This window comes from Pelophylax lessonae, assembly GCF_965119305.1.
Source record: "Pelophylax lessonae genome assembly, chromosome: 7".
Lineage (NCBI taxonomy): Eukaryota > Metazoa > Chordata > Amphibia > Anura > Ranidae > Pelophylax > Pelophylax lessonae.
The window spans coordinates 205,428,461-205,500,549 of record NC_138774.1 but is presented as its reverse complement, the minus strand read 5'-3'; the positions used below and the strand labels follow the sequence as shown (position 1 = coordinate 205,500,549).

At 42.7% G+C, this 72,089-nt stretch overlaps 1 protein-coding gene across 1 annotated transcript; it reads left to right on the top strand.

Annotated features, from left to right (window-relative positions):
• Window positions 1-34,953: 34,953 nt before the first annotated feature.
• LOC309560577 (uncharacterized protein) lies at window positions 34,954-36,498 on the top strand (the record flags this gene model as incomplete). Its single annotated transcript, XM_082264201.1, has 1 exon — window positions 34,954-36,498. One exon carries the CDS (start codon window positions 34,954-34,956, stop codon window positions 36,496-36,498), a length of 1,545 nt encoding a protein of 514 aa, XP_082120327.1.
• Window positions 36,499-72,089: the final 35,591 nt, after the last annotated feature.

The window sequence follows — 72,089 nt, the reverse complement described above, 5'->3', positions numbered from 1 at the left end:
GAACCAATCTGCTCCTCCCGCCCTCTTCTGTGTGCACCGAGGGAAGGGTGATGCTCAGCAGTTGAATGTGATCATTCACACCAGCGGTGCACAGAGCAGAGGGGCGGGAGGAAAAGATTGTCTGTCTCCTATCTGTGCAAGGTAGGAGGGACTGTCAGTGCAGGCTCTGAGCCACTGACAGAATGGGAGGGCAGGGGTGGGCCCCTTCCTCCTGCAGTGATTGCCCCCTCCCCTCGCAGTAACAGAATCGGCTGGCAGGGCTGGGCCCCCTCCTCTCACAGTGACCGTCCCCTCCCTCCACAGTGGCAGAACAGCGGGCCCCCCTCATAGTGGCGGAAATCCAGGGCCTTTTTGCAACGCAAGTGCGACTGCTGTAACCCTGGTAGTTCCACCCCTGGCTCCTTGTGCTGCTTCTCTCTCTCCCTCACTGAGCTCTGCTGTACAGAGGCTGCAAGATGCTGATAAACATACTCTTAGTCTCTAAGTTATTTGGACCAAGCCTTGTTATTAAAAAAATTCCTGCTGCTGGCCAACTTTACCTGTTATCTGCAGTCTCTTAATTCTTGTAGTAAAACATTTTCCTATACATTTTTTTGCTGGTACATTTCGGACAATTCTCCTTTATAAAAAAAAAGGTCCTGTTACTGGTCCGTTTTACTTTGCTTTATCATCTATGGTCTCTAAATTCTTAAAGAGAGTTTAAAGCGGAGTTCCGGCCTCAGGGGTCAATTTGAGCTAAAAATACCCCTGGGACAGTCAGGGCTAGTACTTTCCACAATGGATAGCCTCTGAACTGTCCCAGGTCGCACTTACCTGTAAGAAGAAATACTTACCTAGAAAATTTCTTCTCCAGCGCTGCCATCTCAGTTGTGGGCAGCTGAAGCCGCAGCGTCCCTCTTCGTGACGTCGGAGTCCCACAATGCACTGCACCGGCCCCGCTCGTCACTTACGGTGCAGGTGCGGCATCCCTGCACAGCTTCTGGGCATTCCCAGAAACTGTTTAGCAGTGAATGCCACGCCTGCACCGGAAGTGACGAGCGGGGCCGGTGCAGGCGCATTCATTCCTGGGAGCGATGACGTTCAGCTCCCAGGAATCATCGCAAACCGGAAGTGAGAGCATGGGCCGCGGCCGCAGAGGGAGGAAGTGGAAGCGGATGGCCCAAAATCGATTTTGAGGCTGGAACTCCGCTTTAATAGGAACTGGCCAGCAGCAGGCCAGTTTTATAGCTGTGAGAACATGGAGAGCCTCAGCTAACTATTGGTCAATTTCTGGGAGAGAGAGAGAGAGAGAGAGAGAGAGAGACCTGCACCCAGGTTACGCCCCAGAAGGCAGCCAATCGGCAACCAGTTGGCAAATTCCAACAATAAATATAAAACCAAACCCTCTGGACTGTTTTTTGAGTAAGGGGCAACTGGGAGTAAGGATAGATGTTTGAAAAATCCCCGAATGACTGTCTGCAGGTAATCAGAGAGAGACCCAAGAAGTCATCACATAGCAAGCTTTATGGGGACAGTGCTACCTATATATATATATATATATATATATGTATATGATGAAAAAAAAAAAGAAAAGAAAAAAAAAAGGGGGGGGGCAGGGAACATGTAAAAGGAGAATTTGTCAAGAGTGTAGAGAATGCAAAAAATGCATTTTAATCAATGAATTCTCCTGGTGGAGGCAAGATTGATAATTGCAGTGGAAGAAGAGGGGGAGAGGAAAGAGAGAAAAATAAAAGAAAAAGGGGGGTAAAGAGGGAGAATAGATCAGCACAAATCAGATCACCACTAGATGTCACAGGTGAAGGGGCCCCCATTAATCCATTCTCTGGGTCTATTACTGCTTGATTAAAAAGCATATGCTGATAATAAATCTACCTGAAATTAATCAGATTGGGATGCTGCTGTCGCTGAGACTATCTGTGAAACTCCACCAACACCATGTAGAGTTTGAGGAATTCCCAAAGCATATTGTTTAAAGATTTGTGTAATTTAATGTTGCCTTCAAATCTGCATGATATACCCCCTCCTCACTGTACTGTGTTTTTTTTTTTTTCCATTTTTGCCTTTGCCACTGTCCCCTATGGCAGTTGTCACCTCCCTACGCTCTGTCTGACATTAGTTTGCCTTTTAGCCCAAAAAATGGCCAAAATGTAACAATCCTACCCCCCAGACTTCAGTGGGAATCACCTCTAAGTTTGGGTTAATTAAACATAATTCCTGGACCTCTTGGTGAATTGAACCTGAGTAGATTCTCCCTTCACTATTCTAGAAAATAATGCACTTTGCAAGAGACAGGTGCCCTTTAAATAAGACAGAGCCGGATCTTGTGACATCAGGACTTGTAATGAGCAGTAAGTTCTGGCTGCTACACACACAAGACACGGCACTGTGTTAGCCATCTGGCGGTGCTCCCAGATTCCCAGAATTCCCTCTTCATTGTTTGTAGTTGTATTTGCACGAGTACATAGATTTCTGTACCGTGGCCTGACTGCCGGCCAACAACTTTCCCTTTACAAAGTGAGTTCTTATAGGCATAGTCCTGCTGCTCTATCATTTCTTATATCACAGCTCTTACATCACATCTATATAAAGGTTGTACAATCAGATTGTAATGTGTGTGGTCATCCTAAAGCAGGCTACAGACTTTACATTTTAAATGTAAAATGTTGTTAGTTCAGGTGGGATGGCACCAATGTAAAAATGTCCAGCTACAGAAAAGGAAAACGGAAAGAAGAGATTGTAACATGCATGGTCAACTTTATAATCATTCATTCTAAACATACAGCTGCAAGAAATTTCCAATCTAAATTGGATAAGCTTGTTTCTGACATTCAAACTCTGGACTCCCAAAATGAAAAAGCGCCATCAGACAAGATAGCCACCCCTCTCCTACGATTACAGAATGAGCTCAGAGGGTTGCTCATTGAACGTCACTCTAGAAACTCCCTAAAAGCCCAATACTATGCCTACAACAACAAATCTGGTACATTTTTGGCCAATAGTATCAAACACCAGAATGCCAAATCTAGAATTCCATTTTTCACTCACACTTTTTAACACTAAAGATATAGCTGATGCCTTTGCAGAATACTACGGTTCCCTTTATTACCTAAAAACAGACGGTAGTACTCCACAACGTTTGATTTGATTCCATCCAGTCATTCTTAGCTAAATTACATCTCCCTAAACTCTGTGGGGAGCAGTTGGGGAAACTAAAACCCCCATTCTATGTAAGTGTAACATCTAAAACTATTGACTCCGTACCCAAAGGCAAATCCTCAGGCCTGGATGGGTTTACCAATGAATACTATAAGGTGTTTAATACCCACTTGTCCCCTTTCATGGTAAACTTATTACAATCAGCCGCCTCTGGAGAACACTAGCTAATCAAAAATTACAAACTACACAAACACATAACATACTCTTTCTGATAACAACAGGGGAAATACTACTGCCATACACGAAAGTTAGCCACTGAAACGCAATTGAAATTTTATGGGTTGATGATTTGTATGAAAATAACTCATTGAGATGATTGACCTTTTAAGGGGAGAGTATGACTTTTCCATAAGTGATCAGTTTACGCTATTATGTATTTCCAAGTTCTTAAGTAAACACCCTCCATCTTTGGCTTCCATCCCACTTTCAACAAGGCAATACCTTACCATTGATGATACCTCAGTTAGGGGCATTTCTCTATTTTACAATATCCTACAATACAAATTGATATTCACAAAAACCCCTCCCCTTTTAAAATGGTGAAGAAGACCTTGAGTGCTCCTTTTCCTCCACCCAATGGCTTTCAGGCTTGAGGTGCATTTATACATCTTCCCGCTGCACCAATCACTGGGATTTGTCCCAGAAGCAAATTACCAGATGGTACTCAACCCCTTACCAGTTGGCCAAGTTTTCCAATTCTAACTCTCCATTATGTTAGGGAAGGTGTGGTCAAGTTGGCAATTTAATCCATATGTTTTGGGCATGTAAACACTTCACAAGCTTTTGGAGGTCAACATTTAGACTTCTATCCCTGCTAACTGGCATCCTAATTTATCCTAAACCTGCCTTAGCTAACCTAAACCTTCAAATAGAGGATACCCCCGCTTCCTTCTGCACAGTGACGATCCATATCCTTATTGCTGCTAAAACTAGGCATTGGAAAGAAAATTTGGCCCCAAACATTTCAGAAGTCATAACTTTAGTCAAAAGTAACATCTCCTTTGAAAGATCCTTAGCTTACCAGGCGGGTCGAGGTGAGTCATTGGACAAATCACGTAAGCCATGGACTGACTGGTGTTAGCAAGGATCATGTTGGATAATGTGTTACTATATGGTTTGCTAAAGCCGTTTTCAATATCTTGAACCATTTCATAGTAGGCCTAATTAGAGCTGCAGCAATGGCTAGACTCTTGCAGTAAGTTTACTATATACTTGTGTATTTTTTCAACTTGTCTGTTTCCCTTTGCAAGTCTTCCCTCATGTACCTACTTTTGCAATAATAAGTCAAACAGATATAGCTACTTGGGTCTCTCATTGTACTCTTTTACTGTATCTGTATTTGTATGCCCTATGCAGTATGCATAAGAAGCATTGCCCATTGTCTTTTGATATATTTGTTTTATACTTCATGTTGACATATGTTTAATTTGTTTCTTTTTTTGTATCACAATATAATTAATAAATATTTATTGATACAAAAAAAAAAAAATATATATATATATATATATATATATATATATATATATATATATATATATATATATATATATATATATATATATATATATATATATATATAGTGACGCCTGCCTTTTCACACACATAAAAGTTAATGGCATCCCAGTCTTAGGCCATAGGGTTCAATATTGAGTTGTCCCACCCTTTGCAGCTATAACAGCTTCAACTCTTCTGGGAAGGCTGTCCACAAGATTTCGGAGTGTCTATGGGAATGTTTCACCATTCTTCCAGAAGCGCATTTGTAAGGCCAGGCACTAATGTTGGACGAGAAAGTCTGGCTTGCAGTCTCCGCACTACTTCATCCCAAAGGTGTTCTATCAGTTTTAGGTCAGGACTCTGTGCAAGCCAGTCAAGTTCCTCCACCCCAAACCCTTTCATCCATGTCTTTATGATCCTTGCCTTGTGCACTGGTCCAAATCTTTTGGTGGAGGGGATATTATGGTGTAGGGTTGCTTTTAGGGGTTGGGCTTGGCCCCTTACTTCTGGCGAAGGGAACTCTTAAGGCATCGGCATACCAAGACATTTTGGACAAGTTCATGATCCCAACTTTGTGAGAACAGTTTGGGGTTGGCCTCTTCCTGTTCCAACATGACTGCGCACCAGTGCACAAAGCAAGGTCTATAAAGACATGGGTGAGCGAATTTGGGGTGGAAGAACTTGACTGGCCTTTACAGAGTCCTGACCTCAACCTGATAGAACACCTTTGGGATAAATTAAAGTGGAGACTGCGAGCCAGACCTTCTCGTCCAACATCACAAATGTGCTTCTGGAAGGATGGTCAAACATTTCCATAGACAAACTCCTAAATCTTGTCGACAGCCTTCCCGGGAGAGTTGAAGCTGTAAAGGTTGGGCCAATTCAATATTGAACCCTATGGACAAAGCCTGGGATGCCATTAAAGTTCATGTTCTTGTATAGGCAGGCGTCCCAATACTTTTGACAATATAATGTACTTGCTTAGAGTTAGTGTAACACAAAAAAAAAAAAAAAAATCTGAGAATGGCAGCACGCACTGGAGACCTGATGACAGATTATATTTACATTGACCTATATACACTGTAGTTGACAAAATACCTGAAATATTGCATTTAAAAAATGTAACGATGGGGCAAGGTGCTCAGGCAGCTGTGGTGACGTACATAGGGGAAGCTATTGTCCTATCTTTAGTATGGGGAGAAGTATGTGGACCTTGTCTACCACCCTCACCTGAAGCAAATAGTACATGTTTCTGTGAAAGAGTTCCTGTTTCCATTTATATGATATACACTGCTCAAAAAAATTAAAACGCTTTATATTCAGAGTACAGCATCAAGTCACGTAAACTCCTGAGATATTGATCTGGTCAGTTAAGTTATGGAGGGGGTTTTGTAATCAGTTTCAACTGCTTAGGTGTTAATGAAATTAACAACAGTGCACTAGATGGGCAACAATGAGACAACCCCCAAAACAGGAATGGTTTTACAGGTGAAAGCCACTGAAAATTGTTTTCCCTACTCATTTTTTCTGACTGTTTTTCACTAGTTTTGCATTTGGCTAGGGTCAGTGTCACTACTGATAGCATGAGGCGATACCTGGACCCTATACAGGTTGCACAGGCAGTCCAACTCCTCCAGGATGGCACATCAATACATGCCATTGCCAGAAGATTTGCTGTGTCTCCCAGCACAGTCTCAAGAGCTTGGAGGAGATACCAGGAGACAGGCAGTTACTCTAGGAGAGCTGGACAGGGCCATAGAAGGTTCTTAACCCATCAGCAGGACCGGTATCTGCTCCTTTGCGCAAGGAGGAACAGGATGAGCACTGCCAGAGCCCTACAAAATGACCTCCAACAGGCCACTGGTGTGAATGTCTCTGACTAAACAATCAGAAACAGACTTCATGAGGGTGGCCTGAGGGCCCAACGTCATCTAGTGGGCCCTGTGCTCATTGCCGGCATCGTGGAGCTCAATTGGCATTTGTCATTGAACACCAGAATTGGCAGGTCCAACACTAGCGCCCTGTGCTTTTCACAGATGAGCGCAGGTTCACCCTGAGCGCATGTAACAGACATGAAAAGGTCTGGAGAAGCCATGGAGAATGTTATGCCGCCTGTAACATTGTTCAGTACAACCGGTTCGGTGGTGGGTCAGTGATGATCTGGGAGGCATATCAGTGGAGGGAGGCACAGACCTCTACAGGCTAGACAATGACACCCTGACCGCTTTTAGGGATCGGGATGAAATCCTTAGACCCATTGTCAGACCCTACACTGGTGCAGTGGGTCCTGTGTTCCTTCTGGTGCACAACAATGCCCAGCCTCATGTGGTGAGAGTATGCAGCCAGTTCCTGGAGGATAAAGGGATTGATGGCCCCCACGCTGTAGATTGTGTCCGCAGTCAGTGGAATTTGTTCCCAATGGGCTAGTGAGGCTTCATTCTTCATAATTGATCTGCATTGCTCGATGATGTAAATTATGATTGATATGCATTTTAATAATTTTGGGGTATTTTATTCCTTGTCAAAAAGTGTGGTGACATTTTCTGTGATTCATTAGGAGTACCCCTTGTTCATTTGCATGAATTCTTTTTAAAGGGGGCTTCTAGATTACAGTAGGCCCGCCGACCTGCAAACCTCCACAACCACTGTCTAGGGTTGTGGGAAAGAGGCCTTTTTCCCCATCAACATGGGGACAAGATGCTTTGCCGGGTACTGTATGTACCCCTTGGCATGGAATACTTTATGTTGAGGGCATGTGTCCTACACAGTTAGGGAAATAAATAAAGCGCCATGCTACCCCTCAAACCATATCAAAACAGTAAAAATGTGAAGTACCCTCAAAAAATAGTTTACATAATATATCTTTACTCTCCTTTCACTCAGCCCTCCAGCCTTCCAGGTGATTCCTCTTGGCTCCGTACAATCAAAACAAAAACAAACAACAAAGCAACAGCCGAGTATCATAGTGGAGTATCGTTTATTAAAATTCAATTAAAAACATCCTCCCAAGCAGGGCCGGGACAAGGGGTGGCTGGAAGGGGTGGCTACCCTGGGCGCAATGGTTTTTTGCAGGGATTTGGGCTCCCTGATCCTAACCATAGGGAAGGAGGGGGCGCAGTTTGGCATCTTTGCCCTGGGTGCTGGATGGCCTTACATTCACTACATAAACATTTGTGCAGGCATCAAATGGTAATGAAGACATCCAAGATGGTACCCGGCTCTTCTGACTTCCGGTGTGTGTTCCAAACACTGGTGGTGACATTGGCAGAAATTATGTTACAATGTATCGGTGCAAGGTGTGGACTGAGCAGATGAACTTTGCTTCTCTTCACTTGATTCTCCAGTTTGCACCTTTAGCTTCAGACCAAGGATTATGAGAAATGAGAGGAACCACAATGATTCATAGTGCAAATAAATCAGAAACCCTGAAAAGAGCTCTGAAGTGGTCCATGCAGAGTACCCGGTGTCATTCCTCTTCTTCGCAGCTCGTATAACACAGTCCGCCTGTAGCTCCTCTCATCTCCCATAATTTATTTCTCCATACATGACTGTTTTATTTATATTAGTGTAACAGTTTATGGTGCTTGCAGCTCCCTAGATAAGTTTACAGGCATTAAAGCTAGGATAGCCAAGGCACAAGATAGCTATAAAAGTGAATCGCACACTTGTGCTCTTTTTCTGGTGAGCCCCCATGCTATTTCACTGACAATCCCTTGCCTTGAAGATGGATATATATATATATTGTAAGCTGGGGAACAGGTAGCAGGTACAAAGCTTCCTGGGATAAGCAGTCTTTCAGGCACAGATACCAAATCCAGTGAGGCAGTGACAAACAGTGCGGTGTTTATTGATGCTATATACATGTGCTTTACAGTGCTTTAAAGCGGTTGTAAACCTAAAAAAAATAAAAATAAAAACTCCAAGACAAAGGCATAATGAGCTAATATGCATCGCATACTAGCTCATTATGAATTACTTACCTTAGAACGAAGCCCCGACACGGATCCCCGGACACCGCTGTGGGAGCTGACATGATCCCTCTGCGTATCTTCCGGGTTCGGCGGCTCCGGCGCTGTGATTGGCATGCGCGCGGGAGTGATTTTCCAGCAAGCTCCCGGCATGGAAAGCTGAAGGTCCGCCGGACTTTCAGAGCGCATGCGCCGCTTGCGTGAGCAGCTGCATGCAGTGCAAATATCTCCTAAACCATGCCGGTTTAGGAGATATTAATTGTACCTACAGATAAGATAAGCCTCATTATAGGCTTTCCTGTAGTTAAAAGTGGAAAAAAGCGGTATACTACCGCTTTAAGGAAAAACAAGCAGGAGTAATAATAACAAAACAAAAACCTAGCCGTGTCTTGGTGTAACGTTAGAAAATCATACCCCGTGAGAAATCCATACCCTCGTCACTTCCTGTCAGGAACAGCTGAGCAGCGTAGCAGTGCGCATGCTCACAGCCCCGGAGACGTCATTGAACAGCAGAGGGGCTGACAAGTGCGCATGATCGGAGGGTATGGATTTATCACAGTAGTGTGTGTAACGTTATACTTGCGGCGGTTACATTAAAACAGCTCCTCTGCAACATGAATCATCTCCGCTCCTATCCCTTTCACTTCCCTGATCTCGGCTAGTAGATGTAAAAGCGGCGGCGGTTGTATGAAATGTAAATGACGGAGATCTCGGCTTCGTGATCCGCTTTTATATTTAGTAGCCGAGATCAGGGAAGTGACAGGGATAGGAGCGGAGATGAATCATATTGCAGCCCAGCTGTTTTAATGTAACCGCCGCAAGCGTAACGTTACACACACTACCGTGATAAATCCATACCCTCCGTAGGTGCACCGGAAGTGACAAGGGTATGGTTTCTTCACGGGTATGGTTTTTTCACGGAACACCCGCACTAACTATATACAAAGCAGGCCCTCATTAACGGGCTGAGCAAGCCTACAGCTTGTCAGCCTTCACAGACACAATCTGATAGTTTTACTGACCTTCTGCTCTCCTAGACAAACATTGTCTGATTTCCCAGGCTGAGAGAGCACTGGCTGTCTGTCTCAGGTGAGTTTAAATTGGCCTGGGGGAGAGGACCAAGATCCGAACTGGATCATGGATCAGTAATCCCTAAAGATGTAGGAGAGGTGCCTGGGGCATGTATAAACCCCGAACAGGACTTTTCCCGGCTCTCTCTGAGACGCTCTGCTACAGTATATACTCTATATACATATATATATATTTATAAATATACACACATACAGTAAATTTATTTTCTTTCAACTTCTACTGACTTCAATCAGGTTCAGATTAGGGCCCTTTCACACTGGGTGCCTCCGTTGGACAGAATCCACTTGCTCCGCTGGGATCGATCCACTGAGCAGGCGGAGGACAGGTCCGTCCCCACTCACTGTGCTGAGACAGACCTGTCAGAGTCCCGCACACCTGCTGTATACAAAACAGCATCCCTGGTTTTGCTGCTTAGCGACCGCCCCACACAGATATACTGTGGCAGGGCGGTTGCTTTGTGCCAGATCACGTATCTAGTACGTGATCTGACACTTCCGGTTCCGGGGCGCGCGCCACCGTCTATCCGCTCACGCTGTGTTTGGACACAGTCGAAACCAATCAGTGGGTCTGGCGGATGCGATGTCCGCCAGGACCCGCCGATCTTTAAGGAGAAAGGCAGAACAGCCGTCTGCCTATGTAAATAAAGCAGACCACCTTTCTGTGAGAGGGGAATGTGCTGATCCTGTGTTCCTGCTGAGCAGGAGATTTTATTCCCCCAGTGAAAGCACCTCCCCCACAGTAATTACTCCCAGGGAACACAGTTAACCCTTTGATTGCCCCTGATGTTAACCCCTCCCCTGCCAGTATCATTAGTATTGTAACAGTGCATATTTTTTAATAACTGATCACTGTATTGGTGTCACTGGTCCCTAAAAAGTGTCAGTTAGATTGTAGTATCAATTGTAGCAATATCGTAGTCTCGCTTTAAGTCGCTGATCACCACCCTTACTAGTGAAAAAAAAAATATAAATAAATAAAAAAAAAAAAAAAAATATATATATATATATATATATATATATATATATATATATATATATATACAGTAAAACCTTGGATTGCGAGCATAATTCGTTCCGGGAGCATGCTTGTAATCCAAAGCACTCTTATATCAAAGCAAATTTTCCCATAAGAAATAATGGAAACTCAGATGATTCGTTCCATAACCATTTATTCATAAATCCTTCAGTTTATAGTCCATATAAAAAGATTATAGCATTGCGATAGGTTGTGTAACCATAAAATGTCCATCCACAAATAGCCGCTTCCACAAGGGGATTGGAAGCAAAATCCAGCAGGAGCTACAGGGTATCAAAGAGAAGAGAGGCGCCTCTAAGTGTAGCAATATGGTTCCATTTAATGAAGGTACAACATTTAGTAACTCACATGGTTGATGAATAAAACAGGCACATCTAAGTATGCAGGCATCCGGGGCAAAGATGTCCACATAGACCATCTTCTGCACCGCCGGCTGCTAGTCTGTAATCCTGATCGGGAAGTCCACCCTGCAGTAACGCGATCTGAAAGCGAGGGGCAGCATGGAAGGGATGACGTAGATGACGGTGCGGAGGATGGTCCTATCTGGACAGCTTTACCCCTGATGCCTGCATACTTAGATGTGCCTGTTCCAATCATCAACCATGTGAGTTGCTAAATGTTGTTCCTTCATTAAATGTAACCATATTGCTACACTTAGAGGCACCTCTCTTCTCTTTTATACTCAGCTGTTACTTGAGGCTACTTGTATATCAAGACATCGCTTGTATATCAAGTCAAAATTTATTTGAAAATTTTGCTTGTCTTGCAAAGCGCTCTTAAACCAAGTTACTCTCAAACCAAGGTTTAACTGTATATATATATATATATATATATATATATATATATATATATATATATATATATATATATATACACACACACACACACACACACACCATGGTTTGTAGCTGCTATAACTTTTGCGCAAACCAGTCAATATACACGAATTGGGATTTTTTGGGGGATTTTTTTTACCAAAAATATGTAGCAGAATACATAGTGGCCTAAATTGATGAAGAAATTTGATTTTTTTTTTTTTTTTTACATTTTTTTTATTGGCAATGTTTTTGCAGCAAAAAGTAAAAAATATTGTTTTATTTTCAAAATTTTCACTCTTTTTTTGTTTATAGTGCAAAAAATAAAAATTGCAGGGGTGATTAAATACCACCAAAAGAAAGCTCTATTCGTAGGGAAAAAAGGACATCGATTTTATTTGGGTACAGTGTCGCACGTCCACGCATTTCTCAGTTAAAAAAATTCAAAAAATGGCCTGGTCACAGGGCCGGCCCTACCATGGGCCCCACTGGGTCAATTGGACCCAGGCAGAACTTAGAGAGGGGCAGCAAATTGAATCCCAAGATTTTTTTTCCCAGCAGTTTTGTGTGTCATCAGTTTGTGGCACGTAACGGGCAGCATTTCCCCCATCTCATACTGCCGCCCGTAATGCAAACTGATGAGTATGAGGAGGCGGAGCGTCTCCTCCAGGAAACCGCTCTCACGTGATCGTGGTGTGCGCAATGACGACAGACATCAGCACACTCCATCTCACGCAAGGCAGGCTGGATCTTCTAGGGCAGTGGGCGTGGCAGACACAGGAGTGACAGGAGGACTGAGGACAGACAGTGGGTGTTTGGTGGACCGGTCCAGGGGTGAGTTATGGAAGAAGATAACAGTATATATAATATTTTCTAAATGTTATATTTATGTAAAATTTTGGATGTGGGGGCCTTTTGTTGGGGGTGAATTTTTTTGGGGGAAGGGGTGGGGGGGGCAGTATTTCATTCTTGGACCCAGGCAGCACAATGTGGGCCAGCCCTGCCTGGGGTACGTCGGCAGACTTTGCGGTGTTATACCAGGGTGATGCCTCTAGCTAGAGGCACCATCCCGTTACTGTGGTTTAGAGCCGGCGGTCGGCTTTCCGTCGGTAACGCCTTCCGCGGCTTTTCCTGGGAAGTGGCTTTGATCGGGTCTCCGATCATGTAACCCGGAGGCGGCGTCCATGACGTCACGTCCGGTTTACTCTGCTGCAAAAGGCGGCAGATTTAAAAAACAACTGTATTCAAAAATGCAGTTTTCAGCGTTTTGAATACATGAAAGTGTAGTGGAGGGGTCTTGGGTCTTTTAGATCCCCGATCCCTCCATAAAGAGTACCTGTCACTGCATATTGCTGTCACAAGGGATGTTTACATTGCTTGTGACAGCAATAAAAGTGATCAGATTTTTTTTTTTTTTTTTTAAACCTGTGATAACGTTAAAAAAAAAAATAAATAAATAGGAAAAAAATTTTTTAGCCGCCCCGTCACCGTTAGCTCGCGCACGAAAGAAAACGTATACGGAAATAGAGCCGTGAATGAATTCGCTGTTCAAACCACACATGTGAGATATCGCCGCGATCGCCAGAGCGTGAGCAATAGTTTAAAAAAAGAGCTACAATCTAACTCTAAACTGGTATCCGTTAATAAATTTTAAAGAGTCGCCTATTGAGATTTTTTATTGACCATAATTTGTCGCCATTCCACGGGTGTGTGCAATTTTAAACTGTAACATGTTGGGTATCCCTTCTGTGTGACATCATCTTTCACAATATACAAAAAAAATGGGCTAACTTTACTGTTTCGTTTTTTTAAATGCAATGAAATTTGATTTTCTGTAATTTTTCCAAAAAAATGGCGTTTTAAAGACCGCTGCGCAAATACTGCGTGACAAGAAATATTGCAATGACCGCCATTTTATTCTCCAGAGTCTTTGCTAAAAAAATATAACGTTTGGGGGTTACAAGTAGTTTTCTAGGAAAAAATACAGATTTTAACTTGTAAACAAAAAGTGTCAGAAATAGGCCTGGGGCTTAAGTGGTTAAACATAGCCTGTCTACATCCAGCAAATGGCATTGTGTTTTGCAGACAAGGCTTTGCATAGATTTGCATACTGCACAAGCCTCTTTTGCATTGTAGCTAAAAAGACGTGAATACGAGAAATGTATCAGATATTAGCCACATTTTATCAGAAGAGAGAGGTCATAGGAGGGGGGGGGGCACACAAAAAAAGTAATGTGTACAATTGCTACACAATTTTGGAGTTACTAAATGGTTGAGAAGGGACAGAAGAATAATGCTGGCCATACACTAGCAGAAAAATCGGCCGTGCGAGTTTTATAAAATCGAACGATTTATCGGAATGGCAAAAGATACTACCATCATGGAACAATCAAATTTCAAAAGATAAACGTTCCATGAACATAAATTGACCATTTTATCATTACTGTTTGTGAAACCAGAAGGGAAATGACGATACAAAAGTGACCTCTACATGTAACTTCTGGCAGGTAATATCTGAATATTTTTGGTTGTGAAAAGATTGAAAGAATAATAACTGCAAATAATTGTTTTGAATAAAAAAGACTTTATTTACAATCAAATAAATGTAGAACATTACAACCTACATAACGATCATTGTATTTTTCAGACCATAACATGTAGGGCTGCAACTAACGGTTATTTTCATAATCGATTAGTTGCCGATTATTAATTCGATTAATCGACTAATCGGATAAAAACCTCAAAAAAAAAAAAAAAAGTTAGTGTATAATTTAGTTAATATTCTTGAATATCTATATGCAGTGGTAAATATAACTATCCAGCTATATAGTTGGATATTTAATCTACTCTGAGACAGATATATGTATTAGAGGTTTAAATGTGGTACATATCGGACTCGGAGGTCAATATTTTTAAAAGACCTAAAACACAGTTTTGCAAATTTTCAGACTGGATTGGTATATAATATTCATGATAGACTCCCTTATTAATAGGCAGGTAGCTGGATACAAGCTCCCTGCAACTGCTGTCCCTTATGCTGGCCATACACAAACTAATTTTTTTTTTTTTTTAGAAAATTTTTAAAAACATTCATTTGATTTTTCTAACCATTAGTGGGGGTCTATTCGGTGTTCGTTGTCAACCACAGTGACAGGAAAATTTGAAGGAGCAGAATAGAAAACTTCTCGATCAAACAAATCTTCAAATAGTGTATGTGGTTTTTGCTCAGAAGTTATATTCATTTTAAAATTTGTTAAAAACAAGTGTAATTTTCAAACAACACTCGTCATTCAACGAATTTACAAATAATTTTTGAACAAATATAGATGCAAATATTTTTGTCCAAAAATCCAATACATGTATGGGCAGCAGAAGACCTTTAGTAGCAGCAGCATGCTTTTTTTTTTTTTTTTTTTTCACCTGTCATGATGGGGTTAAGAAAAAAAATAGCCCTTTATAGTAAAAAAAAAAAAAAAAAACAGCATATCGCTACTGTAATATAATTATAATTTCTACTGTGAAACAGTGAAAGTATTTATATCTTGTATCATGTGTATGTATATAAAAAAATATGCCCAGAAGTCGGATATGCAGGATATTTTAACTGGGAGTCAGACATGGAGCTATATGAAGGGTGGAGGGGGGAAAATTAACATTTTTATATTAAAGTAGTACTAAAAGCTGAGACTTTTTTTTTTTCATGGATATAATATTTTTAAATATAATGCACAATACTAGTAAACCTTTACTTTAAAATGTAATTGTAATGCCCTCTAGTCTATTGGCCTCCACCTTCTCTGGGTTCAGATGCTCATCTTCCCAGCACAGAGCCCTTACAGTGATTGTAATCGTTGGATTTTTTTTCTTTTTAACAACAATCTTGTCATACTTATCCTCTCTGTGTAATGATTTTTCACAAAGCAGCACTGATTCTCCTCTTCTGCCCCCGCCCCTCCCCCACGGCACTTCTGGCCCCTCCTGCCTTAAAAGTGCCCCTATAGGAAGCAGCAAAGTATAGTACTGTACAGAGTGTCCCTATAGCAAGGTTAAACAAAAAAAAAAAACTCTGCCTTTTAGAATCACTTGGTTCTCTTTCCCTGGACTACATTTCCCATGAGGCATTGCTCCTCACACATTCACAAGTTCTCTGCCATCTACATACATGTATGGACGGTGTACTGAGCTGTTTGTGTGTTGCACTGTATTTTCTGATATGTAAACAAATAATGCATTCTGTATGCAGGACAACTAATCGGCTGACCGATTAATCGATTACGAAAATAGTTGACAACTATTTTCATAATCGATTAGTTGACGATTAATCGATTAGTTGTTTCAGCCCTAATAACATGTTTTATAATGTTTATATTGTTTGTGACATGCTGTGCTTTAGAGTCGGTTCACACTGGGGCGACACGACTCTGTACTACTTCGGGGGCGACTTGTGCATTCCCATGCACCACGACTTCAGAGCGACTTGCATGGACTTCACATAATGGAAGTCTATGCAAGTAGCTCCCAGGTCGCCCCGAAATAGTACAGGACCCTTTTTCTAAGTCGGAGCGACTTGTGTCGCTCCTATTAGAACGGGTCCTGTAGCAGTCAATGGACTGCGAGGCAGTGTTAATTTCGTTGACTAAAACTTTTCGTCGACTAAATTAACACAATTTTAGTAGACTAAAATATGACTAAAACTAAAACAATTCAGATGACTAAAATACGACTAAAACTAAAATGGCATTTTAGTCAAAAGACTATAACTAAAACTAAATCGAAATTTGCGTCCAAAATTAACACTGGTGCATGCACAAAGCTTAATACCATAAATAATAACATATTAGATTTTTCACTCCAGGACCAGCAGTAGTATATAATGAGTTTGGAAATTGTAGAGAAATGCTTAAATAATGCATTACAAATTACAATTGAACTACACTCATTCGATTATAGATGACTAAAATGAGTTATAGTTGACTAAAATGTACTGGAGTTTTAGTCGACTAAAATGTACTGGAGTTTTAGTCGACTAAAATGTACTGGAGTTTTAGTCGACTAAACAAAACACTTGCAGTAGACTAAAATGGGACTAAAACTAAAATGCCATTTTAGTCCTAAGACTAAGACTAAAACTAAATTGAAATTTGCTGCCAAAATGAACACTACTGCGAGGGAGCACGACTTGTCAGGCTGACAAGTCGCCTGACAAGTCGCGCTAGTGTGGACCGGGTCTTATTTGCAATAAAGTTTGTTTATTATTGCACAATTTTGGTTGGTTATTGTATACTCTATATTTGCAAAAGCTAGCAGTGTGCCCTTGTTTGATGTGTTTAGCAATGAGAGTTTGTGGAAATGAAATGCACTTTACATTAACCACTTAAGCCCCGGAAGATTTTACCCCCATTCCGACCAGGGGGTATTTTGCGATTCGGCACTGCGTGACTTTAACGGACAATTGCGCGGTCGTGCGACGCTGTACCTAAACGAATTTGGCGTCCTTTTTTTCCCACAAACAGAGCTTTCTTTTGGTGGTATTTGATCACCTGTGCGATTTTTTGATCACGCGCTATAAACAAAAAAAAGAGCGTCAATTTTGCAAAAATAGCAATATTTTTCACATTTTTTTATATGAAATTCCCCAAAAAAAAAATTTAAAAATCAAAATTTTTTTACTTTTTCGGCCAATTTGTTTTATGCTACCTATGTTTGGTAAAAAAAATCGCAAAAAGCGTATTTTGATTGGTTTGCGCAAAAGTTATCGCGTTTACTAACAAAGGGAAAGATTTCTGTCATTCTTGTTGTTTTTTTTTTTAACGTGTAATGGCGGCGATCTGCGATTTTTTTTGCGGTACTGCGACATTGGGGCGGACAGATCGGACCCTTGACTGACATTTTTGACACTTTTGGGGTTACCAGTGACATTTCTACAGTAATCAGTGCTATATATATGCACTGTTACTGTAAAAATACACTGGTAGTGAAGGGGTTAACTTTATTTGGGAGGGAGGGGCTGTGTGTATCCCTAGGGGCGTGCTTTCTACTGTGATTGGCTGGGGCTTGAGCTGTATGGACACTGATCAACGGATCTACATACTAGATCCGAGTGATCAGTATCCTAACAGCAAGGAGAATGACAGGTGGCTTGTTTACACAAGCTGCCTGACATTCTCCCTCTCCCCCGCCGATCGCCGAGTGACCGGCGGACATCGGGTCCGCCGGTCACACGCGCGGGGGGGTCCGTGACCACGCGGGGGCGCGCGCTCGCTCCCTAGACCCTCACAAGCTAGTGACGTAGCCCTACGTCACTTTGCCTGTGAGGGGCTGACTGCCGACGTAGATCGGCGTTAGGCAGTCGGCAAGTGGTTAAGAGTCGGTTCACACTAAGGCGACACGACTCCTTACTACTTCGGGGGCGATTTGTGCATTACCATGCACCACGACTTCGGAGCGACTTGCATGGACTTCACATAATGGATGTCTATGGAAGTCGCTCCGAGGTCGCCCCGAAATAGTACAGGACCCTTTTTCTAAGTCGGAGCGACTTGTGTCGCGCCTATTAGAACGGGTCCTGTAGCGGTCAATGGACCGCGAGGGAGCGCGACTTGTCAGGCTGACAAGTCGCCTGACAAGTTGCGCTAGTGTGGACCGGCCCATAACGTTTTTTGGGGGATCATACATTTCTTTTATTATTATGATCATCCTGTAATATGTTTACCTTCCGGGTTAAAGGTTTTGGCACATGCGCAAGAAAAGTCGCACGATTGTTCTCGGGCAAGTCAGCCACAAAACACAAGAATGGCGGTAGATCAGCAAAAATATTTCCAATTTCTCAAACGATTTTATAAGACCGGAAAGTTGAAAGCCATTACCGTTCGTCACCCACTAACTATAACAATATTGGGCGAACGATCGTCATTATAGATTTTGTAATGATTTTTCTGCTAATGTATGGCCACTATAAGAGAGAGGAAGAGAGAGAAGGAAGGAAAGATCTCCATTGCAACAGTGGCATCAGTATTTATACCCAGAACATTCCACAGTTCTTCCACTGCTCTAATAATTGGCCCTCTGCGCAGAGCTTGAGTTTAAGTTAAAGGCAGCCCTAATACCTATTGGTACTTTTCTGCATTAGGAATTTTAAATCCCCTTTCTTCCCCATTCTGATGCTCTGTTTGAATTTCAGCAAGTCATCTTCTAGATGTCTAAATACATTGAGTTGCAGCCATGTGATTGGCTGAATATCCATTTGTGTTACCAACCAACTGAACAGGTGTACCTAATAAAGTGCCTAGTGAATCTATATTTTCTTTGAATATTTGGCACTGGGAAAGTCCTGATGCAATTTGCTGGATTGTTCATCCAAAGCCGGTTTATTTTGTTATAGCAGGGAAGGATCAGAGGCTTTGGCAGGGTTTTGTTACACAGGAAAAACATTTTTTAGTACAGTAGAGAAGGGTCAGAATGTCGAATACATTTTTTTATTTTCAGAGAGGCCCGGAGTTAAAAAAGAAGAGCATGGATGGAGGGCCGGCATGACAGAGGTTAAAGGGTCCAGGGAACTGTAGGTTTTAGGTCTATATAAAAATTATATATAATAATGGGAATCAATTTACAAAAATAGCTGATTGGGTACAAGTTTGGGAGGGGGTGGAGCTGTGGGGGGTAGGGGCTCCAGTCGGAAGAGGGACCAGCAGGAGAAAATTTCCCTCCTGCCCGCCCTGGTATTTTTAATTCTCTGGTTGTTGGGGATGATTTTTGTCAGGCAGCTGGCGGGGTGCAAGGTCCTTGTAGGTTACTGTGGGCACCAAAAAAGGTACTTGGTAAGGACCCGTCTGAGGTACAGCTCCCAGTTATTCAAATTATTATTATACAGGATTTATATAGTGCCAACAGTTTGCGCAGTGCTTTACAATATGAGGGAAGACAAGACAATTCAATACAGGCGGAATTAGAGGGCCCTGCTTGTTAGAGTTTACAGTCTAGAACAGGGTTTCTCAACCCAGGCTCCTTGGATCCCTAGGGTTCCTCCTGAGGTTGCTAGGGGTTGCTTGAGCAATGGACAATTTCTGCCTCTCAGATAAATTTCCAATGACACCATTGTTCCTTTTAGCTATCTGTAAGAGGGTAATTCTTCCCAATGATGACCAGAGTAAGGAGAATTCTTCCCACTGACTGTCCCACTAATGTGTCATGAGTTGTAGATTTTTCATTTTTAGCAGGGGTTCCCCCAGACCAGAATATTTATTTCAAGGGTTCCTCTGTGTTGAGAAAGGCTGATCTAGAAGATGGCAATATCTGCAGCTGGTTGTCTCCGAGTCGGTGGTGTTGAGGCTGGGGGCCTTTTTATAGCGGCGTTCCAGCCACAAAATCGACATATTCGATTTTGGGCCATCCGCTTGCTATAGCTCACCTGAAAAAGAAACGGGTAGTTACGATTAAAAAAAAAAAAAAAAAAAAAAAACACTTACCTTGTAATTGCAGAAAAATATACTCATATTATACTCAAATATACTTTCTTCCACCTTCTCCCTCAGTGGCCACAGCCCACGCCGTCACTTCCGCTTTGCAATGATTCCTGGGAGCTGAACGTCATCGCTCCCAGGAATCAATGCGCCTGCACCGGCCCCGACGTCAGTTCCGGTGCAGGCGCGTCATACATTGCTAAACAGCTTCTGGGTATGCCCAGAAGCTGTGCAGGGATGACACTGCAGACCTGGAAGTGACGGCGGGGCCGGCGCAGTGCATCGTGAGACCGAAGAGGACGCAGAAGAGGATCGCGCTGGCTTCAAGCTGCCCACACCTGAGATGGCAGCACTGGAAAAGAAATTTTAAAAGTAAGTATTTCTTCTAAAAGGTAAGTGCAAACCGGAACAGAACAGAGGCTATCCATTGTGGAATGTACTAGCCCTGACTGTCCAGGGGGTATGTATGTTGAGATTTTTTTTTGTGGCTGGAACTCCGCTTTAAGTAGGTCACAGGTATTTTTCTTGTGAGTAATGCCCACTAGGACCTTGAGATTTCGGTTACACTGTATTTACCTCGTATTTAAGTTATGTGGGATTGATTACTTTGGTTTATAAAAGGCTGTTTTGGACATTAACTCCAGCTTGTTGTCCATGTGATTATTGAAGGGGATGGTGCGTATGGTACAGGTCAAAGCAGAAGGAGACATGACATCTTTAGTACCCTAGTCATGTCTGAGTGACAACTGCCCCCCCATTTCTATGGTCACAGCAACAGGAAGGGGAAATAATTATTGAGTGAGGTCAGGGCCGTCTTTAACACAGGGCAAAAGGGGCAGCTGCCTTGGGCCCAGTCATTGCTGTGGGGCCCAAAGCAGCAGCCTCTTGAGCCCGCGCTGCCTGCAAGTAGATACTAAGTGGATTTTGGAGGGCCCAAGAAAATATTTGCCCAGGGTCCAATCAATAATAAAGACAGCCCTGAGTGAGGTAACCACCAAAATAAATTCAACTACAACAGTGTAACATTTATTACAGCCATGTGGAAGGAGAAAAGCCACAATTGGAAATCTGCCCAATGGAGGTGCCCAGAGATACAGAAAGCAGGCAGGTTATTCAACGTGCATGCAAAACATTTTATTACACAGCTCAAAGTTTGTAATAGATTCTAATAACCATGAGACTTCCATTGCCGTAGACTGCCCAGGGTCATGCCACCTATTTCCTAGGGAACCCTAATGTAAAGTATCAGCTGTTCTGGAGGTGGAACTGAAGCATTGCATTGTTCAGAGTTTGTAATTACACACCGCTCGAAACTAGACAATGTAAATGTGTGTCACACAACAGCCATTAGTGATAGATCATTATCACATAACTTTATGTGGCTTTTAGTATACGTCAGCTTTACTGAAGGAAAAAAAAAGCAAGTTCAAAAGGAAACTATGATATTCTACTGCCCATTAAGCCAGTTTGTCTGAGCAGATCCACAACAAAGAATTGATGACTAACTGGGCTTTCCCCATTAATATTAGTCATAGAGGCCTCCTAGGAGTTACAAGAGGCAAGCCACTGTATGACTTTCCTTCATAAATGATGTAAACTGCGTTTTATGAAGAGTGAAAAAAAAAAAAAAACACAAGAGCTAGCATGTCTATTTCCCCACTTCTAGACCGGAAGGATTTACCCTCCCAATGACCAGGCCATTTTTTGCGATTCAACACTGCGGTACTTTTATAATTGCACGGTCGTGCAATGCTGAACCCAGGTCCCACAAATAGAGCTTTCTTTTGGTGGCATTTGATCACCTCTGCAATTTTTATTTTTTTGTGCTATAAAAAAAAAAAAAAAAAAACACACACCAACAACAGCGACAATTCTGAAAAAACAATTTTTTACTTTCTGCTAAAAAACATTCCCAAATAAAAATCAAATTTTTTTTTCATAATTTTAGGCTAATTTGTATTCTGCTACAAATTTTGGTAAAAAAAAAAAATCCCAAATAAGTGTATATTGATTGGTTTGCGCAAAAGTTATCGTGTCTACAAACTAGGGAAAGGATTGTTGTTTTTATTTCTTTTTTTACTAGTAATGGCGGTGATCAGCAATTTTTAACTGCAAAATTGCAGAGGACAAAATCAGATACCTGACATTTGACACTTTACAGGGGGCACCAGTGACATTACTACAGTCATCAGTGCTAAAAATAAGCAGTTACTGTACTAATGACACTGGCAGGGAAGGGGTTAACACTAGGGGCAATCAAAGGGTTAAATGTGTCTCTAGGGGATGCTTTCTAACTGTGTGGGGATTGTACTAACTGGATGAACACAGAGACCTGTGTTCCTAAATAAGAGGAAAACAGGATTCTTGTGTTCATTACTGACAGAACAGCGGTCTACCATGTTTACAATGGCAGACTGCCGTTCTGTCTCCACGGGGAGTGATCGCGGGTGCCAGGTGGCAATTGCGGCCACCGAATCCGCTGATTGGCTCCCACTGTGGCGAATGGGCTCACGCCCCCACTAGCGGTCCTGCAAAGCTATGTTTTTTCGTGGGACAGAGCTAAACTGACGCAGTATATGTACTGCTGGCCGTGAGCAAGTGGTTAAAGCAGAACTAAACTTGTTTTCAGCCAGGGAAGCTGCCATCTTGGCGTCAGAGTCCAAACCAATGTGACTGTTACATTCCTGGCACGTGCTGGCAATGTAAAACTGTTAAACCATATTTAAAAAAAAATAAATAAAATAAAAATAAAAAACACCATTCCCCTCTGGGTGATCTATGTACATTACAAGGATTATAACAACCTTTGTTGCAGATTCTTACCTTTTGTTATTCTGAAGAAATCACAGGTTATTTTGGGTTAAGGTACAATTTAACAGTCACACTAAGGCCCCTTTCACACTTGTGAAACTAGTCCTGCGACTTGGGACTGCAAAGTCGCATGACAAGTTTGTACCCCATGATTTCTAATGAGCACTGTGACCTAGTCGCAACAACTTCAAAAGTAGTACCTGCACTACTTTGGTCCGACTTTGATGATCACAAGATTACACAGGCAGTGCGTCAAGTCCAGTCTAAAGCACGGTAAAAGGTCGCACAAGTGTGAAAGGGGCCTAAATGTCTGTTCAGGTACTCACCAATGATAATGGTTCCTGGTGGTTGGCTTTCTAGTGATCATCAGGCTCCATTCACACCAATGCATTTTTTCATGCTTTTTGCAGGACATTTTATTTATGCATTTATTTTTTTTTTTTTAACACGGATTCCTATGGAACACGTTCACATCAATGCATTTTTGTGCCTCTGCATTTTTGGAAAGGGTCAGGGACTTTTTTTTTTTTTTTAATGCAAAGCGGTGCTTGTTTTTGCTTTTTTGGTTCAGAAAAGGAGAAGCTGCAGAACAAGTAGTGTATTTTTACTGCGATTTTGCATTTTTTAATCTGCACAACAAATTTTCCCCAAAAAAAAAAAAAAAAAACAACCACATGTAGAAAGCACAGCAACATGCGTAGGTGTGAATTGAGCCTTAAGCCTTGTACACACGTACCGAATGTCGGCCGAACGATCGGCCGTCTTTTGTCCTGTGCTGTCCTGTCGGTTGAAAAGTGCAAAATACTGCACACGAATTTTGTCGGCCAACAACAGCCGACTGCAGAAGTGATGTCATGTGATGGTTAACTTTCCGTGTTTTTTTTTCTTTTCTGAGCATGCCCAGTCTTGCTAATCTGCTGTTTGTCGGCCAAATTCTGTACTGACTGGCGAACAATCGGCCGCTCTGGTGACGGCCAACAAAAATTTTATAGCCTGCACACACGATTCTGTTCGCTGTCGGTTGTCGGAAGCATCATACTAACAAGCCGACAATCGGCTGATCGTTCGGCGGCCGAATATTTACGGCCAACAATCGGTACGTGTGTACGGGGCTTTAGGGGAATCACAACTGGCACCTCTTGCGATTGGATCTGTTCAGTCACAGCCAACTGCAATCATCTTTTAACCACTAGATAACATATGAAGATGTTTTTTATTATTGGCTGTGAGGATTTTTGGAGTTAGAGACTGCTTGTGATTTCACAGTTGCAGGTAGTTTGGAATAGGAAACCCACACACACACACACACACACACGCACGCACACGATTACAAAAACTACAAAATTGTTATTTGAACATTAGTCATTTAATTACACTTGCATATATATATATAAAAAAATAAATGGCATTGCACATTTCTGAGCTACCTGGTACAATTGCAGGTTTTATAGGTTAACACTTTTTGTGCCCTCAGCTACTTGTTCACTTGCATATGTTCCTGTTGAAGAATTATAAATGGCTCAAGGGTACGGCCAATCGTGCAACGGTCTTGAGCCACAGACCTAGAAATCCCCTACTTTGTGCCTTAATGATCCTCAGGTTTTGTAGTCTTAATGATCCAAGATTTTAAGCCTGACTCATTGTTTCTTTTATCTAGGACCCTGGAGGTATCTATACACTACCAGAAAAAAAAAAAAAGGAAAAAACCCTGCTGCAATTTTTTTTTTTTTAGAAAATGCCCAACTTATTTCTGGAGCTTGCTCGGGGCTAGCCTAAAGCCTTGCACACATGGGCTGAATTTCGAGCAAAATTGGCCTGGTTCAATAAAAACCGGGCAACATTTAGCCTGTGTGTATGGCAGCCGTTCGGCTGGCTTCTGTCGGACATGCATGCTGGAAAACCAGCTCCCGATCAGCGCTCTCAATGGCTGAGAGAGAGCACTGACCAGAGTGTTCTGGCAGGAGGGCCGTTCCCCTGTCAGAACACAATAGCACAGCAGGGGAGATAGCTGTACTAACATTGGATTGTTAGTACAGCAGCTCCGCACGGAGCTGTGGGGGGGGTTTTTTTGTTTAAAAAAAAAAAAAAAACACTAGTGGTGTGGTGTGTGCTAGGCTTTAGGCTCCGGATCTTGTGGAGCGGCTTCCAATCAAACCATAGGGCAAAATAGTCAAAACTAAGATCCCTCTGAACAAGAAATACCTTCATATCAATCCTACATTTGGCTAGCAAAATTCAGGCATATTGGCAACCTGGTACAAGGACAGAATTTCAGGCATACCTTTGAATAAACATCTAATAAACATTGACATGCATCGATAAGAAGATAACACCAATTTTAAGAATATTCGGATTTAAAATAGAATCTACAAAACATCCTTTCAAAATACCCAAGCTTACATTTAAACACATAAAAAAGAGAAAAAAACTGACAAAAAGGGACCGATTACAAGGTATGCAATTGTCAAGGCATAAAAATGAATAGAATAAGGCTTCATGAAAGTTTTTTTTTTTTGTTATTTTACCTCACTGCCAATTTTTTGGCAGTTGCATCTACATTTGATTGAGCAGTCATCCCTTATACCAAGTAAACATCAAGATGACAAGTTCCATCAAGAATACCAGGACTACATGTGTATTCTCTTTTGGGTAGTGACTTCAAAAAGTGACCCTCTCAGTAGTCTGGGGAAAATCTAAAATAATGGAGGCACAAGTACCATGTAAAAGCTTAGTTACAATTACCTTCCAATTTTCACCATGTATGCTGTTGGCAACTGAAACATCTGAGTGTGTTGAATGCCTTGTTCCATCTGCCATCCCCTAAAAAGACATGGTAGTGACGGGCTGGCAGATTAAACCATGGCATTCAGCTTGGGACCAGGAGTTCTTACAGTGGTATTGAGGCCAGAAGATGGAACAAAGCATCCAACACACATGAAGTGTAAGGATGCCAGTGGCAACCATAACCAATGAGCAGGGTGTAGATTGGAGTCGAAACGTGCCTGGCCGGTATAAATCTTGTACAGGGTGCTTGCCCCTAAATTGTTTCAGATGAGTGAAAGGGTGGATTTAAAAATAAAAAGCAGTTCCACTGCGTTTCATTTTCCAACAACTTATACCCACAATTTATACTTGGTTGAGCTATTACCACACCACAATAGTAAGTTCCAAAAAGAATTTGACGGGAGTAGATGCATGTCTTTTTGATCTAAATTCAGCAGTTAAGACTAACAGTCAAAAGGGAACCTGGACAATACAAAAGGTTCCATTTTTTTTTTTTTAAGACCTTCCAGCAAGTTATACCCAACAACAAACTGTCAGCTCTACTGTTAAAATATTTGTGTGCATCAGTTCTAAAGAGTACATAACTCAGAACTGTATTTTCCTTATAGAACCACTGCAGGAAATTTACCAACTTCTCCATGCATTTCTACTATTTCTCGATTTTAACACTCGAAAATATAGTTCCTTCATCTTGCAGATCTGAGCCAGACAATAAATATCTGATCTGCTACCGGAGTGTTGAATGTAAGACATTAAATACTGTAAGTGTAGATCATATTTAAATGAATCATATTACCAAGAGGCATCAACAATTCAGCCACCTAGGGGCCCCATATAGATTGTTGCACACATTAAAGAAGTGTAAGTAGTATTTAGTGATCATAGTGCAGATTAAAAAAAGAATATTGTACCAGCTAAAAACAGGGGCCTTGGCATTTAAGAATACTACAAAACAAAAACAAAAACTGGATTCTCTTATTTGGCAACTGACCCTACCCAGAGGAGGCAGATCAGTCCCTTGTGATTGCACAAAACGGGATCACCTTAACAAGAATCCCATGAAAAAAAAAAAAAAAAAAAAAAAAAAAAGATTTCTTTGGATTTTGAGAGATCTTAAAGTTTTTAAACAACAAAAATTTAACAACGTTTTCTGCTCCTCAATCAATTTGGAAAGTCGTTTTGTTTTGTGGCTCAGAGGGAAAGTCACTGCTTGGCTAGACCAAGTTTAAGAGAAAGATTTTAAGAGACGACACAGCAAGACTTTCGACAACATGAACAACACTTGCACATGGGATAGCAGCAACAAGGTTTTTCTTCATATTTTGGAGACTCCGTGGGGAATCGTTTGTCCAGATCAATGGTGTACATGGAACTGGGTTGACCTCCATTTTGAAGCTTTTCAGAGGCATATGGATTATATGGTCGCCTCCATGAATCTTGGGTATGGATTTTGTTGCCCTCCCACGAAGCAGAAGTCGGGGGTTGGATGTTGACCCTGTCTGGTGTCGAGTAGCTGGGGTAGCTTGGTACTGCTGAGGGGTTTGCAATAACTACCCCATCGAGGTCCTCACCGATAGTGTTCCGGACAAAGCTGCTCTTGAGTTGTGCTCGAGGTATATTGACCCCGGCATAGGGATTTGGGACGCTGGCTCCCTTGTCCATTTTTGAGGTGGAAGGATTCAAAGTTTGCCTCTTCTGTACGCAGTGAAGGGTTTCAAGTTAATACCACCTAGAAAGAAATAAAATGCATTAAAATCACAGGTAAAATATAATAATATGCATCATCTCTAAAAGTTTTAGGATTTAAAATACAACGGAACCCCAGCCAGTATTTGCAGTTATAACTTCTGCATTTGAAAATCTGGCATGGTAGAATATGAAATGTGCCACTTCTGTAGTCTTCTTTTGAAAAATATTCCTGCATGGTTGTCATACCAAGTCATTGGCTTCAATATTGTGAGCCCTAATGTTATATAACAAGCATGCAGAGCTTTAAACTTTGCTTCAAGTTCACTGATGGCATGCTTGCTTGAGGTCAGCAACTCAGAAAAACAGCAAAACCAAAGACAGCTAGTCAGCTGATATTTTTGCTGGAGCCAGGAAGGCCGTTTTCATGCATTAATGGCTCCCCCCATCTTTGGCAATTGTCCCTTTGGGAAGATTTCTCGGTATTTCTTGTCCTAGTGACACAGGACATAGTAAGGAAGTCTAGCATACATCCATCAAAATCCAGAGAGAAGCCCCAACTAACTAGTGTGTTAGTATTGCTGTCTGCTCTATTTAGAAACTTCTCACCATGTTGGTTACAGCAAGAAGTCGACCCGTCATTGGTAAATTAAATGCCAGCACAGTAAGAGCCAGTTGCAAAGCTGATAAAGGGGTCCTGCATGGCCCTGAAACGGTGGTACACTCATTGGATTTTGCACTTTGCAACAAGCTCTTGGTGAGATTTATTTTATTGTCTGCATTAATACCAGTCGGCAGTCATTACAGCACCTTGAAGACATATGGTCTAGTCTTGTATGGTATGCAATAGGTCTCTTGTACCCAAAATTGGGTTATGGGTAGCAAAAACCTGGCTGAACATGCCATTAGAAAGGAATTATAATGCGGCTTAGCTGCTTAATAGGAAGAAAAAAAAAAAAAAAAAAAAAAAAAGCAAGATATTCTTGTTTTAACATGTTAATGTTATGCCCAATGCACATATTTAAAACATAAGAAAAAAAAAAAGAAAAAAACACACACACTTGATTCTATATTTAAATTTAATTATATATGTGCATGTACACAGTCATATGGATTTATTGCTTTTGCAGGCTCTGCTCTCTACTTTGAGGTCACCAGCACAATAACATTTGTTTTTCCTGCACTGAAGGCCTACACCCAAATGAATTGAGACAAGTACCCAAAAGTAGCATATCAATGTTTTATTATTGACAAATGGCTACAATTAGTCACCATTTTATATTTGTATAGGGTTGTAGCCATGTCTTAAACTGTGAGAAACGTGACTGGTATGTAGGACAGAGTGACATCATTCCAAAACCTTCACACAACTCATAATTTTACTACAGCAAATTGCTTTGTTCCTCCCAACATTCTTACGAATATCCCTAGCTGCTTAATATACAGTGTTGGCTTATACAAACAGAATAGGAATATCAGCAGAAAAACAGAGGCAAAAGGATGTTTGCTCGGAAAAAAAAAAAAAAAGGTGGAGGAGGAGTTGGGGTTGGAAGAATGTCATGTTCCCAAGGCACAAAGGACCTACACTTCTATTTAGTATTAGGAACAATAGCCGTTTCAGATGGATTTAAGTACTAGCAAGAACTAATAACCACCCCTTTCCCCTCCAATTTATGTGGCAGCCTCAACTACTAGTGCAGAGGCCCAGCATGGGTCAACTGGAAACTGTTCTGGGCCCTTGTAGGTTTTGAACTTTGGGCAAATAAAATTATTTTTACCTGCTCTGGTGACATCAGCACCTGTCCATTTGGAGAAAATGCCACCTACTAATCTGTTCTTGTATTAGTTGCATTATCAAATTCAGTCTAATGAGCCATACACACTATCAGATTATCTGAAGACTTTTGTCTGTAGACTTACCAAAACCATATAATATTTGGTCAAACCTAAACACTTTCAATTTGTATGCAATCCGGCAGGCCCTTGCACTACATAGAAAAGGTAAATCTGAAGGAAAAAGTCTTCAGATAATCTGATAGTGTGTATGGCCCTTAAAGTACACGCACAGATTGTTGGCCGTAAATTGTTGGCCGACGTCCGATCTGCCGATTGTAGGCTTGTTAGTATGATACTTCCGACAGCCAACTGCAAATTTTCGGCCGAAAAAAATCTGGTGTGCATGCTATAAAATTTTTGTTGGCCAACAACATAACGGCCGATTGTTCCTCAGTCAGTACAGATTTTCGGCAGACAAAAATCAGATGAGCAAGACTGGGCATGCTCAGAGAAGAAAAAACACAGGGAAAGTAAACCATCACATGACATCACTTCTGAAGTTGGTTTTTGTTGGCCAAAAGTCCAGTGCAAGTCTAGAGCACATTTCAACCATCAAACAACACTGGACAAAAGTAGGCCAATCAGTTGGCCAACAATCTGTGCATGTGTACGGGGCTTAAGGGCTCGCTCTTCTCCAACATCTGGAAAGGACAACTTTCCCCAGGCAGGAACAAAGTCTTCTGATGCCCTGGCTGCAGCTGGAGGGATCAGATGGGTCGGTCAACAAAGTGCACAAAAAAGTCTTCAAACATTGACCAACCATAACTCTAGAGAGCCCTGTGATCATAAACCCTAGCACTTCACTTTAAGTGTAGACTGGTAGAGGTTACAGCAAATTAATGAAGGCTCAGTGAATCCAAAGACTATATCCAGGCATTAGGTGAAATACAGCAGAAGTCAATCATGTTTTTGACAAATTTTGGTAGCTAGACCTCTCCACTATAGTTCCTGGTTCCATGCCTACCTACCTATAGCCACCTCTACTCAGTTGGACGCACACCTCCAAAATAAAGGTTTAAAAAATCCAGTCAAACCCCCAATATGTACACCACAGCACAGCGATATCACATCTGTTTGCTAAAACATGTTCCAAGCACTAAAATATCAGCTTTGGGTGGATGAACCCCCTAAAGAGAAGCATTCAAATTACAAAATGTTATTAATTCAGGTGTTACAAGATAGGGATTGGAGCTGTGGGAGATGGGGAGGTATCAATTTTATTTGCCCTCCATTTTGTATGTTCCCACTCCATTTTCTATGTATCTTAGTTATACAAGCTTTGCAAATGTGTACGTGTTACAGTTATGGCAAGTTTCTGTTTGTGGTTTTTGATGAAATCATGTCAGGCGTTTCTAGCAATAAGCTATATGCCCTATATGGTATTAAGTGTACTCGCTTATTTCCCGAAATGACGCTTGGTTTCCTTAAACTGTTTAACCAATAAGAACGTAACAAGTATCCTATACTTATGCTATATGCCCTTACTCTTTACTATATAAACCACAACGAGCCTATAATAAACTGAGAGCTTGGTTTCACTATACATCTGTCTCCGTCTGTGTAACTTCCAGAAACCAGCCTCCCAGGCCTGCAAGACACAAAACGAGCAAAGAAGTTATAGATAGTCCGGGACTATCATCGGGACCAGGGGTTCCAGACACTAACAGCTGGGGGCTCGTCCGGGATATGAAAGTCATCCCTCGCGGACAACCACGCTCATTCGGTAAGTAGAAAAATCCTTTTCTATACAGCCGATTGTAGTGTGGCTCCGGGGCGGGACACTGACTAAAATCATATCAAAGTGAACCAAGGGGGTTGGTGTGTTCCGGGAACACACGCAACAGACCCATAATTGAAATATTTCAGGGAAATATTTTTAGTCTCAGGGAGACTTAAGAAGTGTTAGAGAAATTGCTCGTTTTGTGTCTGAAAAATCTTTAAGCTTTCCTTCTCTGTCGCATAGAAGTGTAAGATAATTTGTTTGTGTGGCCCAAAAGGTTTAGTTATAGTTATAGTTATAATTATATATGACTTGTAAAAAATTGCGCCTGCGGACTGTTAATATAACACACTGTTCCTGATAGCGACAGTCTCATTATTACTGTAAAAATTGACTGACCGATCGTAAGACAAATTAAGATAAATGTTTATTATGTGCATTGTTTGTTTGTCTATAATGGTAGGAAAACCTTCTTGATAGCCACTATACCTGGGAGTATCAGTCAAGACTCGGAAAAGTTTTTTTTTTGGTTGTTCCAAGAGGGGACATTCAGAGTCAAAAAAAAAAAAAAAAAAAAAAGTATAAGGTTTAATATACATACACCAAGTGGCTTTTCAGGAGGGTTTTTAACCATAAAAAGGGTCTAAGGACCCAGATACATTTAAGTGATTTTGTGAATGTGTAAATCTTAGAGACATGTTTTGTTAAGTGAGAGAATATTGGATTTTGTTTATGGTTTTGTGAAATTATACTGAAGGTTTAGGTCTGATGCTGGCCATACATGATACAATTTTCTTACAATTTTCAGTGCAGTTTTCTTGAAATTTACCTTCAACTATGTAGTACAAACGTTTGCCTAATTAAAGACAAGTAAATTACAGAAAAAAAAGAGTTCTGTCCGTCCGCATTCTCTTTCAGTAAATGTTTAGTTGTAATATCTTTAGAATGAGGAAGTATCAAACCAAACAAAACCCATCCCCCCTGATCGAGGCGAGATATGTCGCCTGGGTCTCTGGTGGATGCACATTTATTAACCCTTGGATAGATAACCAAGCAAGATGGTCAGGAAAAAATAGGGAGTTGTAATATAAAGTACATGGAAAAAGCGGGGAAAATTGGAGATGCTAATATAAGTGAAAGTTCTTTACCCACAGCAATTGCCTGTAGACCGGTAGACGGGTGAAACTGTTTGGTGGTTTTGGACTCTAGGGCTCCATTTCCACTTTTGCGACTTGTTGTGCGACTTGACACATGTCAAGTCGCATGATAGGTCAAAACCCATTATTTACAAATAGGACCGCTCAAACTGCTGCGACTTGAGTCGCAGCAACTTGAAAAAAGGTTTTTGCACTACTTTTGGGCGACTTCAGGGCAACTTGTCCCTCACAGAAGGAGGTCGCGCTGGGGTCCCCAGAAGTAGCTGCAAACAAATTGCACTACAAACTTGCGCTTGAAGTCGTGTGACTTTGTAGCCGCAATAGTGGAAACATAGCCTTAAAGCTGTGGTTAAGTGTCACTGCGGAGTAGCACAGTCTTAGGATTCAATAATTTGTCGGTAATTTAAAGTCACAGTACATGTTAATTATAAAACAGCACGTTTCTGATTGGGCTACTAAAACCAATATTACCTTACAAATGCCCCTGACCACACCTGCACCCCACGGTTTCGTTTTCCAAGGCAGATGTCGTTTTCTTTGCAGCCATTATATTATCTCAAACAAGCAGAAAATGTTTGTGTGTCAGATTCATTTAAAACTAGTAAATTTCCTTCCGTGTGAGAGGAAGTAATGGTCACTTCTGCAATTGCAGCTAGCAGAAGTTTCTAAAAAAAAAAAAAAAAAAAAATAATAAAGTTTTTTTTGAAAATTGGCACTAAGCCAAAAAGTTTTTAGTTCTTTATCTGATCATAGCATGCAAGTGGTATCTGATATGCCATCTCTACTGACAGCCATACCATCCGATGTTACCCACTTTACAGTGATTGGTTTAAGTAGTGTGTTTTTTTTAAGCGTCCTATTGGACGAGGAGACACAGCCATCTTTGTTTCTTATTTTTCAGTCAAGGTAACTTACCTGGTGTAGAAATGCCTTAGGGCCAAGCAGACAATTCAATTGTCCGCTCTATAGTTCTCCAGACCATGCAAGAGGGGATGGACACCTGCTCATGGTTCAGTCCCGCTACAATATGTATATGACATATGTAGTCACTCTGTGGAGGCCAGTCAGAGCGAGTGAGTTTATTGAAATGTACATGTATGTGGACACAAAGTGTCACAGGAATTATGACAGCGGTGTCAGGAAAGTGTTGTTCACCTTGGTTTTGTTCTCACAGAGAGTGATAGTAGAGTCAGTCACATAAGAGCTGCTGCTCTAGTGGGTCTTGCCAGCCCACAGTGGGTCTTGCCCGCCCACAGGATCATTGCTTGTTATGGATCCGGACTACTCCTATCTATAATAACATTTTGAGACAAACCACAGGTCCAGAAATGTCACCAGAAATGTTAAATGCGTTTATATATCTGAAAACTGCTATGGTTGTAGCGCCTGCACTGGGCCTCCCAAATCATGGAAAAATGTTTTGTGTTTATGCAAGGGACAATTGTAAGACCATGACAGGTGTACTTGCCCAGGAGTATGGTGGTAAACTTTGCCCTATAAGTTTTTATCCAAAGATGGTCGCAGTCCAGGCCTAAAGGCATGCCTGAAGTGACTCTGAACATAGCACATAGCATCTTGTGAGATGGTAATAGGGATGGCCACATCATTTGCCCTAGGTAGGCCCCAGTTTTAAATGGGCTACTGGTAATAAACGTTATGTTACACCACAACATGCTACAGAACAGGTTTTAAGGACTTGGGTGATGTTTTAGAAAAAGTTGAGAACGGCCTTTTTCTAAAAGAGGGGAGATCTTGTATCCCCGCAGCTAGCGCCCCACTGTTTATTGCCTAGTATTATGGAATAGGACACAGGGGGTGGGAAAGAACATATAAACATATACGGCCAAACATGAGCATCTCCAATACCCATCAACCCCATTCACACATCTACAAATAGGTTTTTACATATAGGCCCAAAGCAGGGAAGAAATAAGAGTTCCTTTTAGTCAATAGTAGATGGATTCAGCAGATGATATGGGCCAAGAACCGCATGACTGCCTAGAAACTATTGAAAGTGTCACTTCACCCCGTGCAGACATGATGAAAGAGCTCATCACCAACCTTCTTCAGGCTATGTTGTTACCCTCAGAGTTAGCTATCATTCACTGTAGGGCACATACCAGAGGTACTGATGACATCTCCAAGGGCAACGCACTAGCAGACAAAATAGCAAAAGCAGCCGCACAACAGTTACCTTTAGGAGCCCTAAAACAAATGCCTGTCCTAACCCCCATCCTCCCCGATGATGCCCAGTTGATCACAGATCTACAAGCCTCAGCCACTGCTGAGGAATTGGAGGACTGGGGTTATCCTGTCTTGCAAAAGAATCCTATAACAGGATTAATTTGCAAAGAGGGGAAACCATGTATACCCCGTAATAGTGCTCCTATTTGCATTGCCCAGAATTCAGGTACAGTGGAAAGGATAAATAAGACAATCAAAGACGAGTTGAGAAAAAGTAAATTGGAATTTTGAATCAAGTGGAACGAAAAAGTTGCTCGCACCTTTCTTTTCTTTTCACAGGTATCAACCCATCACTTGAGGGAAGGAGATGAAGTAGCATCACAAGACCAAGGCTGGATTTCGTTTTGGACCAAAAGACAAAGGTAGTCGCAGTGACCAGAATCGCTGTCCTTGTGGAGAACCAACAAGCCTGGATCCATGCTACTCGAGTGAAATTGGTAAAGGAGGCTCCACCCCCAGAAGCAAGTCCAGATCCAGACCCAAGAGAGGTACTAACGGGGGCGGACGGCCCTGACCTTGAACAGGAAGGTCCAGAAGCAAGAGAGGTACTAACGGGAGTGGACGACTCTGACCTCGAACAGGATAGTCAAGAAAAGGGGGTTTTTCAGAGGCAGGCGGCCCTGACCCTGTAGAAAAATGACATTCCCAATAGCACCAGATTCTGGAAAACTTTGGCTACTTATAGGACTCGTATCATTTTCAGTCTTCTCTGTAGTATGGGTTACCACTAACTGTATTTATCATCCAGAAGACCTGGTAGGGCTACAGGCCATTTGCGGAGCTTCCAACACCCCAACACAGAGTAATGCACATAACAGACAAAAGAGAGATGAAAGCTCAAAAAGTCTTACAGATAAAATGTCATTGTTGCAATTTAAATATGCCTATGCCCAGAAGTCCGGATATGAAAAATGTTGGATATGTAGTAAACTCCATCCTAGCACAGCTAGAATCCCCCTAGTAGCGATACCTTTAAACTTCACCCCTTTTCTAAATGGTACACCTCCTGTTGTCCTCACCAATGTCACGAGAACACTCTCAAATGATACCCTCACTTTCCAAATTATTGGTAGAAGTCATTCCCCAGACTGGTGTTTTAGGTTGGGAAACTCCACCAAGGGAGCTGAAGTGTGCCGGCAAACTAAGATTAATTTCTCAATGACCTCGATGGACAGCTCCTTCTGGCACACCTCAGAACCAGCCCTAAACGCCACTCTGATGAACTTTCTTAACTCCAGTTCCACTTCCTCTTCCCCAGTAGGACGGTTGTTGTCAAATTTAGCTTGGTCTAGTTATTCTGACCAAATAATGGCAATATTTCACAAACGTCCCCTAGCCTTGGGAAACAGTACTTATATTTGTTGTGGAAAGATTTGTCACCCTTGGATCCCTATTGTACCCCAAGGGTGGTGTTACCTCGCATCTCTAGTTCCCATCATGGGTGTAGTGGGAGACAACAAAGGAGGACATCTCCTCGAAGCTAGTATGCATCCTAGGTATCCCCTCAAACACCGCAATAAAAGAGAATTATTCCTTGAAAAGGATATGGTATGGGCCTGGTTCCCCTCATGGACCGGATGGGGAATAGACATGATGAAAAGGTTGAATAATTACTCTAAAATTCTCGATGACATCCTAGATAAGAACTCAGGAGACATTACCAAATTAAATATAGAAGTGAGGGCAATTAAGAAACAACTTGAGCTCCATGACCTAGCCATAGAAAGTATGAGTGCTGCTCTTACTGGGTTATGTGAAGTTACGGAGGGTTATGAATGCTGCACATGGATACACAACACTTCTGTTGAGATCCCTGATTATTATGATATTATTGCACAACACAGGAAGGAAGTAGATAAGCTGCAACAGGAAGCCAGGAATATTGCTAAGACATGGAGTCCTTTTAGTAATGTAGAGTTTGGAGTCGGAGGAATATTTTCCTGGTTGAAAAATATTGCTATGACCGTTATCATGGTCCTGCTCTTTTTGCTTTTTCTATTTGCATGCTTCAAGCTGGTAATGTGTATTATTGCTAGAGCTTCCAGGCCAAAGGTGAAGAATATTTCAATGCTATCCCACCAAATTGCAGGCTGCAAGAAACCCCCAACTAACAGCCCTAATGAATATACTAAGTATGTCAAGAGTCACAAACAAAAGGGAAAGAGTAACCTTACTATCTAGGGAGTGACACAGGGTTTTTTTTCTGGGAAAATCAATTGGGAAGATTATTGATTTTAAGAGGGGATTGTGGGAGATGGGGAGGTATCAATTTTATTTGCCCTCCATTTTGTATGTTCCCACTCCATTTTCTATGTATCTTAGTTATACAAGCTTTGCAAATGTGTACGTGTTACAGTTATGGCAAGTTTCTGTTTGTGGTTTTTGATGAAATCATGTCAGGCGTTTCTAGCAATAAGCTATATGCCCTATATGGTATTAAGTGTACTCGCTTATTTCCCGAAATGACGCTTGGTTTCCTTAAACTGTTTAACCAATAAGAACGTAACAAGTATCCTATACTTATGCTATATGCCCTTACTCTTTACTATATAAACCACAACGAGCCTATAATAAACTGAGAGCTTGGTTTCACTATACATCTGTCTCCGTCTGTGTAACTTCCAGAAACCAGCCTCCCAGGCCTGCAAGACACAAAACGAGCAAAGAAGTTATAGATAGTCCGGGACTATCATCGGGACCAGGGGTTCCAGACACTAACAGGAGCAATGCATTTGTTTTCATCAATGCCATTAGCTTTTAGTCTCTAAGCAGTATATGTCCTCCCCCAAGGCCACACTAACACACTAACAAACTTGGAGACCTTTTCTGAAGGAAACATGGAGTCTGCCCACTGTCTTTGGTTCTGCAATGCTGACTTTTACTGATCTGGACTTCTGGCCACAGTTTCCAGCCTGGGGTCTGGTGCATTTCTGTGCACAGATTCAGGTGTGATTGAGGTCCAAATATTTGCCTGAATTTGCACCTGAACCAGGCTCAAAAACATACAGGACCCTTTTGCAAACCGCATTGCAGCTGCCCCGGACATGTGTGAACAAGTAAAAACTGAATCCAATTTGCACATATGTGAATCCGGCCTAACTGATCTCAAAACCTATTCTCGGACAGCGAATCCCAACTCATGGTTTTCGTCAAGTCACAATAACAGCCAGGCATTTAGAAGGGCAATGGTGGCCCAGTTATGCCCTTATACAAGTAAGGTTGGAAGTAAACATTTTCAAAAGGCAATATGGGGCCACCATTGCCCTGCTAGTTACCTGGCTGTTATTCTAACTTGAGAAGAACAGCAGTTTTGGGGGTCGCCTTCCAGGAACAAGTTTGTAGATCAATAAAGTCTGAAGTCCAGGTCAGTAAATGTCAGCATGATGTCCGGTCAACTAGAATTTGCAGAACCCCAAAGGCCAATCTTGTCTGTTCCTGAATTGATCAATTTTGCGGTCTGGAGACAGGAGTTTGATTCAATGGCTCAGCTGTCTCTGGAATGAATTTCCAAGCTCTGTAGGGCCCAGACAATTGGCTGCCTTGTCCTTGCTCCATATTGGTACACAACTGTTGTCCGATTACTGCACCGTTAGAACGTTCATGTTGCTGATACACAGCACCTAGACATTTATCACTTCATCTCACAGAGGCCATTGTATTTCAGAAGAATTGGTCCCAAGCTACAGTATCCCATCTATCAGGATTCAGGAGGGAAAACCGGCTCTGCGAGTTGCTACTCTCCATGTTGGCACATACACACCTTTCATGATAAGGGATAGTCTGACATGGATCCTTGCAAGTGATCGATCAGATGAACAGGTGTCTTAGAATGACCAGTACAGAATACAGGGTCAGTTGTTGAAAGATTCCAGGAGTGCAATAAATCTTTGTAATCAAGGGGGGAATCCTGCGCTAAATGATGATACAGATAGAAACTATATTTAGCAGCTAGAACACTGGACCTATAGAAATCCAAACAATAATGTAAATCAAATAGTGCAGCGCTTAAAAAATAACTTAGATAAGTAAGTTATAAAAAATCATAAGTGCAGTGCAATCAAACAAAGACCAACATGTATAAAGTCCATAAAAGATCATGAATCCCAGGTATCGATCAAATGTGGAGAATGAGAGAGTCCAAAAACAGAGGGTGAAGTCCCAAGATATGGTGAGCAGAAAGGAAAACAACCGTGATGAATGGATAAAGTGGCTGCTTACCAAACGGAATGGGCCCCCAACTTAATGGACAGGCCACTCAGGCTTGGGAAAAAACACTCAGGATAGACTCCTTCCTCCACATGTGTAAACCAGGATCACCTCCAGATACTCCTTAGATCTCCCAGATATCACACAGAGTCATAAATGACTCTCCTCCGTGATCTCTCTGGTGACTTCTAGAATCTTCTTTGTATTTCTCTATTCTCTCAGGGAGGGAGGTGGAGGCAAATGTGATGGTCATATGGTCTCCAGACTTCACAGGAGGAAAACTCTAGATCTCCTCTGCCACCAGATCCTGCAGTGTCTCCCTCTACGTTCTATGGAACGTCCTCTGTGTCCTCTGTCTACGTTCCATAGAACGTAGAGGGAGACACTGCAGGATCTGGTGGCAGAGGAGATCTAGAGTTTTCCTCCTGTGAAGTCTGGAGACCATATGACCATCACATTGCCTCCACCTCCCTCCCTGAGAGAATAGAGAAATACAAAGAAGATTCTAGAAGTCACCAGAGAGATCACGGAGGAGAGTCATTTATGACTCTGTGTGATATCTGGGAGATCTAAGGAGTATCTGGAGGTGATCCTGGTTTACACATGTGGAGGAAGGAGTCTATCCTGAGTGTTTTTTCCCAAGCCTGAGTGGCCTGTCCATTAAGTTGGGGGCCCATTCCGTTTGGTAAGCAGCCACTTTATCCATTCATCACGGTTGTTTTCCTTTCTGCTCACCATATCTTGGGACTTCACCCTCTGTTTTTGGACTCTCTCATTCTCCACATTTGATCGATACCTGGGATTCATGATCTTTTATGGACTTTACACATGTTGGTCTTTGTTTGATTGCACTGCACTTATGATTTTTTATAACTTATGTAAGTTATTTTTTTAGCGCTGCACTATTTGATTTACATGCAATAAATCTTTGATTTTGGGGTTCTGATTTTTACCAATTAAAGGGAAACTCCTATTTTTAAAGGTGTGCGCACTCAAAGCAACTTTTGAGGTCACTTACACATTTGACGACTATTTCCATCAACTGTACACCTCCCGCTTTGGTTGCCTTTTTGGGAATTCGATGCCCCAACCCCATCTCCTTGAATTGTTGGGCCTATAATAAACTCTTTGTAACACTCTAAAAAAGGGACTGCACCTAATTTCTTCCACCCGACAAAAGGTCAAGGATTCCAACCCAAGTTTTGAGATGCTAACCCATGAGCTGCCTGGGGGTCCCCAACTGCTTCCCATGGGTAAAGGGGAGGCTACAATAGGATTTATGAAGTACGGAACAAATGTACAAAAATGTGTTATTTTGATGAAATCTATAATTTTTTTTAACAATTGTTGAAAATGCATTTGAGCCACCGCCAATATTAACACATTTTCAAGTATACTAGGATGTCTTATGTCTTGGCATGTACTCCAGGGGGTATACCTACCCTAGATTGGGAACCAGTGAGGTGAATGAGTCTTCATCCCTCGGCTGTCTGAGGCTCTGAAGGACCACTGCATTAGCCATATGGTCAATGAGATATATATATATATAAAACCCACACACATTCACAAATGCTTTCCTGCTCACATCATATAGAGTCTTTGCCCTTTCTATCCATCTGCAACACTGATATACACAGCGGGAAGATTTCATGTAACAGATCCTCCTGCCAGGTAACCTATTCCATCCGTAATATAACTCGCGAGCTTGATACTGACACCGCTCGCTGGGAAAGGTGATGTACCATGGCCGGAAGGTGTATGCAAAGCGAATCCTAGGAGATTAGCCACAGGAGATAGCAAGGGACAAAAAAGCTATTCTGTCACACAAAAGCAAAATCAGGTTTCACAGAGCAAATGTAAAAAAGAAAAATCACATACATTTGCTGAGTAACCAGCAGTTAAAACCTATTTTCAGACTCCTTAAATTAAGTCAATTGTGGATATGAAGGTATCAGTCATGGAGATCATGGTGGATAGCTTGGAGGAGACACATTTACTGCATAGATAAAACATCATATCTACATGCCACACCGCTGACAAATTCCTAGAATGTTGTGTATGTCAAAATACTAAAAGGTTCAGAGTTACAGTAAAAGTTAACATAACTAGTGGATAGGCCAATGTCTCTTCCTCGTGACTGTTTGATGGCCACAAACGCCCAGCTCATTAGACAGTAATTAGACCTCTGAAAGATAAATTAAGCACTTTAGAAGAGGCTGAGATCATCCACACTCCCTTTTCTCCCATAACTACAAAACACTCCCTGTCTAGGTCTGGAGTCACTGGGTAAGTTAACACAGAAATGTTTTTCACTCCATTTCACTCTTTTGCATTTGCGCGCTATTATTTTTTAATATACATGTCTTTTGGTTCATAGCTGCAGCAGCTTTAGAAATACATGGGTATGCTCCCCCAAATTTTTTGCCTGTTTATTATGTATTCGGTCTGACCAGACTATCGAGGTTGAGCAACCCTCCCCACACACACCTGTACTCAATCAGTGTCCACCATCAAGTGGATATAGGAGGAGTCCCCTGTAGTGCATTTGCACATCCTTCCCAGCAAGGAGTATTATCTCCAAGGGTTAGAAAGGCTGGATTCATCTCTTTTTCATGGATAGTGTAGGACCCACTGATAATGGGGTACTTTGACGCAGTGGGCTTGAGCACGATATGGCCATATGGTGGGACCAAACCCCCATTTTTATTTATGGATTGTCTTCAGATTTGGTAGTTATTTCTTTTGCATTTGCGCGCTATTCTTTTTTAATATTATGGGAATAGGCCTATTTGTTACATCCAATACAAAAAAATATAGTCATATATAATTTTATTTCAGATTATAGTCAAAATGTATAATTATGCACCATCAATGCTAGTCTCCTCCTATTTATCATATTGGCACCTGTGCCCCGCCATTTTTGAAAAAGGTCATTAGCGATTTCTTCTTTGTCAGCCCACCACTGCCATTAGTGCCTCATCTCAAGTACACTCTTGAGAGAAAGGAAAATGATTTGTAAGGATTATCTATAGGCTGGAATTCTTAACGACCACACCACCAAAATAATTGCAGGTAAAAGCAAAGGGGAATCAGGTCTCAGGGAACACCTTCTAAGTACTATACCCACAGCTCAGTGCACATTAGCAACTTGGTCAAAAGGGAAAAAACGTCCCTTAGGCCCCTTTCACATAGGACGTCTGATGGGGTCCACCTGTCCGAGTTTCAGACGGACCCTTCATTTTCTTCTGTGGGAAGTCGGATGTAAATGGACTTGTGTCCGTTTACACCCGGCTGCCTCCAATCTAATCTGGCAAAAAACAAAAAAAAAAAAAAAAAGGTAAGGGGGGATCCATTCTGCCTTCATCTGGCCAGATCCAAGGGCAGTTGGGTGAAAAAACAGACAGCATCAGACTGCCCATAGAGGACAGCAGGCTGTGTCCGTGTGTGCTTTGCATAAGTGGAGTGGACACTGACCTGTCATCTGGCAGTCAGTGGTAATTTTGTCGACAAAAATATTTTTTTCCATCGACTAAATTAACACTATTTTAGTCGAATAAAATACGACTAAAGCTAAAAATGGCATATTACTCAAATTTAAATGTATACTTTATGGTCAACTAAAATCTAATAGGTTTAGTTAAATTGTAATGCATTATTTAGGCATTTTTTTTGAATTTCCAAACTCATTGTAAACCCGTAGGGTAAAAAAAAAAAAAGGGGGGGGGGGGACATTTATGGTATTTAGGTTTAAACATGCAATACAGACACAGATTTACCCTTTGCGATATACAGCTTATAAATCACACAATGGCTAAATCTGTGTCTGTAGTGCAGGTTCAAACCATAATACCAAATTTTATGCTTTTAGAATTTTACTCCAGGAGTATATGAGTTTGGAAATTTTTGTGGAGCAAAACCGAATTCAACTTGCGTGAAAGGGGCCTTAATTGATGGCCAATGGGAAAAACGTCCCCGTTAAAGATAACTGAAAAGATTACCGGTGTAAGTGGTAACTTACCCTAGAGGTAAAAAAATTATCAGAAGAACCCCTAGCAACCTCTGGAGGAACCCTCGAGGTTCTTTAGAGTCACTTGAGGGACACCTTAGAGCCTGCTGGAGCTGGTGACATCACATCAAAGATGGTGGCACCCAGAAGCAGTCTTGGACTTTTGGATTTTCTACACAAGTCTTTTACAGTTAACATGCAGAAAATAAAAGAAATGCCCATACAAACGTATGAGAAGATTGGTTAAGCAACAGAGTATCTTCAAACAAGTGCAGGCTGTATAACAAAAGCCACAACGTACCTCTCAGCTTTGGTACTTAAAAACTGGCAGTACTCTATACAGAGGCCTACACAAGACGTGGCACATGCAGCCCTACCTCTGGGCTCTGTGACAATCTGGGATTTGCCAGGAATTACAATTACAGGCAGCTCATATTTACACTAATCCATCTCATTTAAAGGACTAATAAAGCAAAATGACAGCCTGCTTTATGTCAAGGACCTACTAATAGAACTATGTTGATAACTATGCGTAACCTTAGTATGGCTTTGTTGCGTTCTTGTCCAATTTGAAAATATGCAGATTCGTCCAAAATTGTAGAGATTCTTACAATTCATGATTTATAGTTGCCTGGATCCTTGGCCTGCTCACCTCCCCATACCTTGCACTAAACTGACAATTAAAGTTGCTGATTCTTTACATTTGATCCTCATATTTCTGAGTATTTTCTATGTGCTTTACTTTTGAATCCTATAAGAGCCTTCAATCAGCCTGCTCTTTGCCTGAAATGGCTTGGACACCGGAAAAGAGAGCCAACTACAGACTAGATCACCCATTCTAAACCTTTTTAACATGAAGGAACCCATGAAATAACTTTCCGGGCTCAGGGGAACCCCTGCTCAGGGCTGCTGTTAGATAGCACAGGGCCCTGTACAGCCTACCTGGCATGGCCCCCCTCGCCTCCAAAAATAAATTAAATTTTCGTTAAAATACCATGGCTGCAATGCTATGCTTCACAGTCATGGCAGAAATGATACCCCCAATAATCAAGACCCATCCAAGTGAAGAGAACTGCGCTAATGTGAGGTTAAAGCAGGCGGTAGGGTTACTACTTGTCCAGGATTCACCCGGACAGTCCGGGTTTTGATTTGTGTATCCGGGTTTCAGACTCCCTGAAACCTAGACACACTATTCATTAATGGACTGTGGCTCCCCAAATAACCAAGTACCACAAGCGCCGAGTGCATAGGGGTGCGCACGGGCCCCATTCCCATACACGGACAGGAGAAGAGAAGAGAAGGGAGAGGGCTTGATCTACTCCATCTCCTCCCACCCCTACCCCTCTGTCTGCCCACCCACACACTCCAGTCCCCGATGTTCTCTGCCTAAGAAAAGGGATATGTGGGCTAGAAATTTGAAGGCCAGCAGCCGGGAGATTTACTATGGATGAAAGGTGCCAATGCCTGAGCCTCCATCCTTGAGTGAGCTCAACATCCAAATGTCGGACTGTAGTCTCCCCCCTCCTTCCGAGCAAGTGAGTATACTAAGGTAAGAGGGACTCAGGTGTAAGGGGTGCCCTGTGGACTCTGTTGTAAGGGGGGGGGGGCTTTGGGAATTCTAATTTAAGGGGGAATGCTGAAAACTCTGATGGAAGTGGGAGGTTTGGTGAGCAGAAACCTTCCTACAGCAAAGTCCACAGCGTTCCCCCTTACAAACTTATTTGCCATGCGTCACTAAAAAGTGTTCGGGTTTGGCTTGAGGAAAAGGTGGCAACCCTAGCAGGTGGTGGAGGCAGCAATATGCCTATCAAAACACTCTGAAGAGCAATCCAAATTCTGAATGCTCTTAGAAAGCAAACCACATTTGCACAAGTCCTTCATTTTTTTTTAATAATTCTTTTAGAATTTTAAAAAGGTTTAAATATTCTTTTACATTTTACTACGCTTCAGTGATGAATGGACACTGGAGCAATCAGTACAGATTGCTCACTGTGTTCATTCAGGAAATAAATACACATAGCGGGGCCCTACAGCAGGTGGAAGGGGGTGCAAATCCTATAACCGATCCCACAGTAGCGCAGTAAGTGGGTGAAGGAGGAGGAAAAGCAGGAAGTGCTGCAGGGGGAATCCAAAAGAGTGGCCAGTGTCAGTTATAAGGTCGCACAGCCAGCCCTCTTGCTCGGCAGGTGTTTGGGGGACAGGACCCCTTTTGAATTGATGAGAGCCGGGCCCAGTACAGGAAGGCTGGCTGTACTGCCTTATCAGAGGCCCTGCCCTGGCTGATAAATGACCGTAGCTATAACTTATGGTACAATAGTAGGATGGTCACTGGGAAGAATGCTACTTACTTTTGTGGTCATTGAGCAGAATTCCCCCCTTGGAGATAGAGGGAAAAAAAAAAAAAAAAATCATTGGTGTCAGTGAGATTTGAGAGGCAGAAGTTGTTCAAAGGAACCCCTAGCAACCTCTGCAGGATCCCTAGGCATCCATGAAACCCTGCTTGAGAAAGCTGGACTAGATGGCAGTAAAGGTATAGTCTAGAACACAGGTGTCAAACACAAGGCCCGCAGGCCGAATGCGGCCCCCCAGGCCATTTCATGTGGCCCTCGCACCTCTCCTGCAGCTGCGGCACCCCCCTTGTCTCAGTAGTCGACAGCAGAGAGGACAGAACTCCTTTGCCAGATCCTGCACTCCTCTGTGCAGCTGTAGAAAGGCTCGTCTTTGCCCCCCCCAGGACATGGGGTGCTCTGAACATCTAATCCTACAGATATAACCGGCCCTTTGAGGGCAACCCTAATGCTGATGCAGCCCGCAATGAAATGGAGTTTGACACCCCTGGTCTAGAACTATAAGTGAATTTTTAAAGGAGTTGTAAAGGCAGAAGGTTTTTATCTTAATGCATTCTATATATTAAGAAAAAAAAAAACCTTCTATGGGTAGCAGCCTCCCCAGCACCCCCTAATAATTACCTGAACGCCCTCTCTATCCAGTGATGTCCATGAGTCCCTCGGCCATCTGGGACTCTTCCTCCCAAATGGCAGAGATACAGCAGTGGCACCATTGGCTCCAGCTGCTATCAAAGTAGGTGCACCAATCAGGGGAGAGAGGAGGCGGGGCTGAACGGCAGCTCCTTGTCTGAATGGACACACGGAGCTGCAGCTCGGCTGCCCCCATAGAAAGCTGCTAAGCCCTGGTTCACACTGAGGCGACCTGGTCGCCTCACAGGTCGCCTCCCATAGGGAAGCTGCGGACCCGTTCTAATAGGAGCGACACAAGTCGCTCCGACTTAGAAAAAGGGTCCGGAGCTTCTTTGGGGCAACCAGGAGGCGACCGCCATAGACTTCAATGTTATGAAGTCCGTGGCGGCCGCTCCGAGGTCGCGGCGCGCTGCTCGCACCGTGACCTCGGAGGTCGCGGTGCGAAGTAGCGTCGCCCCGATGTGAACGGGGCCTAAGAGGTGGATCCAGGCTGCTCTGTGCCAAACCAGCTGCACAGAGGAGGTAAGTAGAACATATTTATATGAAAAAACAAAACAAACAAGACTTTACAAATCACTTTAAGCAATCATGTCATAAACAGGTAGGCTCATGTTCTAGGTGCATACATGTTTGGTTTGTGGAGTAGAGCCCCAACATCCTCTGGGGGGGAGGGACAGAGATCAACTTAAAGGATAAGTTCACCTTCCTTTAAAAAATTATTAAATTTAATAATAATAATAATATGTGCATTTACTATTCGGGCAGGCAGTTTCTGATAGAAAGAATCAATGAACTACCACAGCGCTCAACAGTGCCGTGAAAGTTCATTTAGAACTACAAGCCGACAGCCGCAAAGCCTGCGGGTACTTGTAGTTCATTCATTTACAGAACTCTGTGTGTGAATAATGCGGTCGTGTGGGTGGAGCCCCCCACAGCCACGCTATTTTCAAAAAAGTGACAGCTGGTATGGGGAACTTCTCCCTGTACCGCTGTCTCACAGAGGTCTCGGATCACCAAGCCGCTGCAGGAGCGGGAACATGTTGTTATCGAAGGGGAACTTAATCCTTTAAAATGACCAACCATTCCCCAAGAACAATCACCCAGGGTGCACTTCTGTTACCCACAGGCATTTTATTTAGATTAAGTTTCCCTCATCTCATGTGTACGAGTATCGTAGGGTGCATCGCCTAACAAACATTTATCTTTTGCATTTTGGGGGAGGGGGGGGGGGGTGTGAAGAGTTGGAACCTTTAACTGTTGTGTGTCCTCACTGGGAAGATGACTCTCCATTTGGCCGGATGACCATCAGAACAGAAGGTCACAGGAAATTCGAAATGTTACAGTTGTCGCCAGAGCGGGAGGTGATGGGAAAGCTCAGAAACGGGGACAAGTGTTCCAGTGACAACCAAGAGGGAGGTTTCCTTCACTTCCTGTTGAGTCAGAGAGGAAGACAAATCTGCCCAATGAGATTCAGACTAGAGTAGCCGCTGTGTGCCCAGAGGGCCCAGCCCAAGGGGTATTGTGTCTGGAATCAGAGCTTCAACACATCCCTGATCTCATCTACAACATATGTCTTTTTTTTTTTTTATTGGCTGCTGATGCGTTGCATGGTGGGATTCTGCCAGGGAGCCAAAGGGTGTATAGCCAGTGCTGTATCTTGGCCTAGGCCAACAAGGCCCAGGCCTAGGGCGGCACTTTGCAGGGGGGCAGCAAAAAAAAAAAAAAAAACAGCCTCCTCCTGGTTCCCGCATGAAAAGGGTCTCCGCCGCCTTGCGCTACACTTTTAATATAGCGCCAGTCTTATGCGGTGAATTGGGCCAGAGGGCAGAGCCCAGGAGGCAAATTGGTCTGGCACCCCCATAAAGCGGTCAGTGAAGAGGCTGCATTGGGCAGTAATGAGGCGGCACTGATAAGGCTGCACAGATGGGCACTGATGATGCTGAACGTATGGGAACTGATGAGGCTATGCTGATGGGCACTGATAGACTTGTGGTCTGCGGTCCACAGATGACAGGGTGGGTCGTAAACAGTAAAGGGCATGGCCTTTACAGGAAGGGGTGGGTCATATGTAAATTAGGGGGTGCACAAGTTTAGTCAGGCCTAGGGCCGCACAAAACCCAAATACACCACTGTGTATAGCGGAAGGTGAACAGGTATGCACAGGTATGTGGAGAGGTCATTAGGAAAGTAACCCATAGGCTGGTCCAAAATAAGCCATGCCAGAGCAAGTGCAGACATACTTGAAGAAAAGATTGATCCCGAGGGAGCCAAGGTGATTTCCTCAACATTTTCCATTGTTCCCTATGGTGAAGGTTGTATCTGGAGGGGAATGAAAGGGTCATTAACATGTATGCCCAGTCACTGAGATCTGAGCATGTTTATACCACATCTGTTCTACAGAAGGATTGTATTCTGATTGCTACCTTATATCTGTGGGTACATTACCTGAAAAGGACATTGAGTCCCGGTTCACACATATGCGATGACAGACATTGCATGTGATTTGGAGCGCACTGCTCTGAAAACACATGCGATGTCTGTGCGATGCAAAGTCAGCCATACAATTCGCATTGCATTCGGACACAACTCACACAGGACCCGTGTTCACATCTATGCAATCCAATTCATGTCCGAACTCTGACAGTTCGCACTGCGATATGCGAACTGATCTGGGGGTGTTGTTAACTTTGTATTAACACCCCCAGCAATTCGCATATGGCAGTGTGAACTGCCTGCGAGTTGAATGCGATGCAGGAACCCGCAGTGGATTCGCAGGGTTTCCGCATCGCATACATGTGAACTGTCACCAAGCCCTCGTTCACACTGAACACTGCTTTGAAATCGTGCGACTTCACCTGAACTCACGCGATTTCAAACCCACATTTCAGTGCAACTTCAAGGGAGACTTGAAAGACATCTGTCCGAGTTCATACACAGAGGTCTATTGAAGTCACCAAAAGTAGTGCAGGAACTACATTTGGAAACTAGTGCATTGGAAACTAGTGCAGTGCCACAAAGTCAGCGTCGCACAGATTGAGACGGTGCCATTGCCAGGCAACAGGCTGTGATTTGACCTGTCAAATCGGGCCGACGTGAACGGGAGCCAAGGGCCGGTTCACAGCACAAAAACACACCCCTGATTCATTCCGGATGCATGTTTTTAATGCGTTTTAGCACAGTCCAATTCAGGAAAAATGCAGCATGTTCTACTTTTTCTGAAACTGGTATGCCCTAGAACTGACCGCACCTATCAAATCGCACCAATGTGAACGGGGGCTAAGGGCGGGTTTACAGCACAAAAAGTCACTTCAGATCCTTTCCAAGTGCGTTTCTGCAAGTACATTCCAGTGCACAAAAAAATGCAGCATGTTCGACTTCTTTCTGGAACGCACTGGAACTGACCGCATTGGTGTGAACTATGCCATTGGAAACCATATAACATACTATCCATGCCTTTGTGATGCAGAAAAAAAAAAAAAAAAACGCACTGGACTGCATGTGGTGTGAACTTGCCGTAAACTCTAGGAGGAAAAAAAAAAAAAATCCTATTTAAGTTTGTATTCTTAACTCAAACAAGGACCTTCTATAACTTTCAGCCTTCTCCAAATTCCCTTTTTCTTGGTGATGTGATCCAACTTCCTGTTAAGAGAGTAGCGACGTTCATGGTCCCGTTCATGGTCCCACTGGATGTAGGAATGTAGCCACCTTCTCTTGCTCACTCCCAAGATGGACTAGGAACTCTGGAATTTGTAGTATGCATAGAGTAGCATGCATGCACTGCTAGTTCTCACCCAACAGGGTTGAGGGGGGAAAAGGAGAGGTTCGGAAGTTCACAAAAGGACATTACAAGCATGCAGAAAAGCACAGGAAGGAAAGATTTCATTAACCACTTGCCGACCGCCGCAAGTACTTTTACTGCGGCAGTCTGGCGCTCCTGGGCAAACCGACGTAGTACTACGTCGCTCGCCCAGAAGCCTGTAGGGGGCAAGCGCGCCGCCGGAGGCGCGCTCCCGCCCCCGCTTGTTCCCTGACATCCCCACGCGAGTGTTCCACTCGCGATCTCCCACTGGAAAGGGAGAAAGGCAGACGGCTAATGTAAACACAGCCGTCTGTCATTCTCTCTGATGTAACTGCAGAGATTACAGGATCCTGCGTCTCTGTGGTTACATCAAAAGCCACGCCCCCCCCCCCACAGTAAGAATCACGCCCCTAGGGATACATTTAACCCACTGATCACCAATAAAGTTAACCCCTTCCCTGCCAGTGTCATTTTTACAGTAACAGTGCATATTTATAGCACTGATTACTGTAGTAATGTCACTGGTATTCCCAAAAGTGTCAGTTAAGGGTCCGATCTGTCCGCCGCAGATCGCCGCCATTACTCGTTAAAAAAATTCAAAATTGTTGCTCTTTCTTTGTTTATAGCGCAAAAAAAAAAAGTGGCACAGGTGATCAAATACAACCAAAAGAAAGCTTTGTTTGCGGGAAAAAAAAAAAAAGGACGTCAATTTCATTTGGGTACAGCGTCGCACGACCGCGCAATTGTCCGTTAAAGTCACGCAGTGCGGAATCGCAAAATAGGCCCTGGTCTTTGAGTAGCCAAATCCTCCGGGGCTTAAGTGGTTTAAAGAAAAAAAAAAAAAAAAAAAAAAAAAAAGAAATAGGACTTTTCACACTGACGCAATTTGAAAAGTCGTGTGACTTCCAAGCAAATTCAGGGAATGCCCGGGTAATCTTCCTGTAATGTCAGATCCAAATCACAATTAATAGCAGGATCCAACTTGGAGGAGACTTCCATTAACCACTTACGGACCGCGCACCGTGTATTTATGTCGATACTTTGATGTTTAATACCGGGGTTATGGCAGCAGATAGCGGCCATAACCCCGTACCCCCGTATTTTTTTTTTTAAACAGCGGGCGATCCTCTTTCACATAAGGATGGTCCCAGTGGCGGATTCACTGCGGGATCACCCTTATGAGCGGCGGGAGAGGTGCCCCCCCGCAGCTTCCCAGTCGTTTTTCCAGCTTACCTGCCCCTCTGGTATCGGGGAAGACAATCCGGTCCGCTCTCCTCACAGGCAGGAAGTCAAGTGAGGGCAAGATGGGCCTCACTCGACTCTATGGCCTTGGAGGACCAGAGTAACGTCAAACATTGTTTCCTAGCAATGAATATAAAGAGCACATTTTTAGCATAGATGTGAGACGTGAGGTCTTTCTGACCCCAGATCTCACAATAAAGAGGTCCTGTCATTCCTTGTAATAGGAATAAAAATGATCAAAATTTTTTTTTTTTTTGTTTTTTAAAAACTAAAAAAAAAAAAAAATAGATAAAATAGAAAAAAAAATATTAAAGCGCCCTGTCCCCGTTTGCTCGCGTGCAGAAGCGAACGCATACGCAAGTTCCAGATATGTAAATGGTGTTCAAACCACACGTCAGGCATCGCCGCGATTGTTAGAGCCAGAGCAATAATTTGACCCCCATACCTCCTCTGAAACTCTAAGCTGGTAATCTGTAAAAAAGTTTAAAGTGTCACCTATGGAGATTTTTAGGCACCATTCCACGAGCGTGCACAATTTTGAAGCATGACATGTTGGGTATCTATTTACTTGGCGTAACATTATCTTCCACAATATAGAAAAGAATTGGGCTAACCTTACTGTTTTCTTATTTCTGAATTCAAAAAAAGTGAATTTTTTCCCCAAAAAATTGTGTTTCTAAAACCGCTGCACAAATACGGTGTGAATGGGGGTTCTAAGTAATTTTCAAGCAAATAAAACTGATTTTAACTTGTAAACAAGTGTCAGAAATAGGCCCATAGACTTTTAAGTGGTTAAAGTCTATGGGCACAAGTCGCCTTGAAGTAGCACAGGACTTTTCTATTCGGAGCGACTTCAGTAGTGTTAATTAACCTCTTATGGACCGCCCACCGTGTATTTACATCGGTACTTTGACGTTAAATACCAGGGTTATGCCAGCAGATAGCTGCCATAACCCCAGTATTTTTATAAACGGCAGGCGGTCCGCGTTACCATAAGGGTGGTTCCAGCGGCGTGTTCGCCACGGGATCACCCTTATGGGTGGCGGGAGAGGTGCCCCTCCCGCCGCTTCCCAGTCATTTTCCCCGCTTACCGGACCCAACGATGCGATGTCCCCTGAGGCAGGAAGTGGAGTGGTGGCAAGATGGCTCTCACTCGACTCTATGGCCTTGGAGGACCGAGGCGACATCATACGTCGCTTCCTAGCAACGGATTTAAAGAGCCCATTTTTTTCCCCATCTTTTTTTTTTTTTTTTTTTTAGTGTAGATGGGAGATCTTTTTGACCCCAGATCTCACATTAAAGAGGATCTGTCATGCTTATTTCTATTACAAGGGATGTTTACATTCCTTGTAATAAGAATAAAAGTAATCAAAAACATTTTTATTTTTAGAAAAAGGAGTAAAAAAAAAAAAATAAATAAATAAAAAAAAATAAAAAAATAGGAAAAAAAAAGTGCCCTGTCCCCCGTTAGCTCGCATGCAGAAGCGAACACATTTGCAAGTCGCGCCCACATATGTAAACAGTGTTCAAACCACACATGTGAGGTATCACCGCGATCGTTAAAACGAGAGCAATAATTTGAGCCCTAGACCTCCTCTAACTCTAAACTGGTAACCTGTAGAAATTTTTGAATGTGTCGCCTATGGGGATTTTTAAGTATCAATGGTTGTCCCCATTCCTCGAGCGTGCGCAATTTTGAAGCATGACATTTTGGGTATCTATTTACTCGGCGTAACATTATCTTTCACATTATAGAAAAAAAAAATTGGGCTAACTTTACTGGTTTTCTTATTATAAAAAAAAAAAAAAATAAAAAAAAAACAGTGGTTAAGACCGATCTCACTGACTAACATGGGATTTCACATGTCACGCGACTTGTTGTCTCAAAAGTCGGATCCCAAGTCGCAGCAGTGTCATCCGAGCCCAAGAACGTGTAAGTGATGATTTTAGAGAATAAGAATGTGGTTTAGCTTAAAATCGCCGCCTATTGCTGGCAACAGCTGTTTCCCAATCAGTGTGACGCCAACTTTGCAGCACCGCACTGATTTTCAAAAGTAGTTCCTGCACTATTTTTGGCAACTTCGGGGGCGATTTCAATACACATTTGTGCATGAACCCGCACAGATATTTAAAAATCGCCCCCCAAAGTCAGACTGAATAAGTCAGCTAAACTGGCACACTTTCAAACCCATGTTCAGGGTGAACGGCTCTTAGTTCCCGTTCACATCGGGGCGATTTGACATGCGATTTATCATGTCAAATTGCATGCCAAATCACAGCCTTTTGCTGGCAACGGCACTGTCCCAATCGGTGCGACGCCGACTTTGCAGCGCCGCACCGATTTCCAAAAGTAGTTCCTGCACTTTTGGCAACTTCAAATAGACACCTGTGCATGAACAGACACAGATCGCCCCCGAACTCGCACAGAAATGCAGGTTTGAAATCGTGCGAGTTCAGCCGATTTCAAACCCGCCTCCAATGTAAACGATGGCTAATGCTGGCCATACACTATACGGAAAAAAAAAAAAATTGACGAAATTTTATTGTTTCGAACGTTCGGCCGATTTTCTGATAGTGGATGATGATCGATATTCTGTTTTAAGTTTTCACCCCAAAAATTTGATGGAAAATTTGTAAATCTTTTTATTGAATGAACAAAGTTTGTAAGGTTAGTGGCTTTCTTGCACGGGAAAAATCGTTAGATTTTTCATGCGCAGGTGCAAGACCCGGAAGTAAATAACTTTGTGATAACCTAACATACAGACACAATGATCTTTGGTCTACACAAGGCCAAATACACATTCGGCTAGCAGGACACATAGTACGTTTGATCTGTCCAGAACGAGCGTACGATACACCAAGCGGGCATACACGGAAGGGACGTTGAGAGCTCAATTTTATTTAGTCATTTCCTTTCTAATGTGACCAAATTGAATGTTTAAGTCAATTGAACATTTATTTTTCGAAATTTGGTCGCTACATAATGGTAGTATCTTTAGCCCTTCCGAAAAAAAAAAAATTTTGGAATGGTCTGATTTTTCATATAGTGTATGGCCAGCTTTAGTGTCATTTTTCTTTTCCTATAACAGGTTCACTTTAGATATCTGAAGCTCTGCAGAGGACCTTTTACACCTACATCATTTTTTATTGCAGTTATTAATAGAATTTAGAACTACGCCAACTGGGATTTAGATTACAAAAAGTACAAAGCAAAAATCAATATTGGAAAATCCGTTCAGGAAGCCATCTGCAGGTGTATGAGCGTTAGTATAGATCATATCTGGGGATGATTATCAATGCAAGCGATCAGACTGGAAATAAAGTCAAACTAGCAGTGCGGAGACAAGGTCATCTAGAGCCCAGGGCGAACATGCCAAATTGTGCCCCACCTCCAAGAAATTTGAGTATGCAGCAGCAAAAATTTCCCCTGCTCCAAAAAAAAAAAAAAAAAAAAAAGTAATATATATATATATAGTTATTAAGCACTAATCTTTATGCTCTCCCCCAAGCATAAATCACCATTCCTCCCAGTACGAATCCACCCCCCTGCTGAAATCCCCCCGCCTGGCACAAATCTTTTCCCAGTTCAAATCATCTCTCCCCCCCTCAAAAAGAAATTCCCTCACCTAGCACAAATTCTGTACCCCTTAACTTTTCCCTCCGAACACAAACCCTCTCACCCCCCCCCCCACTCCTAATCCCCCTCCTAGCACAAGTAACCCCAATAATCTCTTTTAGCATGAGCCCCCCCAAACAAAAAAAATAAATAATAATAATAATAATAATAATTCTCCCTCCTAACACAAATCCTCTACCCCTTAAAATTTCCCCTCTGAACACAAATCCACCCCCCCCCCACCTGGCACAAATCTTTGCCCCCATCCACCCAGTTCAAATCACCCCCCCCCCATCAAAAAAATTCCCTCACCTAGCACAAATCCTCTACCCCTTAAATTTCCCCTCCGAACACAAACCCTCTCCCCCCACTCCAAATCCCCACTCCTAGCACAAGTAACCCCAATAATATCTACTAGCATAAGTCCCCCCCGCCCCCCCAAAAAAAAAAAAAAAAAAAAAGTTACCCCTAGCACAAATCCTCTACCCCTTAAATTATTCCTCTGAACACAAATCCTCACCTCCCCACCTGGCGCAAATCTTTCCCCCCCCCCCCATCCCCCCCAGTTCAAATCCTATCTCTCCCCCCCTCCCCCTCAAAAAATAAAAATTCCCTCACCTAGCACAAATCCTCTACCCCTTAAATTCCCCCTCCGAACAGAAATCCTCTCCTAATCCCCCCTCCCAGCACAGGTAACTACAGTCATCTCTAGTAGCATAAATCCTCCCCCCCCCCCCCCCCAAAAAAAAAAAGGAAAACACGCCTGATCTCACCACAAATTACCTTTTCTAGCACAAATCCCCCCTCCTAGCTCACATCCTCTTCCCCCATACAACCCCCCCCCCTCCCCACAACACAAATCCACCCAAAGCAGCACACTTCCCCAAGTTTCTCTTCTGAGAACAATTCATAACCCCCCCAACACAAATTCCCTCTCATCAATCTCCTGGTGGTGCCACCCCCATCTCACATGATACCACAGTGCCCAAGGGCAGCCGCCCCTCCTGCCCACCCATTGTCCCGGCCCTGCAAACTAGGGCAGTGAATGGTCGGTGAAGGGTCTGCCAACAGCTTCTAATCATTTGTTGAGGTTCCAATGGTCAGGGGGACAGAAGAACCCGACATTGAATTGTGACCAATTACAAAAACACCCAATTGAATATTTTTTTTTTTTTTTAACAACCACAGACCTTTACTTCCACATACAACCAATCTATCCCCCCCCCACAATCTAACAACAGGTGTGGCCTGGAAAGTTCTGGATACATCCATATGGGTAGAGAGCGAAGTCTCTGAAAGATTAATGACTTTACAGCCAATAAAACGATTCTCTGGACCGATCAGAGTACAAAAAGAGAAATGATTCCATGCTGGGACAAAGGGCACCGTGCTGTGCGCCCGTCCTGTAGGACAAACATCTCATTGTAGGCCTCCAGGACCACGAGAGCCCACCAGAGTGACCTTGCTGATTGTTTGCCTGGGGAGCCAGGGGTCAGCTTTCGCCATAACCTAAACTCAACTCAACGTTCCCACGTAGGGAAACCTTTGAGCAGCCGGAATGTCAGGTGTACCTGGTCAGTCCAGGTGGGTTCAAAGTGGATTTACCTGTACTGTGATCATTCCAGGACTAGTCTAGATCCATAGACGGCAGGCTCTGGACGGAGGGTGTTCCTGGTTCCAGGTGGAGAAGCGTCCCTGTGGATGTGGAGAGAGGAGTGTGCTTGGAAAGTGTTGCACCTGCTGAGTTTTCTCCGTCAGGGGGAGGGGAGCCAGTATCAGGCTGGGTGTGACATACAGGTTTCACATAGCTCACTCTACAGTGCCAAGGCCACTTATTGACAATTCAAATCAGCCTGGGTGGAGGGAGGAGGCCATGGGCGCTCCTCTGATAACCATCACAGCTCATCCACCTGGAACCAAACCAGGATGTCATTGTCTGAAATAAAAACTGTCTGCGCTGCCCACAGAAATGAATTTGATTCTACCTGCGCTGGAAAAGGACAAATAGAGAATTATGGTGGCTGCACTTTCCAGGCAAGTTCAATCAGCTTTTAGACATCAACCACAATGAATCCACTTCACGCAAAGTCGCACAATTTCAAAGTTGCATGTCAGTGTGACGTGGAAGACATCTGTGCGACTTCACATACAGGTGTCCATGCAAGTCGCACCTGAACTTGCAATAAGCCCCCGTACACAGTGGGTGCGGCCTTGAAATAATGTGATTTCACCTGAAATCGCACTATTTCAAAGCCACACCTCATGCGACTTTAAGCTCATGCGGCTTTAGCCAAAGATATCTATTAAAGTCACACCCAAAATCGCCAAAAATACTTTTTCAAATCGATGCGGCACCGAAAAGTCGCTGCCCCATCACTTTGAACACTACCATTGCCGGAAATAGGATGCCACGGTTCCATTAGGAAGTAATGGCATCACAAACACGCCCCATGTTTTGCAGCGATTTGTAATCATGGGCGGAATCGTGCGATCAGGTGTGAACGGAGCCTAAAAGACTTAGGGCTCTTTCACACAGGCGGACCGTTCAGATCCGCCTGTCCGTTTTTTTGGCGGATCTGAACGGTCCCCCCATGCATCCCTATGGGGCATCGGATGTCAGCGGAGACATGTCCGCTGACATCCGATCCGTCAAATCTGGACGAATGGAAACCCTATTTTCAATCCGTCCAGTGGATCGGATGGGATTGGATGAGAACGGACCGACGGTCCGTTCCCATCCGATTTCCCCCATAGAGATGCATGGGGACCTGACAGCTGTGTCTCCACACACAGTGCGGAGACACAGCTGTCATCCTCCTGCTCAGCGGGGGATCGCCAGATCGATCCCCCGCTGAGAAAAACGGACTCCGTCCGACGGACGGAGTGTGTGAAAGGGGCCTTAATCTGAACAAAAAGAAACTGACTGACAATTGAATTCCACTGACCAATCAAAATTGAGATCGATTTTTTTTTTGGGGGGGGGGGGGTTTCCATATGTATGTCCAACTATCATATAGTAATGATCATGCTGTAACTTCATCTTGGCATGAGTTCCTGGTCCATGACATGGTAACTACTGAAGCCGGAGGGTTGGCATTACAGCCATACTAATGGATCAGCAATGGCAGCCACTGTATATCTATATTACTTTAACTGGACCAGTAAGGAGTGATAGTAAGCTGTTTCCCATAGCAGCCAATCATTTTTCAAAGGAAACGAGATGCACGTTGGTTGCTATGGAAACTCCCATAACTACTTCAATACCTGCCAAGCTGCCGAGCCTCGGATCACACTAGATGTAGTGCGAATTCACAGCGAATTTGCAACAAATCCGCACTGCATCAAAATCGCAAACCCATACATGCGACCTGATTGTGGGGTGAATGTTAAGTTAACGACACCCTTGAAATCGGTTTGCAAAATGCAGTGCGATTTGCAGAATCAGATTGCATGGTTGTGAACACCCATGCGATCCAATTCTGGTGCGGACAAAAAAAGGTCCTGCACCAGTTTGTGCAAATTACATGCGGTGTCCCGCATCGCAGCACTGTGAACCCTGCCTTATACACATGTATAGAGCCCCCCCCCAACCCTCCGTACGCCCCATCCGTAGGCAGGAGCTGGTGTCCACCTTCAGCATACCACACACATTACAATCTGATTGTACAATCTCCTTTTAGGCTCCATTCACACTTGTGCGATTTGGCATGTGACTTTGGACATCACACCCCATTATTTTTAATGGGACCCATTCAAACCAGTGCGACTGAAAAGGTGCCTGCACTGCTTTGATTTATAGAATGTAAAGTTGCACCAAAAGTCGCATCAACGTCACACTGGAAATCATGCGACTTTGGAGACATGCTAGTGTGAATGGAGCCAACAACTGTGCAGTACAAGGGCCTACCTGATTGAATACAGATTAAATGGATTTAGGTAGGTCCTCATCCCACATAGTTTTGGTGATTGTACGGTCAGATTGTCACATGCAGTGTGCTGTGAGATCCTTTTTCCTCTTTTTTTTGATTGTTTAGTTTGTTCGCTACTAAGGCTTCACATCTTGATGTCCAGGATCAATCACAGCGATTCTGCTCGCAATCCCGAATCCCGGCAAATCACGGGATGCCCATGCGTTCCCTGTCACGTCCGAATGGTAACCCAAACGCAGCAAGATTTTGTACTTCTTTTGGGCGACAGGCGTCCCACGATTCTGTTTGTGCGATTTCACTGCAATTTGTCGGGCAACAATTGTGGCAAAATCGCACCGTGTTTGGGGTGCCATTGGAAGTGACAGAAATTACACAGACGTGCCACAATTCTTCCCGTGATCCAGGACCCCAAGATGTGAATGGAGCCGTAAAAAATACACCAAATGATAAGAAATATTAGTAACAAGTAGTTCAACCAAAAGCACTGTGAAAATCCTGCTGAATATAATCATAATGGATTACACTAAAGCAGATTATACATGATTCACTTTTTTTTTTCCTTCAACCAGCAAGTTGAACAAAAAAAAATAAAAAGCTGATTCCCCCATTCACGCATTTGGTGTGGGTGGGGGAATCCTTCCCGCTGAGCTATTGTATTCTGACAGCAGGGAACTTTCCCCATTGGCAGAATACAATGATCCGTGTTGCTGGTGGCACAGGTCCTTCAGGAAAAACCCAACAGACTGCTTGTACACAAGCTGACCGATAGACTGCAAGCAGATACATGTCCAGAGCCGTGCAGAGACCTTTGGAGGAGCAGGTGCTCAAAGTGTAAAGGGGGCTTTAAATAGGGCTGTGCTCAAAATATCAATACAGTAATGTATTGTGACGCATTCTTTCATGATACGCGTATTGATACACTTGATTCTGTATTGATAGGGAAGAAAAGTGCTGTGATGCAGCTTTGAAAAAGTTAAAAAATATTTTGTGTCTTAAGTTGTGCCAACCTGAAGACTTTTTCTTCTCTGTTATACAGCATAATAAAGAAGTTACTGCTGGTGGGTACTGCTGGGGGGTACTGCTGGCAAGTAATGCTGGTGGGTACTGCTGGTGGGTACTGCTGGCTGGTACTGCTGGCGGGTACTGTTGGCTGGTACTGCTGGTGGATACTGCTGGCTGGTACTTCTGGTGGGTACTGCTGGCAAGTACTGCTGGCTGGTACATCTGGCGGGTACTGCTGGCTGGTAGTGCTGGTGGGTACTGCTGGCTAGTACTGCTGGTGAGTATTGCTGGCTGGTACTGCTGGCGGGTACTGCTGGCGGGTACTGCTGGCGGGTGCTGCTGGTGGGTGCTGCTGGCTAGTATTGCTGGTGGATACTGCTGGCTGGTACTGCTGGTGGGTGCTGCTGGCTGGTACTGCTGGCAGGTACTGTTGGTGGGTACTGCTGTCTGGTACTGCTGGTGGGTACTGCTGTCTGGTACTGCTGGTGGGTACTGCTGGCAGGTACTGCTGGTGGGTTCTGTTGTCTGATACTACTGGTGTGTACTACTAGTGGGTACTGCTGTCTGGTACTGCTGGTGGGTACTGCTGGCAGGTACTGCTGGTGGGTTCTGTTGTCTGATATTACTGGTGTGTACTACTAGTGGGTACTGCTGTCTGGTACTGCTGGTGGGTACTGCTGGCTGGTACTGCTGGTGGGTACTGCTGGCGGGAAATGCTGGCTTCTCTGAGACACATCAATGCCGGAGTATGAGGAGGGGTGCTGGAGGAAGCATGCAGAGCCGATGCTTTCTGTATCTCTCCTCTCACAGGAGAAGTACATTTGATATCACTCCCCCTGTGACAGGACAGAGCCAGAACTATACAGAAAGCATCGGCTCCATTCTGACTCCGGGATACGCTGGCAGCCAGGCAGTCGGGACATCGCATGCAGGTGTCAGGGAGCCACAGCCCAAATGCGGGAGACTCCCTCACCTCGCAGGAGACTTGGGATGCCTTGACAAAAGGGCACTTTGGGCATCAAGGGGCAAAAGGGCAGGTGCTCAAGTACCCTGTGAACCCCCCCCCCACTCTCTGCATGTGCCTGCACATACTCATAAATGGATCCAAATTCCCTGCTGAACCGCCCATGTATGACCTTCACAAGGCACATATTTAGGCCCGGGTCACACCTATTCAGGTTGCAGTTTGCATATTCCAGGTGCATTTTGCGTTTTTAAATATACGCATTTGATCTATGGAAGTCTATGGAACCAAAAAACGCAACCTGCTGGTCCCTGTCCCTTTCCATAAAATGCACAAATGTGAATGTGACCCATAGGAAACCATGTTACGTGGACTGCAGTGCGTTTCTGCAAAACTGAAAACGCACAAAAAATGCATAGATGTTAACCAGGCCTAAGAATACAGTGGGATGAAGATCTGACTTTAAGGAAGTTACAGTTTCTACATTCAGGGCCAGTTCACACCCTAGAAACACAGTCTGGATGCATTCTGGAGGCATTTCTGCATGTGCGTTTTTGATGCATTTCCGGTGTATTTTTGATGCGTTTTTGATGCTTTGCATCAATATTGGCAAAGCCGATATATCGAGGGCCGATATTTCGAAATCGGCTCCGGAGGTTACCGATATTTCGGAAAGGTGCTAGTAACGGAGTAATGCCTGCAGCTAGAGGCATCACCCCCATACCGGCGTCCATACGGTAGCCGACGGTCGGCTGTTTTGTAATGACAACTGATGCGGCTGAGAAGCCGCTCGGCTGTCATTACAAGACGCAGGTGGGGACGTCCCCCCCTCCCGCCACCTTCTGGGACTCGCCCGGTTCTCCCGTCCCACCGGGAGACCCGGGCAACCAGCCTACACGGCCGCCGAAGACCCGATCAAAGCTGCATTCGGCTCTGATCGGGTCTCTGATCGATGTCATGATTGACATCACTTCCAGGTACTGTCTGGCGCCAGATTCAATTAAATGACAGCATTCAAAACAGCCAAGCTTTTGAATGCTTTTAAGTGTAGAGGAGGGGTTTGGGGTCTTTCAGACCCCCAGATCCCTCCACAAGCGTACCTGTCAAATAAAAAAAAATATATATATATTTTTGTTTGTACGAAAATATCGGCCCATATCGGCCGATACCGATATGCATTGGTCAAAATATCGATAGCGGCAACGAAAAACTGATATCGGTCGATCACTACTTTGCAGTGTATTTTTTCCCCCTCTTTTTTTTCTTCACCTTAAATGGGGACATGTGCATTCCAGTGCATTTTTGATGCATTCCAGTGCATTCCCCTCCCCCCCCCCCCTTTTTTTTCTTCACATTAAGGTTCGGTTGACACTAATGCGCGTTTTTCATGCTTTTTTGCAGAAATGCATGACAATATTTTTACCATGGGTTCCTATGGAACACGATCAAAAGACTTCAATGGCGAAGCAGCAGAAGAGCATGTAGTGCGTTTTTAGCATGTTCTTGGCGCATTTATGGCGCGTTTTGCATTATATATTCTGCCCAACAACAAATTGGCCAAATAAAAAGAAAAAAAAGAATCAAAAACACTTAAAAAACGCGTGCCCAAAAATGCGTAAAGCACAGCAAAAAGCCCCGCTGAAACACTCGCACATAGGTCTGAATCGAGCCGCTCTTTTTTCAGCCGCCTGTCAACCACCCTCTGAAAAGTGATCCAACACAGGTTGCTTTTCAGAGGGGCAGCAATGGACCCTACGAATTGCCTGCATTTACACTGTAGGGTCTTGTTAATATGTGCACAATTGTTATTTTGCATGCAATTCCGAACCATGCAAAAAAAAAGTGTTGTAATTGCGGTATCATTCATTGTTGCTGCCGCCCCAATGCAGCAAGCAGTCGCACAGCTTTCCATGTGACAAATACAGCAAATTGCGCAGTTAAAAAAAAAAAAAAAAAACGCACAATGCTTGAAGCTAAAAAAGGTGCATGGGCTACTCTGCTGCATTTGTCATGCATGGGGCAGCCCACTGAAATGAATGTGTAGTGTGACAATGTACAACAAAAATATTCACAACAAGGCGCAAATGTGCAACGCCTGGTGTTGTGCGTCATTCTGTAACGGGGTCTAAGTCAGTGTTGTAGCACAGACATTGGCGGTAGCGGAGGGCTCGTGTTTTCCCAGACAGAGCAGATACAGACAGAGGTGTAAATAGGTCAGATTTTGATAGCACATTAAAGTTATGCCTTTTTTTTTTTTTTGTGTTTCATTTTTGCAGAACTGTGGAATTTTAATCCCGTCACAAAACACGCCCAGACTTGTGCTGTGAACTGCAATGTTCTGTTTAAACACAGGTAAATGGTTCTGCTATTGTTTCTGTTGCCCTCAAAAGTGCGCTGACATCAGAACAATACAGAATAAAACAGAACAATACAGAATTAATCAGAACAATACAGAATTAATCAGAACAACCCAGAAAAAAACAGAACAATAAAGAATTAATCAGAACAATACAGAATTAATCAGAACAATGCAGAATTAATCAGAACAATGCAGAATTAATCAGAACAATGCAGAATAAATTAGAACAATACAGAATAAATGAGAACAATACAGAATAAATGAGAACAATACAGAATTAATCAGAACAATGCCGAATAAAACAGAACAATAAAGAATAAATCAGAATAATGCAGAATAAAACAGAACAATACAGAATAAAACAGAACAATGCAGACTAAACAGAATAATGCAGAATAATACAGAATAAAACAGAACAATGCAGACTAAAACAGAACAATACAGAATAAATCTGAACAAGCCGAACAATACAGAATAAATCAGAACAATACAGAATAAAAAGAACAATGCAGAATAAAACAGGACAATGCAGAATAAAACAGAACAATACAGAATATATGTGAAAAATACAGAATAATGCAGACTAAAACAGAACAATACAGAATAAAACAGAACAATACAGAATAAAACAGAACATTACAGAATGAGTTCTAAAAAATCGGGGAGTGGCCTAGAGAGGACGAGATGTGAGGACGTGTGAGAAGGAGCTCCCGCTAACCCCTCTCCCGGACTTACCCGACACGGCACAGCTATAGCGGCATGCTAACGACTAACACGGCCAGGAACCGCCCAGTGACCCGCTCGACCAGCGAACGACCAGCGGCGGACAGGCGCCAGTCACAGAGGAAGTCGGACGGCGGTATCCAGCGATACTTCCAAAATTGTCTACCCGGGGCACCTGAAACAAAGATGGCGGCCGCGCGTGGGGGTGTACAGCCCAAACAGAGCGTACAGCAGCGAGCAGAGAAAGGTGAAAAGCTGTCGGAAGAGAGCCCAGCAAACCTTGTGGTGATGGGGAGAGAAGCTGAAGCAGCCTTCGGTAACCAGCAAGAGAGTAGTAGCCCAGAAATTAAGGACTTACTGAAAGCTCTGCCGACAAAAACAGAGATTGAAGCTTTGATTTTAAGGATTGAGGAAACACACCAGCGAGACATACAGGAGCTCCGCAAGGATATGACCCAACTGACCAACAAAGTTACCTCAAATGAAGCGGAAACCATACGTGTAAAAGATCAAGTGGCTGATGTAAAGAGAACCACAGAGACACTTCTAGAGCTCACTATTAATATGCAGCTTCGTATTGAGGATATAGAAGATCGGAGCCGCAGAGGAAATTTAAAGCTGAGAGGTGTACCAGAAGTGGAAGGGGAAAACCTGCAGGAGAAGGTGAGAGACATTTTTTTAAAAGTGCTTGCCCCTACCTCCCACCCTGCGGCCCCCTTGGAAATAGACAGGGTCCACAGAGTAGCAGGGTACAGACAAATAGACCCTAGCAGACCTCGTGATATTGTATGCAAGATCCATCACTATACACAAAAAGAGGAGATCCTTCGCAAAGCCTGGGATATAGGCATAATCGAAATCGCAGGCTCTAAAATAAAAATACTCCCGGACTTGTCTAAAAATACTTTATATCGCAGATCATTACTGCGGCCAGTATTGGACAGAGCCAAGCAGCTGGGTTTTAGATATAGATGGGGTTACCCGCTGGCGGTAACCTTTTTCAAAGAAAGAGACATGTTTGTTCTGCGAACCCCGACAGATCTACCCAGTTTATTCGAATTTCTTGGTACTGAACCTATCCGGGTGGAGGATTGGTGCGCAATTGACCCTAGGAAAACGGGGTATTTAAACTGGAACCCCCTTAAAGGGGGGATGAATGGAAACAGAAATAGGAAAGCATGGTTCCAAGAGGCTCGAGAGACTGGAGGATCAAGCTGAAGGAGAGAGCGGAAATGAAAAATGATGTAGGAATGTCACCATAGGGACTCTTTTTTTGGGCTCCTTTTTTCCTTTTTCTTTTTTTTTTTAATTTTCAATATAAACTCCTTCCTACGATAGGGATCAAGAGACACTCGCCCCTCCACACCCCCGTATAAAACTTATTCTCAGTGAACTTGATACGTATTTTTCTCTAAACACTTGGAAAAGAGGGGTTTTTTTTTTTTTTTTTTTTTTTTTTTTTTTTTCCCTTCCTTCTTTGGGGTGTTGTTTGTTTTTTCTTTTATACTTACTTTAATAGAGCACAAGAGTCACGAATCACGAGTGTGGAGAGTGTAGGGGGTCCTTATGGGTTATGAAGGGTCTGTGTTTTTGTTTGTTGTATAACATTTTTTCCTTTTTTTTTTTTTTTTTTTTTTTTTTTTTTTTTTTCTTCCCCTCTTTTGGGGGTGTTTTATTGGTTCAGGTTGTGTGAAGCTATATATTAAATTTTCTTTTTTTTTTTTTTTTTTTTTTTGGGCACACAATTAGTAGATGATCTTCTAATTGAAGTAGGTGGGGTAAGACAGCAGGGAGCTGCCTGCACATTCATAATTTGGCAAATTGTTGTAAAATTGAGTCACGATTAGCACTACGGGTTTTCTTTTGGAATACATATGGAATACATATGCTTAAAGGACCATTTTTTTTGGGTCCCTAAGAAGGGTGAAGATCACGGAGAGAGAAGGAGGGTTACCTCCCTTTTTTTTTTTTTTTTTTTTTTTTTTTTGCCCCGGGGATAGCAGTATATTACAGATATTTTTCAGAAAGTGTGAAGGGTGGTGAAAGAGTCAATTAATTACCTGTAGGTCTGAAGAACTTGTAGGGGGGGAGAGGGAGTGATAGTTGTAGCATTGTGAGAGAGGAGGTGGGGTGGGGAGGGGGGGGGGGGAGAGGGGACGGAGGAGTTCGCCCCTCTCCGTACCTTCCCCTTCACCCTTTCTGTTTTATGTTTTTTTTCCTTTTGTTTGTTTCTGTTACCAGCATGTAATAAACTAATAGAGGGCGTGACAGGGACTGGAAACAGTACCTGGAGTTAGGGGACATTGTATTAGGGAAGAGGGGATCGGTACAGAATGGGGGTAATATACAGACCTCTATCATTTACAAATCAAATTTATTTGGCTCCTTTTTCTCTTTCTTTTTACTATCGAGGGCTCTGTCTCCTTTCTCCCTTTTTTTTTTTTTTTTTAGGGATCGTAGACGAATAGCCATTAAATTGCTTAAGTCAAGATTTAATTGACTGAATGATTTTAAAGAGAGGACAGAAATGGGACCCCCTTCCCCTGGGTTTTTTTTTTTTTTTTTTTTTTTTTTTCTCCTTCTCCTTGAGACCAGTATGCTGACAAGCCAATAGAGGGCGTGGTAGGTATCGGAAACAGTATATGGAATGAAGGGGACATCATATTAGGGAAAAGGGGAACGGAGTAGACTGGGGGTAACATACAGACCCCTTTCATTTTCATATTAAACTTAGTAGCTCCCATTTCTCTCTCTCTTTACTATCAAGGGTTTTGTTTTCCTCTTTTTTTTTTTTTTTTTTTTTGTCCCCGGTGGCATAGGCGCAACTTAACGCTTATTTCCAATTTCCCCCCTCCTCCCTTTAGTGTGATACAGAGGAAGGTCGGGAGAAAAATAGGCCGGGAGAAGTAGACAGAAAAAAGGAATGAATTTAGACATGCCGAAGATTATGGAAATGATCAGTGTCGGGGTTTGGGAGAGGGAAGGGAGAGTGGTATTCTCTAATCCAATCCAACCATAACCCCATTTAGGAATTAGCTCATAGAACCAACATAGTTTGGATGAGCTACCCAGCGTAAAGCTATTTAGCGACCTCTCTTAAATTGAGAGGCCAAGAGGGTATCTCCCCTTCTCCCCATCTGCCCTCCATAAATTTAATTTTTTTTTTTTTTTTTTTTTGTGCCTTTATCCTCTCTCTCTCTTCCACTCCTCTCCTATTGAGCAATGGAAAACATAAAAATTTTATCCATTAATGCAAAAGGCCTGAACACTCCAGAGAAAAGGAGAATCTTGCTGGACGATCTGAATAGATCTAGGGTAGATATTGCAATGGTGCAGGAGACACACTTCAGGGAGGATAAATGTCCAAAGCTTGGTAATAATTCCTTCCCTATAGTATACCACTCAACCAACTGGGAGGCAAAGTCAAAGGGCGTATCCATCCTTCTATCAAGGAACATACCTTGGAAATGTACCCAAATTATGAGCGACCCAAATGGACGCTATTTGTTTGTGAAAGGGACTATAAGAGAGACCATAGTTACACTAGTTAACATGTATGTCCCAAATGTAAAACAGGATTGCTTCTTGAGGAAGAGCATGGATGCACTTAATGACTTCAGAGAGGGCCATTTAATAATAGGGGGGGATATGAATATACCCTTGATCCCTTCAGAAGACACATCAAGGGGCATATCATCAATTCCGCCTAGAGTAAGAAAGCAGTTCGCTAAGACATTACAGGAGGGACAATTAATAGACGCATGGCGTATAATGCACCCAAGAGAAAGAGATTACTCATTCTATTCCTCTTTACATCAACAATATTCCCGTATAGATTACTTTTTAATCCCGCATAATCAACTACATGCAATAAAAGACATAGTGATAGGCTCAGCAACTTGGTCAGACCATGCCCCAATTACAATAACCTACGACTTACCAGACAAAAGAGAAAGGAGAGAAACAACGTGGAGATTGAATGAAAACCTTTTACAAGACCAGGTGACAATGACAGAAGTTGAATCAGAAATGGAATTCTTTTTTTTAACCAATACTATTGTAGATTCAGACCCAGGGATAATATGGGAAACGCATAAAGCAGTTATAAGAGGTATTTTTATTAAACATGGGGCTAGGATCAAAAACCAACGAACTAAACAACTAGAACAGTTACTCCAACTGCTAAATAAAGTAGAAGCGAAACATAAACATGCACCGTCAGAGGAGGGAAAGGCAGAACTTCTGAAGATAAGAAGGGACATCAATGAACTTCTAGCCTTTAGAGTTAAAGCAGCAATTCAAAAAACGAAAAGGATCACATATGAATCAGGGGACAAATGTGGGAAGTTATTAGCAAAATCACTTAGAGATCAAAACTTGACGACTTATATTCCACATTTAGTAACGGATGCAGGACAGAAACTCACATACCCTAAACAGATAACTCAGGAATTCAAAAAATATTATGAAACATTATATAATTTAAAAACCCCCATAACCCCACAATCTCAAATGGAGGAGTATGTACAAATCTCACAAATGCCCCAGCTGTCTGAAGAGGAGAGTAAGATACTTGAGTCACCAATTACATTAACAGAGATAATGGAGACTATAAAAAATACGAAAGTTGGGAAGGCGCCGGGACCTGACGGGTTTACGATTCACTACTATAAGAAACTAATTCCATACCTGAAAGAATTCATGAAAGATATGTTTAATGCGTGGGGGGCAGGGAAAACAATCCCTAAAGAAACTATACATGCACATATTTCGGTAATCCCCAAGGAGGGGAAAGACCCCACCTCGTGTAAAAGTTACAGACCAATTTCCCTGTTGAACACGGATTTTAAAATTTTTACAAAGATCCTAGCAGTTAGACTACAGAAATATTTGACGAAATTGATCCATCTGGATCAGGTGGGATTTGTCCCAAGCCGTGAGGCGAGGGACAATACGACCAAGTTGCTGAACCTATTACATATAATCCACCAAAATAAAATACCAACCGTTCTACTTAACACCGACGCAGAGAAAGCGTTCGATAGGGTAAGGTGGGAGTATATGTTCGTAGTCCTTCGTTACATAGGAATAGGGGAAAAAATGTTAAGATGGATAAAACAAAGTTACTCAACCCCCTCAGCAAAAGTAAAAGTAAATGGAATTCTTTCTACAGAGTTTTTAATCACAAACGGAACGAGACAGGGTTGTCCCCTGTCCCCGCTCCTGTTCGTATTATCATTAGAACCGTTCCTGTGTAGAATCCGAATGAACCCAGACATTTCGGGTATCATAGTGGGGAAGGACCAATATAAATTATCAGCGTACGCCGACGATGTTCTATTCTCGATTACAAAGCCAGTTATATCACTTCCTAATTTATTAACCGAATTAGGGAAGTACGGAACCCAATCTAATATGAAGATAAACTTTATTAAATCCGAAACAATGGGAATAGAACTAGCAGGGACACTTCAACAACAATTAAGGGCAAATTTTAAGTTGAATTGGACAAAGACGGCTTTAAAATATCTAGGGACGTCAATTACTTCAAAAATCTCACAATTGTTTAAGATGAATTTTATCCCCCTATTAAAATCCATAAACGTATTATTACAAAAGTGGAAAGGAGGAATGTATTCATGGATGGGAAGGTGCAATATAATTAAAATGAGTGTTTTACCAAAATTTCTGTATATTTTCCAGGCACTTCCCATCCACATTCCACCTCGATACTTGTCCCAGATTGAAACCATGATAATGGATTTTATTTGGAAATCAAAACGCCCCAGGGTAGGGAAGAAATATTTATTTAGATTCAAAACAGATGGGGGGCTGGCGATTCCGAATATGAAGAGATATTATCATGCTGTTCAATTAGGCAGAATGATTGATTGGTGTCGCCATAGAGAATATAAATTATGGCCAAACATAGAGCAGGCACAATGTGAGGTATCACTGAAAAGAGCCCCCTGGTGTCATAAGAACTTGCCAACAGCTATTAAGAATCACCCTGTTATAGGAAACACGATTAAAATATGCGCAAAAATATTTAAACAAGACAATCTTATACGGGAGAATTCCTTACTATACCCGGTCCTGGGGAACCCCCTCTTTGAGCCAGGGTGTCAAGACAGGAAGTTTAAGGCTTTAGTAGAAAGGGGAATCTTTCAGATTCTTGATTTCCGCTCAGACACAGGATGGGTGACCACAGAGGAGTTAACAGATGGGTCAGGCCCTTTCGGCCTAGACTCATGGAGGGCTTTTCAGTTACGCCACTTTCTGGGAACATTGAAAGCCCCCCCTCAGGGGGATAAAGAGGTAACACCCTATGAAAAAATATGCACCCAAAATGGAATACTGGAACATACTATATCCAAAATGTACTCCTTGTTAATGACATCAGTGGTACAGCATAAATTCCCTTTCTTGAGGGAATGGGAAAGGGAAATGGGCACTACTTTCTCACCAGAACAAGAAAATCAAATAATTAAGTCAGTATTTGCTACCTCAATGTGTGCTAGAATTCAAGAAATGAATTATAAAATTTTTTCCAGGTGGTATTACACTCCGGTTAAAATGAATAAAATTTCTATAGCGAATACAGACCGATGCTGGAGATGTGGGACAGAGAGAGGCACAATGCTTCATATATTCTGGGCATGTCCTAAATTAGAAATGTATTGGGAACAGATTCTGAAGATAATACAAAAAATTACGAAAAGCTATATCCCCAAAGAACCGGCTTTGTTTCTGCTCCACGTCTCTAGCATACCGATACAAAATTACAATAAATCTATTATACCACATTTAATAAATGCAGCCAGGACATGTATTCCTCTCAGGTGGAAAGAGACTGAGCCACCTAATATAATTACGTGGTTTAGGAAGGTGGAGGAAATAAATAACTTGGAAAGCTTGGTCTCTTCCGCCCGCCAACAAACGGATAAATATGAGAAGAAATGGAAACAATGGATAGATTACGTAAACTCAGGAGAAGGACAACTTTAAAACACAGAGAAAGAATTGGATATAATGGATAAATAAGTATAAGGAAGAGGTTCGGGAGAGGAGAAGAGAGGGGAAGAGAGATTTGAGCGGGAGGGGGAAGGGAAAAGAAAAAGGATTTTGGTTTTTTTTTTTTTTTTTTTTTTTTTTTTTTGGAGGTGGGGAGGAGGGGAGAGAGGGAAAAGGATTGAAATGGGAGATTTGGGTTCGGTTATAGAATGCCTAAGGAAGACTTTGGTCACTTTTGAGTCGAACTGAATATTTTGAAATTTGTAATCGTGAAAGTTGAAATGTTCGGCTATAGAATGTTTAAAGGAAGGTTATGGCTCTTTTGAGCTGAACTAAATATTGTATAATTTGTAATTGTGAAAGTTGGAATGTATTCAATACAATGTATATGTAACTGAACTTAAAGAAATAAAGAAATAATTTGAAAAAAAAAAAAAAGAACATTACAGAATAAAACAGAACATTACAGAATAAATCAGAATAATGCAGAATAAAACAGAACAATACAGAATAATACAGAATAAAACTGAACAATACAGAATACATCTGAACAATACAGAATAAAACAGAACAATGCAGACTAAAACAGAACATTACAGAATAAATCAGAATAATGCAGAATAAAGCAGAACATTACAGAATAAATCAGAATAATGCAGAATAAAACAGAACAATACAGAATAAAACAGAATAATGCAAAATAAAACAGAACAATACAGAATAAAACAGAACAATACAGAATACATCTGAACAATACAGAATAAAACAGAATAATGCAGAATAAAACAGAACGATATAGAAAAAAAAAGAACAATGCATAATTAAGCAGAACAATACGGAATAAATAAAAATGATACAGAATAGAGCTAAAGTAGCCCATAGATGAGTCACTTATTTTTTGGGCAACCAGCAGGTTGTACGAAAAAAACGGATCCTATTCCCCCATTCACACATTAGATGTGGATGGGTAAAAATGCCCCACTGAGCTATTGTATTCTAACAGTGGAGAGACTTCCCCCGCTGTCAAAACCCACGGATCAGCATTGCATACTATAACCTGCAGCGATGATCAAGCAGGGAAAATCTGACCCCAATGCCTATACATGAATTGAAATTTGACCAGTCCTTGCTGAACGGATTGAATTTTGATCCATTTATGGACAGCTTTAATTTACACATGCAAGTGGGGTGGGGGTTGGGGTAAAAATAGGCCATTGATTGAAACACATTTGTATTGCCCCCCCAACCACTCCCCCTTAAGCTGCAAGGGTAGTCGTAGGCTCCATTCACACCCATGCCTTTTTTTCATGCTTTTTGCAGAAACGCAGGACATTATTTTTAACATGGGTTCCTATGGAACACGATTACATCAATGCATTTTTGTGCCTCTGCATTTTTGGAAAGGGTCAGGAGCTTTTTCAAATGCAAAACTCTGCTTTTTTTGTTTTTTTGGTTCAATAGACTTCAATGGAGAACCTGCAGAAAAGCATGTTGTGCCTTTTGACGGCAACTTTGCCGCGATTTGCATTTTGCGCTTTTAAATCTGCCCAACAACAAATTTGCCTAAAAAGATAAATCCACAAAAAAACGCAAATCACTGTAAAAAAAAAAAAAGCAAAAAGCACCGCAGAAACGCTCAAAAGCAACATGCATAGGTGTGAATGGAGACTTCCAGGGGGGCACACATGTTCTGCTTGGTGGTGCAGCAAAAATTATCCCCCCCCCATCACTTTCAGCAAGCAACACTGTCACCGAACATGACATACAGTATTCAAGAGAATAAGGCTAGCCAAACACTAAACTCATGGTTGCGGCACAGAATTCCCATTCAAACAGCATGTTTGCCTGTCAAAAAAAAAAAAAAAAAACAGGCCTTTGGAAGGCAGAAATAAAATTCCCAGAGTTTTTCCGTCTTCGGGGGGCTGCAGATGGTG